The sequence below is a fragment of the Ammospiza caudacuta genome, chromosome 8 (assembly GCF_027887145.1).
Source record: "Ammospiza caudacuta isolate bAmmCau1 chromosome 8, bAmmCau1.pri, whole genome shotgun sequence".
Taxonomy (NCBI): Eukaryota; Metazoa; Chordata; class Aves; order Passeriformes; family Passerellidae; genus Ammospiza; species Ammospiza caudacuta.
In genome coordinates, this window is record NC_080600.1 from 8,428,211 (window position 1) to 8,482,899 (window position 54,689).

Below are 54,689 nucleotides of genomic sequence, written 5' to 3' on the forward strand. Positions count from 1 at the left end.
TTATTTATATTTATATTTACCTCTATCCTTCAGCTTAAAACCATCACTCCTTGTGCTGAGGGGTGGGGCAGACTCATGTGTGGCTGGTGAGGGTGATGAGTGCAACAGCATTTGGGGGTGCTGGGAAGATTTTTTTTTTCCTTTCTCCTTTCTATTTTATCCTCCCCATCCCTCACCAGTGCATCCCAGTGCCTCCAGTTTCTCCCCAGTGCATCCCGGTGATCCCAGAACAAAGGCAGGGAGCTCAGGGGAAAGGGGGTTTAAATTGAGGAAAAAACCTCCTTTTCCATTAATATTTGTGTTTAAACTGGGGGGGGAACCCATTTCACCAGTGATTTAAAGGTAATAAAGTGAAGGAAAACCTGCCTTTTCTTTGTTTTTAGGGGTATCAATTAATTGACCAGGAATTCCTATTTTCCAGTTTAAGTGGAACGGAGTGATCTTTTTTATGTCATGTGATGGGTTTGAATTGAGGACAACACACCACTCCCCATTTTCATCATCATAGGGTTTAAACTGAGAGGGAACCCCTGTTGTCCCTCACCTTTTTATGGTTAAAATTGAGAGATATTACCCCATTTTCCCATCATTTGGGTATGTGTCCTTTGGGGTTGTGAGGGCTATGGGAGCTCTCAGGGTCAGTGTAGGCTATAGGGTCTGTAAGAGTTATCTCTTATATGAGGGATGTGACAGCTATGGGGTTTGTAAAGGGTTGTGGGCTGTGTTAGGGATGTGAGGGGCTTTGAGGTCTGTTTGGGGTCTGTGGGCTCTGAGGTCTGTGTAGGGTATGGGGGCTTTGGGGGGCTGTCAGTGCTGTGAGGCTCATGGGGTTTGTGAGGATCTGTGAGGGCTGTGATGTCTGTGAGGGCTGAGAGAGCTCCCTAATGGTCACATTGATTGGAAAAAAATGTCCTTATATCTTCAACCCCATCAATGATAATCCACAAACTTTGTTTTCGTGTTCTCAGTTGATAGTTTCCTAATTGCTACAGATGTCAGAGCATTGTTATCCGTGATAATTAAAGCTGAATGGTTATTTTCTCTAAGTGAGGCTGTTGGGGTCATTCCAAATGAGATGTGGTCATGCCATAGCATAATTTAATTGCTGTATTAATAGATGAAACCCATGGCAATCCCTCGTGAGTCACATACAGAAATAGCAGTGGCATTGTGCGCTCCTTCCCTGTCCTGCTTGTTCTTCTCCAGCATGATGATGGTGATAAGGTGTCTTTGTAAAGCTGCCAAGAAACTGAAGGGAGAAGGAATGCCATCCCAGCCAGATCTCATGACTTGGAGATGATTGCAGGAGGATGGAGGGGAGAGGAGAGACACCCAGTAAACTCCTAGGGTCAGCAGCAACGTGCTTGTTGGAGCTCCTGTTTTTGTTACGCTCCTGTGAGTAAGGATCCTGTGACCTCTCTGCCTGTGGCTTTGAAATGGGCTGGAGCTGCTGGTGGATGCTCCTGGTTTGACTCCATCTGGCTTTTGGAAACTCCTCTAGCTTGGCCAGGTGTTTGGGATGACCCTGTGTTGAGGGGAAGCAAAACACCCATCAGTGCTGATGGAGTGAGAAGCAAAGCTGGAGCTGACTCCACTTTAAATCACCATTTCAGTGCCTTGTGTAGGCACAACTTCCTTCTGCAGCTCTTAAGGCAGCTGTTTGGAAAACTGCGTACTGGAAAAATCATTGGGGTTTTGCCCCTTGGTTTGGCCAAGCCCCTTCAGCAGGAAGAAAATGAGGATGTGGGAGTGTTGGGTGGCTTCACTGAGGTGGTGTTTGCTGTCTTTAGGAGCAACTGGATATTCCCTCATCTGTTTTGTTGAACTCAGATTATGGATTTCCTTCCAGTTATCAGTTAAAACATTGTGAAGTGAATGGCTGGAGGAGGGCCAGGCCACATGTCCCATATATCAGTTCACAGTTGTCTTACAAATAATTACCAAGACCTGCAAAGATAACAGCTCATATGACTGTTATTTTTAAAAGAGTGGCCCTGCAGCTAGAAGATCTCTTAAAGATAACCCAGAAATCCATTCTTTTCCTCATGTGGCAATAATGAAAATTAGAAATGGTGCCTGGGATCCATCTATGCCTGGTTTCCCATGAGAGGCTTAGCTTATTTTGCCACCAGGTCCTCAGTTCAACTGGAATCAAGATCCATTTGAGCTTCCCTTTTCCAAAGGGTGGAAAAGATTTCCAAGGCTGACCCCAACCATCAACCTAACGCTGCCAGTTCCACCACTAAACCATGTCCCCAAGTGCCACATCCACTTATTTTTTGAAGGCTTCCATGTGACAGTGTCTGCCTCAGAGGTTCTGGGTGTGTAGGGTTTTTTTTGTTGTTGGTTTTGTTTTTCTTTTGCATGATTTTGTAAGATTTGGGAGCCTTTATTCACGGTTGTATGATAGGAGAGGGAGCTGTGGGCGGGCAGGTTTAATTGTCCTCCTTAAGGCAGAGGATTGCTGGGTCTGAACTGCTACAAAATCCAACAAACTGCTTTGAAAGAGGAAAAAAAAAAGAAAACAATTCTATCTTTGCTATTATACACACCAGTGAGCTGAGAGAGGAAAGCTTTCCTAACGACACTCTGTTCCCAGGCAATAAATACTTTGAATTTACTCCTGCACCAGGGACATTTCCCTTGAGGTGGTTTTCTGGCTAAGCCAGCCCTTTTTAGAGGTTATTGGCGCTGCTGAACTCTTGCATTTTTTTCCCCCCATTTTCACTGCATAGCAGGCCACATCTTCCTGATTTAAGCAACCTCTTTATCCTTTTGGAGGAGGATGTATTGGGATCTGGGGCGGTCGGGGCTGCCGGAGCCGGCGGGAGGCCCTGGAACAGGGTCTCGTTGTGATGTTAATTAGTGGCTATTGACCGCTCCCTGTTCGGGTGCAGTGGGGCGCAAGGGCTCTCCAGCTTACATAAGGACCTGCCCGACCGATGTCTGCCTCCTGCCAATAAACTGATTGCTTTTGTCGGCACCTCTGCTAGAAATCAATTTTTGGCTTCCAGAGGAGATCATGCATCCCCGATATCCCAGCTCAAACGCTGCATCTGTAGTCATCACCTTTCCTGCACAAAATCCATCCTAATTTGGGTTCAAAATGCTTTTCTGGCTCTGTTCATGGAGCTTAATCTAATCTTTGTTTCAAGTGAGTTATCAGGGTGGATAATTCCCTGTACCCCTGTGTGAGCAGCAGGGATTTTAGTCCCACCGGGCAGAAGTTTTCCTCTTTGGTCTTGCTGTCTTGCTCCCTGTTTACATTCCTGTCAGGGTGGGAAAAAAATAAATAGAGTACTATCATCACTTGCTGTGATGAAGGTGAGAAATGGGTTTGCTTTAATATCCCTAGACACAGAGGGAGTGTTTTACTGAGCAATAGACGGCAGTTGGATATATATATATTACAATTTATATCTCTTTGGTTGCGTGGTGTATTTAGCGCTTTTCTCCAAATCCTGTCGAACCGTCTTTTCTTGCTCACGGCAAGCGAGGGAAGCGCTGCGTCCTAATTAAGCTGTTTGCCACAAGCAAAGAGCTCGGCTGCCCAAATTGCTGCGAGAGCAGCTCAGGACGCCAGTGTCTGCTGCTGAAGTTTTCCTCACAAACTGCTGCTGGGGGCAAAATGAGATGAGACACGGGAGATGGGAGCAGAGCATCCCGATGGAGCCGGTCCTCCCGGGCGTGCAGGCACAGCTCCTCCCGGGGATGCTGCGCTCCCTCCCCGAGCCCTTGGCCTGCTTTGCCCGGGGAGGCTCCCTTTCACTCGCACACCCTGCATCGGGCAGGCACACACAGAGAGTAAACATCTCCCGCAGCCCCAGCCGGGCGGGCGAGGCGTGCCGCTGCGGGCAGGAGCCCGGGGCAAGGCAGGGCGGCCCTGCCGGAGCGCCCGCCGCGATAGGCGCCGTGCCAGCCCTGCTCGCCCGGCAGAGCGGCTGCGGTGCTGGCAGGAGCCGGCTGGCCTGCCCGCAGCTCTGCCCCTGCCCGCATATATGGGCAGCCGCGGAGGTGGGGCCGGGCTCTCCTCGCCCCTCCGACAGCAGCAGCAGCGGCGGCATCCCGACAGCGAGCGCTCGGGGGCAGCGAGTAACGGGAGCGGCTTCGGCGAGATGGGCAGGAAGCTGGACCTCTCCAAGCTCACCGATGAAGAAGCCAAGCATGTTTGGGAAGTCGTTCAGCGGGACTTTGATCTGCGGAAAAAAGAGGAGGAACGGCTGGAGTGAGTATCTGATCTCCCGTCCGCTGAGTTGGGGGCAAACCAGCCAGGACATCGTGGGGTGTAGGGATGAAACAAGCACAGCGGGCTGTGGAGGTCGAGCACGGTGAATAGATTACGTTATCAGCGGCAAGGTGACGCATTCGGGCAGCCAAGGTGCGAGCTGGCGCCGTGCCACAGGCAGCGATGCGGATCGGTGACACCGCCGCGCTTTATGGGGACAAACACCAGGAAATGCCTCCGTGAGGCTGGAGGCTGGTGGGGCTCTCCCAGGGGAGGCTTCTCCCGGGAGCAGAGGATGGGATTCGGCTCCCTTGGTTTGGCTTCATGTGTTGGGTCTCGTGTGTTTAGGGCAGGGGTTGTTCAGTGGGTCGTGGGAGTCTTCAGATCCCTGAAGACTCCTGGAAAAATAACTGAGAGGAGTAGTAAACCTACGACTACTAGCAAACCTATTTTAGTAGCCTTAAATATGCAATGCTGGGGGCTGTGCTGTCCTGGAAAAGTTTTAGGGGCCCACAAATTGGGAAAAGATAGAAAAGTCACTGGAGCAGCAAATTCTGTGAACTTCAGGGTGTTGGACGAAAGTGTTGTTTAAAAAATGTTCTATCAGATCACATTAAATTTTAAGCATGAGAAATCACAGGGATTCAGGTTTTGTTCATGAACTGCATCAGATGCTGAACTTAAAAACGCCTTAACATATTTCAAGAAGCTGCAGCGACCCTCTTCAGGGTCTGGCCAAGTTCTCACTATCCCAGAGGGATGGTCCATGCTCTCAGACTGGGTTTGGGCTGTGCTGCACTCCCACTGAGCTCTCAGACCCTCCCAGCTCTGAATTTTGTGTGCCAGGGCTGGTGCTGATACCACGATAATGCCTGGAGAGCAGCAGCTCATTAGTTCCTCTATCAGATCCAAAAGGAAGGGTGAGGAGTGATAGCCATCCTTGGTTTGGGATATCTGCATCTCCCAAAACCTTCCAATCGTGGGATTTACACCAATGGCTACACAAAACTCTCATCCGTGTATTTTTCATCCCCCTGATTACTTTTTTTTTGCCTAAGAAAAAAACAGCCTGCGTGGGAGGCAGAGATAATTCAATATCATCATCTGCTGCCTTCCTCTGCTGATGGCTCTGAAGAGCAGGAAGGAGATCAGACAGGGGTATTTAAAAAAATTATCACCCTGCAAAGGGTGAATGTCTCCCTTGTGATGCATCTGAGCTCAGCCTGCAGGGAGGAGGTGGAGACCCACATTGCTGTGCCCTGCAGCAGAGAATTGGGCGAGGTGAATTCCTTCTTTACCCGACCTTGGCGCCAGACTGGCTTATCTGGGTCCCCTCTGCTGCCCAGAAAGCTTCCAAATTGAGTTCCATGCTCTGGGAGATGTAGGATGGGGGAAGGTCTTGGGATGCTCCTTCCCAGCTGCTGTCTCTCCTCCCAAGGATCATCTCCCCTGGTTTCTTAGTTTTATTTTCTTCTTTAATCGTGCCCTGCAGAGGGATGGCATTAAGCGTTCTGAACTATAGAAATTCCTGTGTTTTCTGAATAATTTCTGCAACAGACCAGACCACCAGCCTGGGAAAGTATGCCACATTCCTGAGTGCTGGACATGGAGCTGCACAAGAATTTTCTGCCTGCAACAAGCTGGGACATGATGTGACATTGTGTCAGACCCTGCAGCCATTCACGCTGTGCTCTGACCAGCCCCATTTACTTTTCTATTCATTTACTTTTCTATTCACCGGGCTTGTCCCAACCTGCCAGCCTTGAAGAAATGTCCTGTGCACCCCCTCCCCAGCTTGGTCTTTTTCTTCCCTTTTTGCTGCTTCTCGTATTTTGGTTTTGGCAGAAGTTATTCACCAACAAGGGACAAAGGCTTCAGCTGGCCACAAGCTGCACAGGCATGTGAGGGCAGTGCTTTGCCCAAAAAATTAAATAATGCCCATTTTGAGGGGTCTCTCCCTGATTCTTTCCATGCCCACAACCCCATTTTTGGGGGGTGGCTCCCTGCATCTCTCCTGGGGCTCTGTAGGTCCAACCCTGCTGCAGCTGTCATCCCAAGAGCACAGATTTATTCATGCTGCCGTGAGCAGAGCAGGGAAGGGGCTGGCTGCTGCTCCTGCCAGCAAGAGGAGACCAGAGGCATGCGGTTCCTGCGGGTTTCAAACTGGTTTGGCTGAGACTCTTCCTTCCTTTGGCAGGTCTGGTGGGTGAGGGAGGAGAGCTGAAGGGATCCAACCGGTCTCTGGGAACCAGAAAAAGCAGTTCCAGTAAAAAAGATCGGATCCTGCTGGCTACGGCCTTAGCACAGGAGTGGAAAAGGAGTGCAGAGTACAACCCAAGGGTTTTCTGTTTGAGGGTTTCTTTTCAAAAGTCACTTAAATTCACTGCTGGGACTTTTGCACCAGTTTGAACAAATCACTGCTGGGATGGTGAAGGGCGGATTATACAAGCCAGGTGCCCAGTTTTCTGTCTTTATGCTGGTTTTTACACCTCCCAGATGCAAATGCAAGTTGGTGTCACTCCTGTGTGACCACAAGCAGAGGGAGTGACACCAAAAAATGTGTCTTACGGTGCACTGGCTGCCAGCTGGCCAGAAAAATCCTTCCTTGGGAAAAAAAAAAAAAATCAAAAGCTGAGCCCTAATGTGCAAACTGATTAGGTTAAACAGAGATTAGCTTGCTTGAGATGCCTGCCCTTCCCACTGCCAGTCCCAGCACTGCTCCCAGGGCCAGCCAGGCTCCTGCTGTGGTCACCCTGGCGTCAGTCAGGCCCTGGGAGCATCACCAGCGCCTCGTGCTCCACACTGTGATCCTGGAGCAGCCTCCAGACCTGATTGCTTGGGGGCTTTAACCCAAGCTGACTTCTGCTCTGGGAAATGAAGCTTCCTAATCCTGTCTAGAGAGAAAACAACTTTCTAGGACCTTCCCTACAAGTCAAACATTTTCCTTTCAGCCGTGGCCCCAAAGGCAAACATGCCTGAGGCAGTGCGTGGCACGGGCAGCAAACAGAGAGCTTTTGGGCAGTGCAGGGTGCCCCACCGGCCTGGCAGGCATCTCAGCTGTCCCCAGCTGCTGCTGGGGCCTCAGCCTGGTGCAGACACTGCTTCCCATGGGGATCTCCTCTGGCAGCCAGGTCTGGAGAGTGAAGGAAGGCTGCAGGGACGCACTGCAGGTGAAGGTGCTCTTGGAAAGGGCTTCCCTTTCACGGGATTGTCACAAGCCTCTTCCCCTGCTGCATCCTCTGAACAGCCAGAACCTTGTTGCACATAACTTTATAAAGTTCTCTGCTGAATTTTAATCCTTTTTAATCCCAGAATTCTTTTCTTCCTTCTCCCCCCCACCTTTTTTTTTAACTAAGAATTCCAGAAAGATTTTAATTCCCTGCAGGACTCCAGGCTTGAAGGCTGTGTCATGTTGGGATACAGCCACAGGGTTTGAGAAGAGCTGCTCTCCTGAGGTTCCTGGCATTAATGATCAACACCATGTGAAACAAACAGGACAGGTTTTGGCACAATCACTTTTTTTTTTTTAATGATCCTTGGGGGCCCTGAGCAACTCAGAATATTCTGTGATTCTAATATTGAATTAAATCTAATATTAAACTCCAGTTACCCATCCTGAATCTGGAGCCCACTTTGTTGTTCGCTTATTAAACTCGTGATATGTCATTTATTAGATTTGCCCTACAGCTGTTTCCACAAGCTGCAGACTTGCAACGTTCCCTGGAAAATCGTTCCTGAAATGATTGTGGCGTGATGGGCTTTGCCATGTGAGGGTTTGCAGTGAGACAGCAACAAACTCAAATTCCTGCTTTTTGTGGGGGGCTGTTTCCTACAGGGAGCTGAAATGCAAGATCGACCAGGAGAGCAGCAAGAGGGAGTTCCTGACCAGTCAGTCCCACCTGAATGACACTCACTGTGTGCACTGCCTGCAGCCCTTCAAGTTTCTGCTGAACAGCAAGAGGCAGTGCCTGGACTGCCGCTTCTACACCTGCAAGAACTGCAGCCGCTACCACAAGAAGGAGCAGGGCTGGGTCTGCGATCCCTGCCGCCTCTCCAGGTGCTGCTCCTCGGGGAATCACAGGTTGCTTGGGGCTGGAAACCCAAAGCCCATCCCATTCCTTAAAGCCCATCCCATTCCTTAAAGCCCATCCCGTTCCTTAAAGCCCATCCCGTTCCTTAAAGCCCATCCCGTTCCTTAAAGCCCATCTCGTTCCTTAAAGCCCATCCGGTTCCATCCCTCTGCCCTTCCATTAGAGCCCTGTCCAACCTGGCCTGGAACACTTCCCAGGATGGGGCAGCCACAGCTTCTCTGGGCACCCTGTGCCAAGGCCTCCCTACCCTCACAGGGAAGAATTCCTTCCCAATATCCCATCTAACTCTGCCCTCTGGCCGTGGGAAGCCATTCCCCTTGGTCCTGTCACTCCAAGCCCTTATCTCAAGTCCCAGTCCAGCTCTCTTGGAGCCCCTTTAGGCACACTCTAAGGTCTCCCCAGAGCTTTCTCTTCTCCAGGTGAGCACCCCCAGCTCTCCCAGGCTGGCTGCAGAGTAAAGGGGCTCCAGTCCTCAGAGCACCTTTGTGGCCTCCTCTGGTCTCATTCCAGGTGCTCCATGTCCTTTTTTTGGGGACCCCAGAGATGGAGGCAGCTCTGCAGGTGGGGTCTTACCTGACTGGGGCAGAGGGGCAGAATCCCCACTCCCCTGCTGCCCACACCGGGGATCAGCCCAGCACTGGCTGCCAGTGCACATTTCTGGCTCTTGTCAACATCCCCATCCTCCAGCACCCCCAAATCCTCCTCCTCAGAGCTGTTCCCAATCCATTCTCCACCCAGCCTGTATATTTGCTTGGGATTGCTCCAACACAGGGGCAGGACCTTGCACTTGGCCTTGTTGAGCCACATGAGTTTCTCACAGCCCCACCTCTCAAGGCTGTCACGGTCCCTCTGGGTGTCATTCCTGCCCTCCAGCATGTGACAGTGTGTCAGGAACTGAGGAAACACTCAATCCCAGTGCCCATGTCACCAACAAGTATGTTAAAGAATTCCAGTCCAGCCATGGGAACACCACTCCTCGCTGCTGTGCTCTGAGGGACAAGGTGATGAGGCTCAACAACATTTGCCCAGGCTCAACAACATTTGCCCAAACTCAGCATCCTTTTAGATGAAAGCATGCTGTGGTTTTGTTAAGACAGAGTTTTTTGGGTGAGTGCCTGCTGACCTGGGGTGCCTCCTCTCTTTGGGCAGGATTGTGAAGATTGGCTCCCTGGAGTGGTACTACGAACACGTGCGCTCCCGCTTCAAGAGGTTTGGAAGTGCCAAAGTGCTGCAGTCCCTCTATGGCAGGCTGCAGCCAGGCCAGGGGCTCAACTCTGCCTTTCTGGGTGAGGAATGGCCTCTGCTGCTCCTGGGGAATCTGTGCTGCACCACCTCGGGGAGGTGCAGCAGTGGTGGTGCTGCTCTGAGTGTTGTGGGGGACCAAGAATGCTCAAAATATCCTGGGGAGGAAGCAGAGGTTCAGGGTTGTTCGTTCAGACTCATCAAGGTGTTCTTGATGGCTTTTCTACTGTTAAGTCTTAAGTTTTTACCACAGATCCATGTGTTTTTGAACACTTTCAAGGAGTGTTTTTGACCACTTCCAAGGATTGTTGTTCCATGATCACCCTTTCAATGAAAAAAATTCCCTAATGCCTCATCTTTAATTTTCAAAGTCCCACGTCCTGCAGTTTGTAAGTACGTAAATTTGCAGCTCTGTTTTTTCCTTTATTTTTGGTCTTCTCATCACAGAGCTTGTGGAATTAACCCTAGTTTAACCTGCAGGATAAAGCCAGCCCTCATTTTGTATTTTCCCCCAAGACCTGATGATTTTTACAACCAACCTGATTATCCCCTGGCACTGACAAAACCGTGCCAAAATTGGTGAGCTACCTGTCACCATAACTGTTTTCTTCAGAACTTCATGGACCTTCTATATTTCTGATTTTGGTCCAAGTGTGCATAAATATACAATTCTATTAATATAGCATTATTACTAACCAGCTCCTAGTTGTTATTCACAGAGCTCCTACTCCTTGGCCTATTTCCTTTGGAAGCCAGTGTGGAGTTTATTCCCATCTTGAGGAGCCACAGAAAAGTTTGCACACATACCATTGACATGACCTGATTCAACTGCTCCAATCACTCTTTTAAATCACTCTTTTAGCCAGGCAACTCATGGCAGAAATAGCAGCAAAAAAATTTAATGGACTGAGAGACAATCCATGCATTGTTTGGACCGAAAATGCATCAGAGCACACAAAAACCCAACCAAGCATGAGGGTAACAGCGCCTTGGGCTGCTTTAAATTGAGATTCTGATGCCTTTTTCAAAGGGAAATGATTTTGTTGTTTATTACTGCATTAACACCAGTGAATTGTCTTGACCCTCAAGCGAGCAAGGATCTCCTCCTGGGATGTATCTCTGGCCATCTGCAGTTGGCTGTGCCTTCCCCTGCAGCTCCCAGGCACGTTGCATCAGTCTGGGGAAGCTGTGGCGAGCAGCTCTTTGACTTTTAAAAGTCAAGCTCCATCTCCGAGCGCCTGTTTTGTTCTCTCTAAAGAGCCTTTTTAACCATTGTTTCTTGTGAGGGCTAGAGAATGAGAATTCCAGTTAGCCATGGCTCTGAGGCTTGCCCTCTGCTCCAGGAACAGGAAAAAAAATGTGATTATTCATTTTTCCCACCATTTTTCTCTTTGTTTAGGTCTTCACGACAGAGTTTATAGCCTGCCAGACATTAACAGTAAGTAAAAAAGGGGATTGAAGTTGATTGAAGGTGATTGAAGCAGGGGGCTTGCAGTTCAAGCAAGGTTTCCAAAACCTTTATGTCTTCGCACTCTTAGAGCTGTGGGCACTTCTGAGGAGATTTGGAGTGGTCAGACCAGGGAAAACATTCCTCCACTGCAGTGGAGATGGGCTGTAGTGCTCAACCCCTGCATTGTGGTACATTTGGGTAGAGTTGGATACAAGAGGACTTTTAGTTACATGCCATACTTGAATTTTGCAAGCACTCCTTATCTCAAAGCAATGGGTCATGGATAAACAGAAGAGCTGATGGGAATCAGGAAAAGCTCCTGAGCCTTCAAGCACTGGAGTCACCCAGGTGGACCTTGGGGTGCCCCTTCACTTCCACATCTGTGATGGTGCACCTCTGTCAGGGGAAGCAAGGAGAGGCCAGCAGAAAAAAAAATAAATTTGGGGAGTTACTTCTAATCTGGGCTTTTTCACCCCATGTAAGTAGCATGGCCTCACCTTCAGGTACTGGTGTGACCCCCAGGGTGGGGACTCACTTGCTGCCTGTGTCCCCTGCAGGAGAGTGCCAGCTGCTCAGCAGCTGTGACCCCGCTGGGGATGACAGCGATGAGGAAGACAACGTCCTTTGTGGGGCTGAAGCAGAGCGCTACAGCAGGGTGAGTTTGGTGTTTACAGCAGGAGTTTGGTGCTGGAGCTGCCTCACTCTGTGTCCCTGGCCTGCCCTGGGTGATGGTGGTGGTGGCTTTCTGTGCCACTTTCAGAACTGGACCTTTCCCTCTGGTTTTCTCCTCTGAGATAAGCTCTTCTCCCACTTAGTGTAAAAACAGCCATGTCAGTAACATCATAAATACTTGTGCTCTGGAAAAAAGGCCCACTCTTAACACTATGGAGGTCACTAATTAATGTAAAAGTCCCAGCTCTCACCGGTATAATGAGAACCCACCTGTGGTGGTGTTCACAGGGGTCCCAGGATGAGAGAAGAGACAAGGATCTGACTCCATGTTTCAGAAGGCTGATTTATTATTTTATTATATATATTACATTAAAACCACACTAAAATAATAGAAGAAAGGATTTCATCAGAAGGCTAGCAAGGAATAGAAAGGAATGGAATGATAATAAAATCTTGTGACTGACCAGACAGTCTGAGACAGCTGGGCTGTGATTGGCCATTAATTAAAAACAACCACATGAGAGCAATCACAGATGCACCTGTTGCATTCCACAGCAGCAGATAATAATTGATTACATTTTGTTTCTGAGGCCTCTCAGCTTCTCGGGAGAAAAGATCCTAACAAAAGGATTTTTCATATAATATGTTCATGACACCCACCTTCTTGGGTTTTTTACTAATGACCTCAAATATTCAGAGAGATCTGCCTGCATCATCCTTTCTCTGAGGGTGGGGAGATGCTTCAGGGCTCAAAAGCATCACCTGGGTCTCTCTCTGAGCTGTAATCTGGCTCAGCTTCCCCAGAGTGCCTTCATAAACCAGGAGAGAGATTCTCACTGCTTACAGAGGCTGTGGAAATCAGGAACCCACTTTTCCTTGCCTTTAGCATGAGCACACGCTGTACCTGGCTTCCTTCAAGCACGACAGCGTCAGGCCTAAATTCCCTCTGCAAAAATCAGAGCAAACTCAGGCTAACTAAGGAGGGAAAGGTCCTCCCTCCCAATTCCCTCAAGGCCAACTGAGTGTCTGACACTGAATTTGCCTTTCTTGCACTTTGTGTGCTAAAGATGTGCAAGACAAAGCGGCTGCTGTCTGTGCACCCCTTTGATTTCGAACTGGACTCGGATTACTCTGCCCAGTCTCGCCGCCAGTCTGCGCAGCTCTCTCCAGCAGCCAGCAGCCCGGATGCTTTCCAGGTACTGGGACACTCCTGGGGGGTTCCTTTCCTTTCTTCCTCCTCCTCCTTGCTTGCTACCACTGCTCCTTCAGCCTCAGAGCTCCTTCAGCTGGTGTTGGGAGGCAGTGGGCCAGATCTCCATCGCTGCTTGCAATCTCTTCTTCCAGTTGAAGTCCTTTGCCTTAGGCCAAGTCAGGAGCAGGACATCTGATCCAAGTGAGGATGAGTGCTAAGATGACACAGCAGGAGGTTCTCTGGCCCTGTCCCTGCAGATTTCCTTGCTCTCAGCAGACAGTGGTTTTCTTGTATTGTCCCAGGCTATGGAGCACACCCTGGTTTCCTCCAGATTTGGTGCTCGAGGGGTTAAATGAAACCAGGTTCTTCTCCCATGTTCCCATCCAGTTTGGGGCTGGGTTAGCTCCTGGCCAGCAGCTCCATGAGGCACAGGATCTTTGTGAGGTTGAGGTGAATCCCACAGATGCAACGTGAGTGAAGGCCAGCCAGGGGGATAAACACTGCAGGAATGCTGGATACTTCTAAATAGGAGACTGGATGTGCCTTAGTATCCAGAGCTTCTGGCCAGGAGCAAGACTCAGAGAGATCCAGAAAGTACCCTGTGATCCCACCAAGCCCAGGGGCTGACCAATTCAACCTTCCTGCTCTGGGGAGGAACATGGATGGATGGGGCACCCTGGGTGTGGCAAAAGGTCTTCCAGCCTGGGAGGCTTCAGGTCCAGCTTTTTGGGCTGCTCGTTTGCCTTTCCTGGTGAAACTGCACTTTTAAAGCATTAAAGAGCTCCTTCTTTTTAAAAATGCTCTGATTAAACTATTCTTGGGTAGAAATAGGATGTGCTGAGATCTGTAACAACTTAAACAAATCTGTACAATTCTGCACAAAATTACTGGAATTTGGGGGGAATAATTAGATCCCTCTTTTTGTTTGTCTTTTCCCCCTATTTTTGCAGCAGAATTCAGTGTGAGGGCTGGCCTCTGTCAAACTGGATTTATGGATTACAGATTATTTGAAGTGGTGGCTGTTTGAATAAGTGTTTTAAAAGATCAGAGGGTGTTGCCGCACGGCTGAAGGAACTCTGTGCTTGTAAAAATTACCAGTGCCCCCTGGCAGTGATGGGAAGTATTGCTTAGGGTTCAGCAGTCAGGCAAAGCCTTTAAATGGGATTATTAGGAACTTTTATATTTTATTTAAATATAACTGGCATTATAAAAGGTCAGTCCATGCATATATTGAAGAATGAAGAGAGGAGCTCTTAGTGGAGGTCAGGAGGGACAAGGAGTCATAGAATCATAGAACAAGTTGGGTTGGAGGGACTGTAAAGATCATCTCATTCCACCTCCTTCTACTATCCCAGGTTACTCCAAGCCCTCCCAACCCGGCCCTGGATGCTTCCAGGGATCCAGGGGCAGCCACAGCTCCACATTGTTCTTACTCTGGGGGCCCCCGAGCTGGAGGCAGCGCTGCTGATGGGGTGGGGGCGACACCAGTGGAATCTCCGTGGGCAGCTGCTCAGCAGCACCCTCAACTCTTCAGTCCTTCCCAGATTTCCCCACCTCAGCTGAAGATGTCTCCCAGGAGTCGAGGATCGGGGATGCAGACCTGGTGTTCCACCACGTGCTGCAGGAGCCAGGGGCCAGCGCTCCGGAGCAGCACTTCAGCACCGAGGTTCGGCTCACCGTCAACGCGCGCAGGAGGAGGAGCCTGGAGAGGAACACAAAGCCTGGTGGGTGCCCCTGGCCAGATTCCTCTTGTACCCTCTTGGGACAAGTGGCTGCAGGCGTTGGAACAAAGTGGAAACAGCTTTGGGGTTTTTTTTCCTGAACAAGCTCAAAGCCACTAAGAGCGTCAACACGAGTTATCCGTCTGCAGAAGGGATTTTCCATAGGAAAGAATCTTGCTGACGTTATTTAGTTGTAATGGGGCTGATTTTCTCCTAGCAAAGCCAAAGGGGTTGTTCCTCAGGTGTCCATCCCTTTCATATCTACTTGTGATTTCCAGGGTAGAAACTAGATATAATCCAATGCTAGAAACAATGGGATGTGTTTCCTGCTGCAGGCAAAATTCAACTCTTTAGTAAAGGACCATGTGGTTGCAGAAAGCTTTGAGTTTTTAGGGGACTGGAACAAGAACTGGAGGTTGCTAAGTGGCATCCTTGTGGCTGGGCAGGGTGCATGGGTAGGCTAAATGATCTGTGTGTTTGTGAGTCTATAAATACCCTCTAAGAGGCAGAATTTGCCTTTTACAACCTCTGTCTTCCCTGCAGGGATGGCAGAGCCAGGAGGGTTGGATATTGGCTTGTGCATATGCAACTGTAGAATATGTCCTTCTGTGTCTCCAGTGGCTTGGATGTATTTTCAGGACATTTGGGAAGGCTGGGTAGACCTTAACATGGCTGTTTGAATTCCCATTCCAAGTCCTGCTGGGGCATCACAGAAAAAAAGTCCCCATGCATGTTAATTCCATTTTCTCTTGTTGTTTTTGCCTCATTTGAAATTCTCCTTTACACAGGAGACTTTCCACTCTCTTTTAATGCTCCATCCTAGGCTGGTACCTCTCTAGGCTGAGTCTAAACATCTTTCAGCATCTGGGCAGTGCACACAGGGCAAGAGCCAAACCTGGGCTCCCACAAAACTGGGAAGGCAGTGGTGGTTTTTGGTGAGCCTGTTCAGGGCATGACAGCAAGGATGGTGCCCCTCGTGCCTTGTGTGGGACCCTGCTGTGCTCCGTGCTGTGTGGGCACAGAGTGTGGAGCTGCAGCCTGGCCCAAGGCTTAAACTTGGACCTTAAACTTGGTCTGGCTTGCAGGACCCCCTCCTGCCAAAGGGTAGTTAGTCTGATCTGGGGAAATGCCTCATTATTGACTTGTCTTAAGGATGGGGCCAATGCCCAGGGAGGAACTCAGGAATGTTGATGCCCTGTGAAGGCTGACCTAGAGCAGAGGCCAGACAGAGTTAAAGAATAAGGTAGGGATTTATTAAATGGCCTCAATGGATCCACCTTGGGCAGCACAAGAGCCCAGTCAGGGCTGCACCCAAGATGAACCAAAATGGTCACAAAATGACCACGAGGTCTCTCACTTTTATAAGTTTTGGTCCATTTGCACATTGGAGTTAATTGTCCAATATGCAAATAAAGGTTATGAGGTCTCATACTCCTTGTTTTTCTCTCTTCATTCCACATTGTCTGTGCTCTTGGACCTGAGATTTGGATCATTTGTCCTTGGTGCCCAGCTATAGAAGGAATTATTTTGTTTCCCTGCTCTGTGAAGAGACCTCACCATGCCCTAATATGAAGCTCAGAAATGCACACTTAAGCAGCACAGAATTTGAAAATTATAAAACCCAAACCTGAGCACCCCTGTGAGTGCCCTGTCCCTCTCTCTCCCCGAGGCCTGCCCTGGAACGAGCCGCCCCGGGCGCGGTACTCGGCCGACATGGACACGTCCGACGAGGAGCTGAGGGGAGCCCAGCTGCCAGGCCAGCCCAGCAAGCGCAGGAACAGAGCCTCCTCCCAGGAGAACATCAGCCACTCCTCCAACCAGGTACCCAACAGTCTCTGCTGACACCCCTGGCCACGTCCCTCTCGTTGCCTCTGAGGTGCAGGGTGGTTCAGGGGAGAAGAGAAGCAGCAGTGGCCAGCTGGGGTTTGCTTTTCCAGTCACAGAACAAGGAAAACCAGCTCTGGTTGGTGCTCCCATGGCCCGTGCTGCCATCACAATAACAAACCTGTCCTTGTTGCTGCTCATTTTCCAGCTTGTCCTTATTAATCTGAGTTACTTGTGGGTTCTTGTGCCTCCAGAAAGGCTTGCTTAAATGGGATGTGCCAGTGCTTAATAAGCAGATGGAGGTCTGGAGATGGATGTTTAATAAGCACCAAGATCCTTCTCTTCCTCTGCAGAGTGTTCCTGCCTCGGCAGGAGTGGGTCAGGGTGACCTGTCACATACCTCTCCTGAGTGATGAAAATGAGGGGAACAGCCTAGAGAAAGGTGTCAGACAGGATCTAAACTTGTGTTTTAATTGCCAAGCTAGGACCTGCTGTTCCTGGTGCTCCCTTTGCCAGTGGTGGGCAGTGAGGATGGTAAAGCTGATCTGGTTCCTCAGATCTCATGAGCAGCAAAATGCAGTGGTGTTTGGCTGCAGATGCAGGGGCAGAATCACTTTCCAGTCTCACAGCTGGTAATTTGGCATGTCCTGGAGCCCTCTTTGGGCAATCAGTGAGATCTGTGACCACAGCCATCCCTCAGTGTGATGGTGTTCACAGGGGTCTTAGGATGAGGGAAGAGATGAGGATCTGACTCCATGTTTCAGAAGGCTTCATTTATTATTTTATGGTATATATTACATTAAAACTACACTAAAAGAATAGAAGAAAGGACTTCATCAGAAGGCTGGCTAAGAATAGCAGAAGAAGGAATGATAACAAAGGTTTGTGGCTGGGACAGAGAGTCCGAGCCAACTGGGCTGTGATTGGCCATTAATTAGAAACAATCACATGAGACCAATCACAGACCCGCCTGTTGCATTCCACAGCAGCAGATAATCAATGTTTGCATTTTGTTCCTGAGGCCTCCCAGCTTCTCAGGAGGAAAAATCCTAAGGAAAGGATTTTTCATAAAATGTGTCTGTGACACCTCAGCAGGACACTTCACATGCCTGGCTAGGCAAAGCTGCTCTTTGCCATTTACTTCTGTGGGCACATGTTTTAATTAACAAATACCATTCCTTCCTCAGCCAGCCGTAAATGGGAGAACCCTGGACTGGGTGTCCTTAATGAAGCCACGGTGTGTTAGGCACGAAATGTGCACCATGCTTTACCGTGGGCAAATGGGCCCAAATTCCTACCAACGCCTCCCACGACTTCCTCCAGGAGCTGGGAAAGCTCCCACATCTCACATCGGGCTGTGGTTTGTTCCCTCACACCCGGTGGTGTGCAACCTTGTCACCCTAATGGTTACGAGGCATCTTCTCAGTCCCACTTTGCCCCCATTTGCTCTTGTGGCAGCGTTGCTAATTAGCTGAAATAGCTCCCCATCCTCGCTGCCCTTTGTGCTGCTGATGTGTTTACAGCCAGCAACCATCCTCCCACCCAGCTCTAGCTAAATCAGGGGCTCTTCCCTGTTCCTGTGACTCCAGCAGCTGAAGGTTCAAGAGCAAAACTTTAAAAAAAAAGAAAAACTCTATTTTAAAAAGCACTTATGAGGCATTCAGTTACCTGAATTGGTAACTGTGTGGGTCTTTGCCTTCAGGTTTTTGAAAGTCAGGTAGCAACAGGACCAAGCCACAAGGAATAGCTCCAATATACCAAGTTTCTCCCCAGAAGCCATCCTGCTGTACCTCAAGGGAGCTCAGTGATTCTGGATTCCCAAAGCTTTGATGCAGTCTGGCTCCTCTTTTTTACACAAAGTTTCTCTTAGAGTAACCTGTCCTCCCCCCTCAGCAGCAAGGGGTAGTTTCCCCTACCTGGTGTTGTGGGCTGTGCTTTAAGCTCATTTCCCCTTGAATGTTTTAGTGCAGAGCCCACTTTGCCAGCCTTTGTCACACTGGGAGAAGTGCAGGGTGACCCAGTCCCTGCTGGAGAAGTGCCCTAATGGGGTGCATCAAAGCCAGCCTTGACTGGGAAGGAGAATGAAGCTTTTTTCCAGCTGGTAGATATCCATCAATATCAACAGCAGCCTGTGCTTCAGGCTCCGATCTCTCTTCCTGATGGAGATGGGGCAGTGGTGACTCCTGGTTTGTCACCATCATCAGAGGCTTCTCATTGTCCCTGGGAGCCCTGCAAGACTCAGGCCTCAAACAGGACTGAAAAACCTCTCAGCAATGGGGCTGAAGTGCTTCCTGCCAGGGGTTTAATGCTGCCTGGAGGTGCTCTCACTTCGGGGTGGTGATGATAGCTCTGCTCTCCACAGGGCCAGGTTTTTATATTCATCTTCCCCTAAGCAGATGCAATCATGCCTGGCTGTTGTGAGGGTCTAATTAATCAAAGGCTGGCAAGCACAAAAACTGAGTGAGAGGATGGAAATTGTTACAAAAACAAAACCCACCCCTCACATCTCTTTGTTACCACCTCTGCTTGCTGCTTTTGCTGCTTGCTCCCCTTTGAATGGGCAGAAGCCACTCAGAACAGCAGGGATGCACTGGTAGTGTCATGAAACAGGCAATATTTATCATCATTTATGCTTTATTTGTCTGGATCAAAGGAAAGAGATTTAGTTTTTTTCAAAGAAAGAAAAACTTCAATTTCTAAAGGGAAATAAAAAAGCTTCCTTTAATGTTTACAGTGATCATAGAGACGTTTTAGTTTAAATGGATCTGAAAAATATCTCATTCCACCCCCCTGCCATGGGCAGGGACACTTTCCACTGTCCCAGGGTGCTCCAAGCCCCATCCAGCCTGGCCTTGGGTACTTCCAGGGATTCAGGGACAGCCACAGCTGCTCTGGGCACCCTGTGCCAGGGCCTGAGCACCTTACAGAGAACAATTCCCTCCTAATGTCCAATCCAAATCCACCCTCACCACAAAGGTTTGTCTTGGTTCTTGAGCAAAAGAAGTAACTTCTCTTTGATTTCCAGGGTTCTGTCTGTCTTTAATTTCTCTGCCCTTCTCTCCATGCCCCATTTTTAGTCAGAAGACTGAGGGAGAAGAGAGGGGCGAGCATCTGCATCAGAGAAGTCAGAAAATTTCAAAGTGGTGGGGAAAACTTTCAGGTTTTTCTACTCTGTTTTTTTTTTTTTTTTTTTTGCGGATTCCTCTCCACCACTGTGTTGGCAGGCATGTGATGGGGTGGTTACAGCTGGAAAAACATATTAGTAGGAAGTGAAAATGGATGTTGACTTCAATTTGGGGCAGCATGGGAATGATGGTGAGATGGGTGGCTTTATTACAGGCTGGTGCTTTTATTGGTGGTGGGGTTTTACATTCACTGCATCACAGCTCCAGATGCTTTGGTGGGAACTGCCTTGTGCTGGGGGCTTGGGATTGCTTGGAGTTTTCTAGATTTGAGGTTGCTCTGCACCTCCTGGAGCTTCCTGGCATTTTTAAGCCATTCCTTAAAAGATTTTATTTTTTAATGTCTTTCAACTCTGCCCACAGCGGCAGTGTGCTGCTGCTTGCTTTGCTCTGCTGGTTTCCTCACTGTGGTGGCCGGTCTGTTCTGTTCTCTCCTCCTTTTCCCTCTCCCTGTCTCTCTCTCCCCTTCCCTGTAGATCCATGAGCTCAACACTCGCATGTCCGCAATCGAGCGCGTGCTGAACCGCTTGGAGGAAAAAATCCTGGCGCGCCCTGACGAGGTAACCAGGCAGGAATCCTGCTGGGATGGGCCCTGGGCTCTGCTGCTCCCCTCCCCTGCCCGCTGCAGAGGCAGCCAGCGCTGCAGGGAGACACAAAATCATGGAAATATTTAGGGTGGAAGGGAGCTCCGAGATCATGGAGCCCAACCCTGCCACTGCCAAGTCCTTCACTGAACCCTGTTCCCAAGTGCCACAACCACCTGGGCTGTTTAAATTCACTCCTGTTTTGGCTTTGGGGGCTGTTCTCCACTTCCAGGTGATGGAGAGCCTTAGAAAACATTGCATGGCAGGGCAGAAACAGCAGGAAATTGAACCCATTTAGACCCAGTGCCTTCCTTGCCCCCCTCTGCACAAGGGAAATTTGGTTTCAGGCTGATGCTTCATGAAGTGTTAATTTCAGGAGTTTTGTTAGGTGGTGTCTGTGTCTGCAGAGCTGTGACAGCTCATTTGAACTCATGGGACACTCAAGTGGGCCTATGAGGAAGGCACCAGGTTATTGTGACTGTGAGAGCTGAGTCAAGGAGCATTTCTGCCTCTCTTCTGAGCTGCCCTGATCTTACCATGCCATCAAACTTGGAAGAAAGCAGCTAAATTAAGTTAAAGCTGAGCAACAGTGCAGAATCTGTGAATACTTAGACCGCTTAACATTGATTTTTGGGCTTCTAATTTTAGACTATGCACTCTTTTCCTTCATGTGAACCCATCACCACTCTGGCAGCTGATGGCTCAGTTGAATGGATGGTGATAATTACAGGCAAAGCCCCCAGGCATGGATGGAACAATGCAATTTCTCTTTTTTTTTCTAAAATTTGCAGAGGAGGGGGGCCACAATTTTAATCATTCATGGTTTCCATCAGAGTAATCCTGACCCAGGCAGTAAGAGGTTTTCACAGTGTCAGGTTCCCACACTTTATTCCCATATCCAGGGCAAATCAGAGCACAGTGGGTCCAAACAGCTAAGGGACAGGCTAAAGTTAATTGCAAAGCAAAGTTTTCTAGCAGAAAGGATAGCAGAGCCCTGGAATAGGTTGCCTGGGAAAAAAATATTGCCTGCTGCAAATGCTGCTGTTGGAGGCTGTTAAAAAACAGCTCAGACAAAACCCCACCAGGTATGACACAGGTAATTGTATTCCCATCTTAATGCAGGGATCAGCAAGTTCAGGAACTTCTGGAGATCTATTCCAGTGCCTGGGAGTTTAACAGGATTCTTCCCCAGCTGCCATGAATTGCACCTAACACAGGGGTGGGTGGCAGTTTGCCACCTATCCTCCAGGGAGATTTGCTGTGTGGGTTCTCATCCCAAATGAGATCAGCCAGAGGTTCCAGAAGTTACCTCAGGGAGTGGCCATTCCCATGGCTGCTTCCCTCTCCCTGCTGGGGCCTTGTTTCTGGGTTGCTGTGATCTGTGACCAGCCATGCCACGGCTCCTAATGAAAACGTGGTGATTTTTGGCCCAAATCCCTCATGCCCACCTTTTTAAGGGTGGGAGAAGGGCAGTTTTCCATGGAGAAAACCTCGCAGGTTCTATGTGCGGGGGAAAATGGGAGTGGAAGTTCTTCAGGTCAGGGGTTTGTGTTCCTCAGTGAGGAGCTGGAGCTCAGCTCTCTGGGCTCTGCTGTGCCCTGGAGTGGTTTGGAAGCCCCTCTGACCCTCAGAGCCACCAGCCATGCCAGGGCTCCTAATGAAAATGCGGCGATTTTTGGCCCCAAATCCCTCATGCCCACCTTTTCAAGGCAATTTTCCATGGAGAAAACCGAGCAGGTTCTGTGTGTGGGAAAAACGGGAGTGGAGGTTCTTCAGGTCAGGGATTTGTGTTCCTCAGTGAGGAGCTGGAGCACAGCTCTCTGGGCTCTGCTGTGCCCTGGGGTGGTTTGGAAGCCCCTCTGTGCTCCCACTCCTTGAGTTCCTCTGCTTGCTGAGCCTGTCTGGGCCCAGGCAGGCCCCGTGCCCACCAGGTTCTCACACCTTTCCCTTCTCCTGCTCCTCCAGTCTCTGGCCCCAGAGTCCCACACTGACCCTGATGCTGAGGAGGAGGAGTTGAAGAGGAAGCTGGAGGAGTTAGCCAGCAACATCAGCGACAAAGAGGTCTCCTCTGATGAGGAGGAGCGTGAGGAGGAGAAGAGAGCAAAGAAACCAGAGATGAGTTCCTCCACCGAAGCCATGACCAGGGATGTTAGAAAGGTAATCTGTGCCCTGCCACCCACATCATTCCAGGCTGCATCCATGGCTCCTGCTGCTCTCAGTGCTTTGTGGTTTTACACCATGAAATTGTGACTCTCCTGTCCCACACCTCCACCAGGGCCGTGTCTGTGTCTGCTTTAACAATGCCAAGGGATAGGGAAGTCCCGGGGTGTTAGATCTGGATATTTCTCCTTGTAGGCTCTCCCAGCCTCTGCCAAAAATCAAAAGTAAAGCCTCTGAGAGTTCTTGCAGGCTCCTGCCTGTCATGGAGAGGTGCACAGCCTCCCTATCTACCTACAGGAGTGATCCCAGGATGTGGAAGTCACTATGGAGAGGAGCTCTGGGGTGGGAGAAGAGCTTGGTGATGATTTAGTACCAGCAGCCTTTGTCAGGCACCTGCTACAGCCTGAAATGTCTTTTCCACACCTGTCAGTGCTCCTGAATCCCTAAATCCCTGACCCCACTCTGCTAGATTTCCAGCTCTGTGCTGCCTCCTGTCCCTACTCTGTGGTGGGTGACCCGTGGGGACAGGGGGACAGATCACAGCAGTGTGTCCCCAGTTGTGCAGAGGTTCCAAAATAATCCATTAGGGATGAACACATAGTAATTTATGCATCTAAATGCAAATCAATGCACCTGCATGAAGATATTTCAAATCCCCTCAATCCCCAAGAAATTGTTAAATGAGGATTAAATGGATAAGCTTCTGTTCCTGCCTGCCAGGAAAAGGTGGAGCTTGTGCTGACATGGCTTTATAGTTAATGCAGTTCATTTTTGGCAAGCAGATCTTGATTGTTACTTGATTTTGGCTTTTTTTACTGAAGGAGGTGAGTTGTTTGGTCTGCAGCAATAGCAATATTAATACATTTATTAATATTAGCACAGATGGAGAGGTCAGCAGGTTTGCTCATCCCCTCCCTCCTGCCTTGGCTGTGGAAAGGGGATGTGTGAATTTGCTCCAAAATGGTGGCAAAGGAAGGGAACAGGCACCATGCTGCCCCTCTCCTCTCCTGCAAAGCTTGGAGGTTGTGGTGACTTTCATGGTGCCATAAAGCCTCCATTTAATGTGCATTTGTTCCTCACCACACAAAACCTGGTGGGTTTGGGCACCACTGGCTGTGCTCTCACTGAGCAGCAGAGCTTCCTCACCCACAGCATCCTTTACTGCCTCCTTTTTCCTCATCCTCACCCACAGCATCCTTTTCTGCCTCCTTTTTCCTCATCTTCACCCACAGCATCCTTTACTGCCTCCTTTTTCCTCATCTTCACCCACAGCATCCTTTACTGCCTCCTTTTTCCTGAGAGCTGCTTTCAGATGGTTGCTGCAGCCAGACTTAACTTCTCCCAGACCGAACAATCTGCATCATCTTAATAACCAATTCTAATTAAGTGCAGATAAGTGTTTTTTCACCAAGCCAAGGTTTCTGTGTTTGAAACCTCTGTTTCTGTGTTTGAAACCCTGAACTGTTGGTTTGGTATCAGTGTAAGATTCTGGTTTCTTATCAAATGAAGCCTGGATCCTCCAGATTTTTTACTTTTATGCCCCCAGGCCCTGCTATGAAGCAGGGAGGAGTATTGAGGTAGAAATGCCTGCAGTAGCTGGACCAGCCTTGGTTAAATGCTGTCAGCATGGATGATGTTTAGCACCAACTTTCCTTATACTTGCAGCAAATCCAGGTTTGGATTCTGTGTGATTCTGAGGGATTTTTTATAGGAGGTTCTTCCTCCAGTAAAGAGGAAATCTTCTGACTGGGGGAGCACTGTGATGGAAGCACACGAACCTAATGGAAAATGTGGAAAAAACTCTGCTGTACCGTGAAGGCACCATAAAATGATAAAAACATCATCTGCACTGAGTTAGCTGGTTCTCTGCAGGACAGCTTGCCCGGAAATACGTGCAGCTGTAAACACAACCAGCACGTATGTCACCCCCATCTCCTTGGTTTCTAGGGAATTATCAGCTGGGAGAGACCTGATGAGTTTCTTGGGCTCATTTTTACCCGTGTTTAGCACCTCATCAAAGCACTTAGGGGCAGTTATTGCCATCAGTGCTCCTTGGGGTGGGAAGAGAGGACATAATTAGCCCCGAGTTCTGTCATTGTGGCAATACAATCATTTTATGGGGTCAGGCTGGTTTTGTTCCTTTGCCACCAACTCAAGGAGTGGTTTGCATCCCCGCTCAGGCCCGCTGAGGTGTAAAGCAATACGCTGCAATTAGATCTCAACTGCTGCCTAACCCAGCGGCCCTCAGGTGCTTCCAGGGAGAGAAACATCCCTCCCTAAGCTCTTCTCCAAGCCTTTGGAGGTGACCTCTTTTGTCACATCAGAAAGCATGGGCTGAAATCAAAGCTCTGCTGCTGGAGAGCCCTTCATGAGCCCCTCAATCACAACTCCTCCCTCTTCCCACAGCTCCTGGAGCTCTGGTGCCCCTCTCCCCCCTGGCTTGTGCTGTTTTATGCACCACATCAACATAATGTTGTGAAAAACGCCAGCCACTTGGTTTTGAAAATTTTTAAAGTTTAATAGTAATGAAATGGTTATAAAAATAGTGATACAATTAGAGTAATAATAATTTGGACAATTTGGATTAGGACAATATGAGACAATAGAAACAAAGAGTTATGGACAATCCAGGTACCTTTTTCAGGGTAACATAAGCCCAAAAAAGGACCCACGTTAACAGAGGATTAACCCTTAAAAATAACAAACTGTTGCATATTCATACACCTCATACATGATGCATAAATTCCATTCAAATACAGGATTTTGTCTGGTCAGTGTCAGCTTCTTCCTCTGAATCCTAACAGCGCCTTCAAGGTGGAAGAAGTTTGTTTCTTCTGATAATGGAACAATAAATTCTCTTTCTCTGAAAGATTCAGGTGTCCTGTGACTGCTATCTCTCTGCAAGTCCTTTCTTTACAAAAAAAAGGATCCTACACAGCATAGTTTCTATTTTAACATTTTGTTATAACCTAAAACTATATTTAACACCCTACTTAAGAGAATTAATACAGCATCACTTTCTAACACAACACATATAATATTCATTTGAAAACTTGCGAAAAGCCAATCCTAAAATGCACATTTTTCACAACATCCATATTTTTTTTTTTCCCCCTCCCTCCTTGTGCTTTGGCTCTGGCAGAGGTCGTCGGCTCAGGCTTTGAGTGAGATCACGGCCAAAGTGCTGAGAGCCATTAACGCCACGGAGGAGGCGGTGTGGGAGTCGGTGCACGGACACAGCCAGGGCTGGGCCCTCCCTGCAGGGCACCTGCCAGCTGGGAGAGAGGTGGCCGGAGTGTACCAGGAGCTGGAGGAAAATGTAAGGCTGCCCAGAGGTTTTGGGTACAAGGCGGGTGGTGTGGTGGTGTTCGCAGCGGGCCCAAGACCAGGGAAGAGGTGAGGATCTGACTCCATGTTTCAGAAGGCTGATTTATTATTTTATGATGTATATTGTATTAAAACCACACTAAAATAATAGATGCAAGGATTTCATCAGAAGGCTAGCTAAGAATAGAAAAGAATGATAGCAAAGGCTTGTGACTGACTGAGACAGTCTGAGCCAGCTCACTGTGATTGGCCATTAATTAGAAATAACCACATGAGACCAATCACAGATGCACCTGTTGCATTCCACAGCAGCAGACAATCACTGTTTACATTTTGTTCCTGAGGCCTCTCAGCTTCTCAGGAGAAAAAAAAAATCCTAAGGAAAGGATTTTTCATACAACATGTCTGTGACAGGGTGGGAACACAAAGGAATCACCCACCCTGGAATTCCTTGTTAGGGGGTAGGTCAGCATTGAAAGGATGGTCAGAAGAGGGATTAAAAAGTCTGGACTTATGGTACAGCAGCAAAAGAAGGTGCTCTGTCTTGTGGCTTTCCCTCCCTTGGTTCCTGGTCCCCACCCTGCTCTAGCATGGCTTTGCTGGATCTCAGCAAAAGAAAACCTGCTCCAGCAAAACTCGTGTCCCATTCCCTCATTCCCTTCAGCTCCTCCCCAGCACTGTGTGTGTTTCATCAAGGGGGTCGTGAAAGCTGCTTTTAGATGGTTGCTGCATCACCCCCTATTCACTAAGGCTGCTTGTGCCTGCTGCTGATGGACTGGGGCAGGTGACAAATCCACAGCCAGAGCCCAATCCCCCTGCAAGTGTGACCCTGGAGCACTGACAGCTTCTTTAGCCACCATAAACCCATAGGAATTTGTTCCCTGTGGAAATGTTGTGCATCCACAATGCCCTGTACCAAGCTCCAAAGAAACAGTTCAGAGAAGAGCTGGATCTCCATCTGGGTGATTGGGTTTTGCTGCAGGGAATGCCCTGCAATGGGGATCAGGGTTTTGGGGACACGCTCTGTGACTCATCTCTCAATCCCTGTGGCTCAGGTTGGGTGGTGCTTGGCCTTGGGATTTGCACTGGGACCCCTGGGAGTGTGGTGCTGTGATTTGGGTGAATGGGCTCTGCAGTTCAGTGTATACAGAGGGAGCTTTGCACAATGCCCAGCGCAGGGAAAGCTGAGAGGGCTGGAGGAGCAGAAATTGCCATGGCAGTGCTGAGATCCTGGGATCAGTCAGCAGAACATCTGATTATCTGATGGGGCTGCATACTGATGTGATAATGCTTTCTGAGCTGCCTTGCTTGGACCTGTGTCCTTGGAGTAACCTGGGAGGGGACAAGTGGCAGTAAAACCAGAGGTTTTATTGGGATAGAACCAGAGGTTTTATTGGGATAGATCCTTTTAGCCTTCTTCTCTAGGCAGCAAAGGCTGCCCTGCTCTGACCCTGCTCCCAGCAACACAGACACCCTTCAAACAGACTGAGCAGGTTTGGGAGAGTCAGTTTTCCTCCTCCTCACAGGACACAGCAGCCTGAGCTGGTTTGCAGCTGGTACCTGCTCTCCTTCTGAGCACACAGCACAAAGTGCTGGCTGCTGCTTCTCCAGCAGGTCACTGAGTTTTGGTCCTTCCTGAGCCTCTCACCGCTTCACAATGTTGGTAATTGCTCTCCAGAAGCCCAGGGAAGGGATGAAATAAGAAGAAAAGCAGTGTCAGAGCTGACTGGCACTGTCTGTGCTGCAAGGCAGCAAGGCAGTCAAAAAAGAGCGGCAGGAGCTGCTGCACGCAGGGCTGCAGCCACAGCATGAGAGGAGAGCTCCAAGAAGGTTAATTCTTCAATGTAGTTTTTCCTTTTGCTGCATTTCAGGTGTACCTGGCTGCTGGAAAGACCTACCAGCTTGAGAAGACACTGAAGGAGCTTGAGGAGGGGGCTCAGCACAGCGGCACCACTGACTCGGAGCTGTTGGAGCTGGAGGACAAAGTGGCCTCAGCAGCTGCCCAGGTGCAGCAGGCAGAGAGTGAGGTGAGGGCCTGACCCTGGCAGATGCTTTGGCCAGCCAAAGGTGGCAGACAGAGCCACTGATGGCTCCTCCAACCACCACCTGTGTGCCTTTTCTGCTCCTCCTACAGATATCGGATATCGAATCCCGAATCGCGGCCCTGTCCGCTGCAGGGCTGACAGTGAAGCCTGTGGAGAAGGCAAAGAAGGCAAAGTCGAGTGTGCTGGTGAGCATGGAGGGGGGTGGCTGTGATGTACCTGCTCCCCAGGGTGCTGGGAAGGGCTGTGTAGCTCACTGAGCCCTCCCCAGCCCTCCCCGTGCTGCCTGGTGCTCTGAGGTGTCTGCCTCCTCCTCCTGCAGCCCCAGAGACACCTCTGCCTCCCTCTGTCCACAGGCTGCCTGTCTCCATTCTCCTGCTCCTGCCAGCAGCAGCCCTGGGGAGTCTCTGGATGACATTAAAGTGAGTGTGTGTCGGTCACAGGCTGTGGCACAGCCTGGGCACAGCCAGGGGGCTGCCATCAGAGAGAGCAGTGGCCTCATGGAGACCCCTGCCCTCCCAGCCCTTGCCCACAGCAGGCTGCTCGCCTTCTCTTGCAGGCAATGCCCGGGCTGCAGAGGTTCAGGAGGAAGTTCAACAGCCCCCTGGAAATCACCAGTAAGGAGCAGGGCCCTGCCCCTGGGAGATGGGCACTCTGGGGGGCTGGGCTGGATTTTGGGGGTGCTGCTCCCTCTTTCTCCTCCTCTGCATCCTCCCTGCGCTGTGTGTCTGCAGTGGAGTCCCCTTCCCTGTGCTCATGGGCAGTGAGGGCAGAGCAGAGGTCAGGCTGAGGTGGCTGAGTGCTCCAAGAACCAGGAATTGTCTGCAGCCACCCCTCGGTCCAGGGAGACACCTGTGTGCCTTCATCCCCTGGGCTGTTGGGTCTCAAAGCCTCACCTCAGCCCATCCTCTCTTCTGACAGCAATTCCTCCCTTGCTTGGCCACCTTGGGGAAGGTATCCTTCCCTGAATGGCGTGCCCCACCTCTGGAAGTGCTCCAGGCCAGGCTGGACGGGGCTTGGAGCAACCTGGGACAGTGGAAGGTGTCCCTGCCCATGGCAGGGGGTGGGACAAGAGGGGATTTAGGTTCCTTTCAACCCAAACCATTCCATGACTCTGTGGATGTTGACCCTGCTGCCCACCTGGCTCAGCCACTGCTGGGGACAAGAATCCCTCCAGGGCCCAGCTATGGACAGAGAGCAGCTTGGGAGAGCTTCAGAGTGGATGGTGACCTGAAACTTGGCCCAGCAGCTGGTGTGGTGGGGGACAGTCACTGGAAACGCTTCATTCTGACCAACATCAGCGAGACCCATCAGGAAATAACTTTTCTATTTCTCCCTTATCTCTCCTCACAAGCTTAAAGGCAGAAAGAGTGGCTCTCCTTCCAGATAATGGGAGATGAAGGGAGGGAAGGGGGGAAGGATCATTTATTGCAGAGGCAGAGCAGCATTTCCCCCATTCACACAGACAATTAACAGTGCTGTTCCCAGTGATGGCTGGTGGAAAGGTCCCTTGTCCTCATCCTCCTCAGGAATCATCTGCTCTCCTTCCTGCAAAGGGCAGGCAGGTAAAGGTGCAGCTGGTGGAAGAGGAGATGAATGAACAGGGCAAGAGAGTCTCAAGGCTGGGGCAGGGCGAGCTGAGAGCTTCTCCCAGGCTGGGGTTTTGTTGCACCACCAGAGCAGAGTGTGGAAAGGCTGGCCCAGCTCACACAGAGCTCTGGAGTGTGACCGTGTTCACAGGAGTCCCAGGATGAGGGAAGAGACAAGGATCTGACTCCATGTTTCAGAAGGCTTGATTTATTATTTGATGACATATATTTCATTAAAACTATACTAAAAGAATAGAAGAAAAGGATTTCCTCAGAAGGCTAGCTAAGAATAGAATAGCAAAGAATGATAACAAAGGTTTGTGGCTCTGGCTCTGTGTCTGAGCCAGCTGGGCTGTGATTGGCCATTAATTACAAACATCTAACATAGACCAATCACAGATCCACCTGTTGCATTCCACAGCAGCAGATAACCAATGCTTACATTTTGTTCTTGAAGCTTCTCAGGAGATAAAATCCTGAAGAAAGGATTTTTCATACAAGATGTCTGCAACACCGGAGAGCTGAGCAGCAGCAGCTCTGTCTCCTCCTTACCAAAGCGCTCCCATCCCAGAGAGAGAAGTGCTGAGATGCCCCCAAACCCACAGCCAGAGGGGGATTGGTCCATCCCAAGTGACTTGGTGGTGGCTGAAAGCTCTGGTGGGGTGGGTGAGGAGCTGCTGGCCACCTCTCCCCTGTCCCTGCAGGTTTTGACGACTCCTTTGACCGCAACTCCGCGTACCGCGGCTCGCTGACGCAGCGGAACCCCAATGGCAAGAACAGGAGGGTGGAGCGGCTCTTTGCGGTAAGGACCAGTGCAGGGCAGGGCTGCTGGCCTGGATTCCCCTGGGAATGTCCTCCCCCAGGTTCTCCTCAGGCTGATGGAGCCCTCAGCTCCCTCCCTGCTGCCTGCTGAGGGCAGGAACGCCCGGGCACCACCCCTGAGCTTGGGGGTGTCACAGCCCCAGAGAGGATGAACATCAATGAATTCCTGCTCCCTGCATGGTCTGTGGGGTGGGACAGGGACTCCTCACTCCTAGAAAGGGACAAGGGGATGCTGGGCTGGCTCAGGGTGGCGTGGACACTGAGGTTTCTCCTTCTTGTGCCCCGCAGAAGCCTGTGATGACCCATCTGTCCTGAGGAGAGGGGACCTCCCTGCTGCCGCATTTCAGTGAGGGTACGAGACCTCAGCAAAGCCAAGCCTCTCACAGCCTTCCCTGCAACTCTTCCTCCTCCTGAGTCCTGAGCCCCTCTCTCCCTGAAACCCTGGACAGAAAGGAAGCCAGAGGCCATGGGAGGAGGAGCAGAGCACTGGGGTGCAGATATGTGGCCAGGGGTTCTTGTGGGAGGATGCTGGAATGGGACCTTGGGCTGGGGCAGCTCTTTGGTGCTGGGGCAGCCAAGGGGATCAGAGAGGTGCAGAGCAGGAGTGACCTCCTTGGGGGGCAGCTGGGTGTCAGTGTGACATTTGGGACAGGGACAGGGCCGGGACATCTAGCACGGGGACAGGGCAGGGACACAGCCCTCCCTTGGCAGAAGCTGTCAGTGCCTGTCCCTGCTCTCTCCAGGCTGCTGTTAGCAGGGACAGGAGCTGACAGTGAGCATGGAATGCCCTTGGGATGCCCCAGGTAGAAGAGGGATTCAGGTACCCCAGCTAGCAGAGGGATCCAGGCATCCCAGTACTGGGATTCACACCCTGATGCTGGTCCCAGTTCCCTGCCATGTCCTTGTTTCCCTGCCCTGAGCAGCAAAGCAGGATGAGAGCAGTGCTGGTCCCCTCCCAGTGAGCTTTTTGCTCTTTGCCTCAAGCCATGCAAACACCCAGAGATGGCACTGTGGGGCCTCTTGGGGCCACCCCATCCTTGGGCAGGGCTGTGCTGCCCTTTGGGGGCTGTAGCAGCCCTGGGCCCTTGGTGTCAGCCTCCCCCAGCTCCCCCAGGACGTTTGCTTGCCTCCAATATTCAGCTCTGCACTGATCCCAGTGGATCAGCACCAGCCCCATTCCAGGATGGGCAGAGGGATGCTTTCCCTGGCAGGTCACTTTGGAAGAGGTTTTTTTGTTCTGTCCCTGCCGTGTACAGCCCAAACTCTCTTCCTTCCCTCCCTCCCCAGTGGGCAAAGTGGGGAGGATCACTCACAGCTGGAGCAGGGATGTCAGACCAATGCTGAGTTTCCCCTCCATGCCCACCCAGGCTGTATCATTTTAGGCAATGCCTGAGCATCTGAGCTAAAACCACTTTAGTTAGGAGCAGTAGGGTGAGTTCTCATGCAAGTAACAAATTTGTTTGGCTTTGCTAACAGTAGAGGCTGCTAACTGCCTAGGAAATTATCCTGTGGTCATCCCAGAGAGTATTGTAAGTCCACAGTCTGGGCTTCCCAGCTGGAAACAAATCCAGTTTCTTAATTTAAAATGAAATCCTTGTGGCCTGAAGCTCAACAGGGTAAGTGCAAACCCTCTCTGTGGCAGAAGCTCCCAGGCACTGCAGCTTCACTGCATCCAGCCTGGGCTGTGCTGGGATGGCAGCTCCTGGGCTGGGAAAAGGGAGCTCCACCAAAGGGTTTGCACCCACCCTTGTGGCATCAGGGCTCAGCCCTCACCCCAGCCCCATCTCCTGCTTGTCTGGTTCCAGCCCTGGCTCCAGTCCTTCCACACCTGACCCTGTGCAGGGATCCCCACAGGGAACCTCAGCAGTGCCCACCAAGGCATCGCTCAGTAGCCACTCACCTTGTTCTTTGCTGGTTTCCTGACCCGTTTGCCTGTGTAGAGATGATAATAAACGTTCACTAAATCATGCAATAAAGCCAATTCTGTGTTCAGAACCACCCACCCGTCTCCCAGTGTCTGTTTTTTATGTGCACTCGAACAAAGGCTCCTTTCCCTTCCCATAGAACCCCAGAATGGGTGGGCTTGGAAGGAACCTCAAAACCCATCTCACACCCCCTGCCAAAGCCAGGTATGCCTTCCAGGTTTTTCCAAGCTCTGTCCAGCCTGGCCTTGGACAATTCCAGGGATCCAGGAGCAGTCACAACTTTCTGAGGGTCTCCCCACCCTCACAGGGAAGAATTCCTAATTCCCTATATCCCATCCATCCCTGCCCTCTGGCAGTGGGAGCCATTCCCTGTGTCCTGTCCATCCATCCCGTGTCCCAGGTCCCTCTCCAGCTCTCCTGGAGCCCCTTTAGGCACAGGAAAAGGGCTCTAAGGTCTCCCCAGAGCTTTCTCTCCTTCAGGTGAGCACCCCCAGCTCTGCCAGCCCTCAGAGCATCTCCATGGCCTCTTCTGGAGTTGTTCCAGCAGCTCCATCCATTTCTTTACCCATCCTGTGCACTCCTTGCTTCAAGGCTGGCCAGGTGGAGCAGGCAGGAGCTGGACCAGCATCACTGAAGCCAAGGGTGGGCAAAGGGGACACCCAGGCTAGTGCTGAGGAGGGGCTGGCTTTCAAATAAAGGCTCCAGCTTGCATAGAAACCCTGAGCAGCTGAAGCCACAAGAAGCACAAGCCCGCAGCATCAAGGGGCTGCTTTAAACTAGTATTAAAGCTTTAAACCTGTATTAAAGCCTTAAACCTGTATTAAATACCAGCAGCCCTGGGGTGGAGAGAGGCCTGCAGAGCCCAGGGTGGGGATTGCCCTGGCTGGAGCCCAGGCTGGGGCAGATTCCACTCTCTGCAGCCCTGTCCCTGCTTTGCTGCACATCCGTGGCAGTGCCCTGTGTGCCAGCTGTGCCCAGCACGGGCTGTGCTCAGGCAGGGGAGCTGGCACTGCCCCATTTGGAGCTCTGCCCGGGGCAAAGCCACCCCATAAGGGTGAGATGACAGAGCCCTTTCCCCGCTGGTGACAGTGCCTGCACAGTCCTGCCAGCACAGAGATGTCCCTGCTTTGGGATGTCCCATTCTGTCTGCTTGGACACACCCTCACGCTGGCTCCTCCAGCGTCACATCCAGCAGCATAAACATCAGAAATCCTTAAAATCCGTTTAAAATGGGAGTGGGGGGCAGGGAAGGTGGGGATTTAGGGAACAAGCCCGTTCCTGCCAGCGCCTTCCCCTGGTGTCTGTATTTAGTGTTCTGCTTTCCCTAAAGAAAATTTTTTGGGGGGAATGGAGGGGAAGGGGTGGTGGTACCGGTGTGAATCCCGCGGTGGAATTGCACTGTTCCCTCCGGCGTTCAGGGCAGCAGCACACACCGACCCCGGGAGTAGAAAACTTCCCCTTGTCCCGAATAACCGCGCGGGGAGGTCGGGTATTGACAAATCCCCAATCCACCTCCCTGAGCCAGCTGAAGCGCTGCTCCCTCCTGACTCACCGACATCCCGGTGCTGATTCGATGAGAGGGGACAGCGGCGAGGGAGGCAGGGAGGGAGGGAGGGGAGATGCCCCGGCTCGGGGTTCGCCTCTGACATCAGCAGCAGCCCGGCCATAAAAGCAGCGAGCGGGGGGACCCCGGCTCAGAGCGCCGGCCCCGGCTCAGCGGCACGGAGCGGACACCTCTGCTCGCCCTCCCCGCCCCGGTAAGTGCGATCGGCAGCGACGCTTTTCTCCTTCCCTCTGCCTGCCGTGATGCTCTCGGTGATTGCCGAGCCTTCTTTGCCTCTCCGTCTGTCTGTCTGCTTTGCCTCTCCATCTGTCCAGCCGGCTGGCGAGGATGGGGAGGTTCACAAGTTGGTGCCCGCAGCAAAGCTGAGCTCCCTGAAGCGCAAGTGTCTCCTGCTCAGAGCTCTGCGAACTTTTCCTTGCAAAAGTGGCTGGAAATGGAGCAGCCCCGAAGCCTCCCCGTGTCCTGCCTCGCCCGGCGCCTCCTCTTGGCTGCCCTGCCCTGCTCCCCGTTTTGGGCGGCTGCAGAGACCCAGCCCCTCGCCCAGCCCGCCCTTCTCAGCGCCTCGGTGCCCTGAAGGGTGGCACAGGGGGATCGTCCTCAGGCTGTCACTGCAGCAGCCGCGGGCAGGGCTGGGTGCCCAGGGGGCAGAGGTGGTCTCCATCCATCCATCCATCCATCCATCCATCCATCCATCCATCCATGGCTCTGCAGCCACAGCTGGATTTTGGTGCTGGTCCCCATCCCTTGGGCTCTGGGCTCCCACAGCTTTAGTCCCTGAGAAGATCAGGCCTGACTTAAGGCACCAGGCTAGGACCAAAACCCATTTCCATGGCCGTGAGGTTTGTGCAGCTCATGTTCGGAGGTGCTATTTTCCCCAGAGCCCCAGCAAAACCCCTGGGTTTGTTCTGCTGCTGTCCCACCGAGCCCTTTGCTGCTGATCCACAGCCAATCCCTTCTCTCCTGCAGTGACATCGGAGCCTTCAGCAGGGCTCAGGAGCCTCCACAGCCAGGTCACAGCGTGCTGGGGATGAGGCCGGGGATGAAGCTGGGCGCCGCCTGCCTCCTGTGGCTGCTGCTGCTCTGCCTGAGCCTGCCCGCCACGCACGGCCGCGTCCTGGAGCGCTCCGTGGAGATCAGGAGTAAGGAGAACATGAGTAAGGGACCCATCCCTCTGCATCCCCCCGGCTCAGCTCCATTTGGGGGGTGAGGAGCTGCTGCCACTGTATGCTCCTCATCCCCCTTCCCTGCTGCTCCCATCCCCTCAGTGGTGGGCGCAACGCCCCTTCCATGCCACCCAGCCCCCTGAGGGTCTCTCGGCTTTCCCCGCAGCCCCGGACATCGATCCCTCATGGTACACGGGCCGCGGGATCCGGCCCGTGGGGCGCTTCGGGCGGCGGCGGGCACTGGGCGGGCCCGGGGCTGCTCTGCGGGGCTGCGCTGCTCCTGCCCGGCTGGAGCCGAGCCCCTGAGCCCGGCTGGCAATAAAATCCCTGCTCTCTCAGTGCCGTGTGCCAGCATCTCTGTTCCTAACCTCACCCCAAATCCGCATGGGCACCGTGGGTTCCTGCCCGCCCTGGCGGTGTGACAGCCCTTCCCTCTCATGGTTATCCTTGAACATCCCAAGAAACACCCCAAAAATAATCACAGAGGCTCCCCCCTTTCCCAGGGGTATTCCCTTGCTGTGCCAGCTCCCCAACACCTTCATTTCCCTGAGCTGGGGACAGAAACAGCCACCTCATTTCTGTGGGGTCAGAAACTCCCAGGGATGATGTGATGCTCTGTCCACCCCACTGCTGTGCCCCAAAACCTCAGGGATCACTGCCCCGCAGGCAGGGTGGGTGCTGCTGCCTCTGCAGTGGGCACAGGTGGGTTGTGTTCCTCTTCCAGCCGAGGGGAGTGCCCACAGTGTAAAGGCAAGGCACAGCAAGGCACTGTGACGCCACACGTTGGGTTTGGCCCCATTCTGGCTCAGTGATTGCCCCCAAGGATGGGCTGTGAGCCCTGCAATGGGTGGGTGGGGTGAGGAGAGCACTGGCCCTGGTCCCTGCCACCCCCAGGCTTCCTGTGGTTCCCTACAGGCTGACCTGCAGGACAGGAGGGGAAAGGAATACACACCTTTAGGGCAGAATTCTCTTTATTTGCAGCCTGGGTGTAAAACCACCGGGATCTTTGCTCTGGGGAATTAAACCCTCCCTTTCCAGAGGGAAGGGGAGATGGAGGAGGTGACAGCCAGGGGTGGGGGGATGTCACCACTCAGGGTTGGTGGCAGTGCTCCTGGCAGGTTATGCTTTAATCTGCAAACGGGAGATTGGTGGAGGAAACCCCTGTGCTTTATGTCCCGGCTAAGGATGGAGCTAAAGGGTTGAAGAGGCCCCTTGTACCAGGCCAGGGTGAGCTCTGGGTGGGATTTCAGAGGGAGGATGGCCAGGCTGAGCTGTCCCTGCAGCTCTGAGCCCCCCTGTGAGCTGTCCCAGAGCTCTGAGCTCTGTCTGTGCCCCTATGGAGGTGGGCTGGGTGCAGTGTCACATCCTCAGCTCCTGCAGCACGTCGTCCTCGTCCCGCTCATCCTCAGGTCCACGGTGGGGCTCCCATGTGGGGATGGCCTGGGTCCCTTCTCTTTCTCCCTCCTCAGGAGCTCTTGGACTAGGAGGAAACACAAGGCAAAAAAGGGGGCTCCCTTTTCCCCTCTTTTCTCCTGCCAGAGGTTGGGATGCCACGGCCACCCCGTGTCCCACCCCAGGGCACCATCCTGCAGGAACAGCATTGCACTCCCAGACTGGATACCAATGCAAAATAAAATTGTGGCGCTGGGAGAAGGCCTGAAAACCATCCCTGACACTGGGATATCTCAGGATGGATGTGTCCATCCTTCTGCCTTAAGGGGTGGCTGGCTGGCTGGAACATCTCAGTGACAATGAAGGGGCTGAGCCTTTCAGGGTTCACCTGCCTCTGCCCTCACCTAGAACCATCCCACAACTCACCTACGGCCATGAAGACATCGTTCACCTGGTGGTTGGATTTTGCAGATGTCTCCATGAACAGGAGGCCTTTTGTCCGTGCAAAGTCTTCCCCCTCCTAAGAGAAACGAGCAGAGTTATTCCCCTGTCCCCTCTGGGGCTGCTTGTTCAGTTTTGTGGTGGGTTTCACGGACAGGCACTTCAGGGGTGTCTGAAAGCCTCTTAAATGCTTGGATTTCCATGGAAATTTTCCCCGGATGTATCCCAGTGCTTTCTGTGAGAGGTGGTGAGGGAACCCCAGGCACTCACTGTAGTGTTCGCAGGGGTCTCAGGATGAGGGAAGAGACGAGGATCTGACTCCATGTTTCAGAAGGCTTGATTTATTATTTTATGATAGATATTACATTAAAACTATACTAAAAGAATAGAAGAAAGGATTTCATCAGAAGGCCAGCTAAGAATAGAAAAAGAATGATAACAAAAGCTTGTGACTGACTGAGACAGTCCGGACAGCTGGGCTGCTATTGGCCATTAATTAGAAACAACCACATGAGACCAATCACAGCAGCAGGTAATCAATGTTTCCATTTTGTTCCTGAGGCCTCTCAGCTTCTCAGGAGGAAAAAATCCCAAAGAAATGATTTTTCATAAAATGTGTCTGTGAAACTCACCTCAGTGGTGACCTCTCTCTCAGCAGCAAGGTCTGTCTTGTTGCCCACCAGAGCAACCACGATTTCATCAGGCAGGAATTTCTTCTCCAGCTCCTCCAGCCACAGCTTTGCTCTGCTGAATGTTTCCTGGAGAGATGGAGACAGAACCCCCCAGTGATCAGGTTTTGATTTAATCCCTTTGTCTCACACCAAACCAATGAGGGTGGGGAGGTTCTGATTGCCCCTCTCAGGGAAACAGGTCACCAGCCCTCAATCACATTGAGGGATAAATCACCCTCGGATGGGATTCATAGCACTAGAAACCATGATGGCAGGGTCCTGCCAGAGGCCTTACCTTGTTGGCAATGTCATAAACGATGAGGGCAGCGTGGGCATCCCTGTAGTAGAGGTGACAGACACTCTGGTACTTCTCCTGGCCCGCAGTGTCCCAGATCTCAAACTTGACAGTGGCCTCGTCCAGCTCCAGGATCTGTGTGAAGAAGGAGCCTGCAGGCAAGATCCAGGGGGTGTGTGTTCACTTGGAGCAGGAGCAGGGAGCTCAGATCCCCTGCCCCGAGGCCAAACCCATCCTGAGGTCATTAATGATGTTCTAAAGCACAGAATCCACTTCTTGTGGCCATGGCACTGGGCTGAGGTGGCCCTTCCTGGCAGCAGATTTGGGTGGATGACCCCAGGTTTGATGTTGGGTAACTCTGAGCTTTGCAGAATGCCCCCAGACAGAGAGACAGCTCCACTTTGCTGGTGGGTCAGAGCTGGGAATGGGAATATCCATGGAAAGGGCTCCCACTGGAGGGGAGCCCTCAGGGAGCAGATGGCTGGTCCACGAGCAGAGGGACAAGAGGAGAAACTCCACTTTGCTCTGCTCCACCAGCTGCAGGGGGGATCACAGCCTCTGTACCTGCTTAAGGCAAAACCCGGGTGCATCTCGTAAAATAAATACATATAAAGTCTGGGTGCTGTAGGAATTTAAACCAGGTGATCTTCAATGCAAACCTTTCTAAGAGGCTCTCCTGGGGTGCCTGAATAACTGGGAAGGCAGCACAGCATGCAAAGAGCAGATGGGCTGCACAGTTTACTCATTTTTTATTCTGCTGCTCACCTGCCTCTGATAAGCAGCACAAAGCCAGAGCTGTGTGATGTGGATGTGGCTTTGCTTGTGTGGCCTGGAAATGCAGAGGCGTGAAGGGGGAGCGTAGCCATGATATTTTCTGAAAAATCCCTTTGCCAGGATTTTTTTTTCTCCTGAGAAGCTGAGAGGCCTCAGAAAAAAATGTAAGCAATGGCTATCTGCTGCTGTGAAATGCAACAGGTGCATCTGTGATTGGTCTCATGTGGTTGTTTCTAATTAAAGGCCAATCACAGTCAGCTGGCTTGGACTCTCTGGTCAGTCACAAGATTTTGTTATCATTCCATTCCTTTCCTTGCTGGCCTCCTGATGAAATCCTTTCTTCTGTTCTTTTAGTATATAATTTTCTTTTAATATAATATATATCATAAAATAATAAATCAGCCTTCTGAAGCGTGGAGTCAACATTCTCATCTGTCCCCTCGTCCTGGGACCCCTGTGAACACCATGAGGATCTGGCTTTTGGGCAAACCTGCACCAAAGTGGGCCTGTGCTGCTGCAGGATGGAGCAAGCAGCTCCCCTGCATCCCACCCCCCTGCAGGGAAATGCACCAGGCTTGGTGTCTTATCCAGAGCCATGGAGCCCCTCACTCACATCCCACGGTGGGCAGCAGCTCCCTGAAGTCGTTCCTCACGTATCTGTAGGCCAGGCTGGACTTGCCCACGGACATGCTGCCCAGCAGCACCACCTTGTACATGTGGGAGGCTCGGGGCCCCTCCGGTGTCACTGGCTGTGCCATGTCCTGCAAGGAAACCAGCTCTGCTCAAGGGGCGCCCGCCAGGAGCGATCCCAGGATGGGCTCGGCCTCCTCCAGCAGCTCCTGACTGGAAATGCTGAAACAGGCTCGAATAAAATCAAAATCGTTAATAATATCGTAAGATGCAGATTTAACGCATCAAAGCATCTGCCACTGCCAGCTACGACCAGAAGGTGGAGATGTTCAGGAGGAAACCTGATGCCAGAGGCCTCCTTGGGTGTGGGCAAGGAGATTTCTGCATCTCCTTTAGGAAGGAGCTGGAGGAATTTCCCAGCAGAGGGAAATCCCTTCTGGCTGTGCCCTGCTCTCCAGGACACCTCCTTCCCCGCAGTCCTTAGGCTGATATCCCACATTTATTATCCTGCTTAGGAGTTCCATCAGGAGAGCCTCAGGAGTGAGCAGCCCTGCACACAAAGCAGGTGGCAAATGCTGAAGACCCCCAGACCAGCCAAGCCCCTGGAGTGCCACCCCCCATGCCACCCCAGATTGTGACACACCGCCCTGCCGTGCCCAGGGATGGCAGGAAACACGGACCCAGCAACGCGGATGGCCTCAAACCTGACTGAAGGGAGCTGCTGCAGAGCCTTGGTCGGTGGGAGCCCTCCCGGGTGACACGGGTGTCCCCTGCTCCCAGCCCTGGGCCAGGGAGGTGCCACTGCTGGGTGGGACGTGCCCGAGCACGGCAGCAGAGCACACTTTGCCCTGCTCTGCCCTGGTTCCTCCTCACAGAGCTCCTCCTCCACAAACACTCAGCCCATGTGGACGCTTGTAAAGGACAGAGGGAAGTGCACGGGGTGCTGGGCTGAGCAGCACGCCAGGCTGAGCTCTGCTGGAGTGGGGAGCATTCCCTCCACCTGGAATAAAACCCTGGTGGGGCAGACAGCAGGGATCTGCAAGACTTGTGATGAAGAATTGGTGCAATTTCTACCTGGGCCTCGGGGATTTGGCTGTGGAAGCAAGAAGGACCTTTTCAAAGACACCTACAGCAGCAGTGGAGTTCCTGCAGTTGCCTTCCTGCAGCTCCCTGCAGCTTCTGCAATTCCCTCCCTGCAGCTCCTGCAATTTTCTGCTCCCTGCTCTCTGCAGCTCCTGCGAGTCCCTTCCTGCAGCTCCCAGCAATTCCCTCCCTGCAGCTCCCTCCCCTGACAAAAGCCCCTTGTTCCTGCGAGCTGCTCATCCCACGTGCCTCCTTTATTGTGCCTGTCCTCCCCCTGCAATCTGGCAGGCTCCAGACCTTTGATTCTTCATTAAGGCTTGTCATTAAGAGCGTTCCCTGGCTGAACCCAGGTCTGGGTCTTTAGATCCAAGCAGTTTTTCTGTTGGGTGAGACAGGCTTTAATCCCCTCAAAAAAACACAAGCAACATCATCTCTCCCAGCTCATGCAGCCCTGTGATGAAGAGCAGGATTTTAGTTTGTGCAGAACAGCTAGTTAGTCATATTTTTCAAGCAGGAAGAAGATAAGCCCTGTGGCACAGCATGATTGTGCTCCTTAAGGTATTGATTACATACATTGGCCTCTTTGGAGGCTGGAAACAAGATTGCCATCCATTCTGGGCAGTTATTGTCAGTAATTAGCCACAAAACTCTCTAAGGAAACAGGAAGCTGCTTGAAAACTACCCAAGGCTGTGTGTATTAAACACAGTTTCTCATCATTTCCCTCTGCTGCTCTCTGTTCACCCTTAGAAAGGTGGGTTGATGCTGGAACAAAACCCACCTGAGATTTACTGCAGTGAGTTTTGCCAAAGCTCGCTTGAAACAATTTTTTTCCCCATGTTAGGAGGCAGAGGGTGAGGCTCCCTTCCCACCTGAAGGAAGCAAAACAAGTGGCTTTGTTCTGATTCAATTGAAAACAGGATTTAGGGGGAAATGGTCGGGGCTTTGACCTCTTTTTTTTGTTGGAAAAGGAGAGTACAGATTAAAACCCTGCATTTCCTGGATGAGGGACTGTGGGGAAAGCATCCAGATATCTACAGTCATCAATTTGGGGAGCAGCAGCTGAGGTGGTGCAGGTCCCCTCCTTGTGCCAAGAGGCCACACTGAGGGGCAGGGAAAGCTCAACCTGCTCAGATCCAGTGCAGTCAGAGAAAACAAACCAATTTATCTTCAATCAGCTGTGAAAACCCTGCTGGGGGATTTAGTCTTCAGGTACAGCTAAATATTTTGTGGCAGCTGTGTTTGGCAGCAAGTATTAGGGGCAGGATTGCTTGATCCTACACTTGTCCTGAAGGTGAGTTCCCAAACAGCCACAACACCAATAATTTCTCACTTCCCAGCAGAGGATTGAACATTGCTGCACCTAGGAAATTGTGTTCAGCATCTTTCACCTGGGCTGGAGGGAGGCTGGTGTATTTGTTGTCAGGAGATAAGCCTTTTATTTCCAAAGGAAAGCGGTAATAAAAGAAAAGTCAAAGGCATCCTTTGGGGATGGAGTCACTGGGAAGTCTTATTTAAAACCCTGTTTAACTTCCTGAGAAATTAGTGTTGTTTAAGTGTAATGATGTCTAACTCTTGTATAAGCTTTTCTAGGTCCCAGATACCATTAAAGCCATTTTCTGAGTTTCTGCAAAGGGGTGCAAGGGTGAACCAGAACAAAAGTTACTAAGCACCTCAGAAAAATTACAGGACTTCAACACTTAACAGTGTAAATCCGCAGTGTTTAACCCTGCACGTTTTGGACACAGTATTTCAGGTTCTTTCACATTTAGATACTTAACTTTTCCCCCTCAACACACACAAGAGAGTGGTCATGCACCTACCTCCCCAGTTAAGTTCTAGCATCCAGCTCAAAGCTCTCCTCTGCTTTTGGGATCCTCCTCCCACCTGCTTAAACTCTGGCTTAAATAAGAGGGTGGTCACTCAGAAAATTCACTTAAGCCAGGGCTGCCAGGAGATACAGCAATCCCAACTGCAAAGACACCATGTGTAAATATTAGATTTCCAAAGACACAATGTGTAAAATATTAGATTTACACAGCGCTGATCTCCCAGAAGCAGCAGCCCCCCTCGAGGCGAAGGGGAAGGGAACGAGGATCATTAACCACGAGGGGAAGCAAAGCTGCAATAAACGGGACTGCCCAGAGACCCTGGGAGCTCCGGGAGGATGGGGGTAGCGCACAGAGCTTCCCCAAACCTCTCCTCCTGGGCAGGAGTCCCTGCGGACCGCGCCGGGGCTGCCCCGAGAGGACGGGAGGATTCCTTTCCCATCCTGGGAAAGGCACCTTGGAGAGGGTGGGTGATTCCCTGCCCGGCGGGGAATTCCCGAGCGGAGGATGCCTTTACCTTGCCGAGGGCTCGCTGTGCCCGCTCCGTGTGCCAGGGGGGACAGAGTGACAAACATCCGTGTGTCGCAGCCCCTCCGTGCCGGGAGCGGCCAGAAGCGAAAGCGCCGGCCCCGGGAGGGTGCCGAAGGTGAGGGAGGCAGCGCGGAGCGGCGAACCTTAGACCCGGCACCGGGGCTAAGCTCTGGCAGCCAGGCGAGACGGCGACAGGCTGCTGTCAGCGGGGCCATCCCTCCCTCGGTCCTTCCAGCCCCCCTTCCCACGCTGGGATGGATGGGCGGGCGGACAGACAGACAGACAGACGGATGAACGGGTGGGTGCGGCTTTCCCCATGTCTCGGGGTCCAGGAGTGTCACCGTGATCTTTTCTGGAAAACCCTCTCTGCCCAGGATGTTCTCCAGGGAAGCTGAGAAGATTCAGCTTCTCCTGCGCTTGCTGCTCCGGAATGTGGTCCGGAGATGGTTTATCCAAACGTGTGAATTGTTTTTACTTAATGGCCAATCATCATCAGCTGTGTTGGACTCTGAGGAGTCAGTCACGAGTTTTTGTCATCATTCTTGTTAAGCCTTCTGATGTATCCTTTATCTTTCTTTAGTAAAGTTTTAGTATAGCATTATTTAATATAATATTTAATATATATAATAACATAATAATAATATTTAATATATAAACATAATAATATTTATATAAACATAATAATATTTAATATATATAATAACATAATATATATAATAACATATATAATATAATATCATATAATATCATATCATGTCATATCAGCCTTCTGAGAACATGGAGTCAAATTCTCAATTCCTCATTATTTTCCAGCCTTCTGTCTGTATCCTTTCTCTTTCTTTAGTATAGTTTTAGTATAGCATTCTTTAATATAGTAAAATAATAAATCAGCCTTCTGAGAACTTGGAGTCAAATTCTCAATTCCTCATTCTTTTCTAGCCCTCTGTCTGTATTCTTTCTCTGTAGTTTAGTACAGTTTTAGCATGTAATTTTCTTTTAATATAATGTAGTATCATAAAATAATAAATCAGCCTTCTGAGAACATGGAGTTGGAGTCTCATCTCTCACCTCGTCCTGGGCATGAGTTTTTATCATCATTCTTGCTAAGCCTTCTGTCTGCATCCTTTCTCTTTCCTTAGTATAGTTTTAGTATAGTATAATATAATATAATATAATATAATATAATATAATATAATATAATAATAAATCAGCCTTCTGAGAACATGGAGTCAGATCCTCATCTCTCACCTCGTCCTGGGGACCTCACAAACACCACACAAGAGCATCCCAGCTGCCAAGGAGATGGGGGTAAAACCCCCCAAGCTTTGAGGATCAGGGAGGGCAGGGTGTGGCAGGAGTCATGGCACACATGGGATTTGTGCTCTCTGGGTTCTTATAACATGGCAATTTCTGCTGCTGAACATTAGACCTGGCTTTGGTCTCGTGCCAGGGGCAGGCTCAGATATCCCAGGCTTGGGATTGCAAAGGGGATGTGTTTGTGGGAGAAAATGTGCACACTTGTCTGGCAAAATGCTTCAGCTGATGATAATTCTGTGTTTCTGTCATTCCTTTTGTCATAGTCAGTGTCTTTCCTTCAAGTAAGAGATCTGGAAGTGAAACAGGCTTAGCAAAATCTACTCCTAATTGTTACAGGGAACAGGGTGAAAAGCAGAAGTCCTGCAAGAAAGCTTAAAAACAATATCACCCTAGTTTTGAAATTAAAAATGTGTCTTGTGACTTCCAAGGCCTAAGCACTGCAGTTCAATTACTTCCCATTTCAGTGATGAAAAGCCATGGACAGTTTACATTCCCAGGTCCTTCCCATCAGCTCTGCAGGGGCTAGAGCTGGATTTGAACACAGGTCCCATAAATATATACAGTTTTTCCAGTCCAGAAGCAGTTTAATGTGCTCCCAAAAGTTTAATGGGAGTCTAACATGCACCCCTTTCTTATAACTTGTTTCCCAAAGGAACTGACTTAAAGCCTTTTTATTCCTTTTTTTTTTTTTTTTTCCTTAGGGCTTTGGATTAGTCAGTCCTCTGTGACCCTGGTACAGCAAGGGGGTAGGAAGATGTTTCAGGATTTTGGAAGAGCTGGGTGTGAATATCTTGAGATGGGGTTGCTGCAGCAGGAATCCTTGCCCACAGCAATGATTTTACCCACTGGTTTGGACCTACAGGCTCTGGTAGAATCATGCACCTAAACTCAGCATCTAATTTTTAGTATTAAAAAAAAGGCTGGGAGGCTTTGAAGCCTAATGAAAGGATGGCTTTGTCAGGGCTAAGAGAAGCTTCATTCCCAGTTTCTGCCGCTCTGTTATTTTCATTCCTGCTCTGCCCCAGCAGGTGTCACATCTCAGAGGCCTCTGTGAAGGGCTTTTACAAAAGAAGGTGGTGGGGAGAGGTGCCCAAACGAAGTGCCATGGCCCGGCTGGTGCAAATGCCCCGGAGGCCTGCGGAGCCCAGGGCAGTGCGTCCTTGTGTGCGATGGGACAGCCTGCCCTGGAAGGCTCCTCTGCTGAGCCAGACCCCACTAGAGGGCACAGCTCCTCCACCTTTGGAGACAGCGAGCATGCTGCTGCGGCTGCTGCCCAGCCCCATTTCTGGCCCGGACAGACAGACAGACAGACAGACACCAGTCCATGAGAGACAGACCGAGGTCTCCTGCCAGAAGTGTGGATGGACAGCCAAGCTTCTCTTGCTTTTTGCTCTCCAAACAACTGGAATGTGAGCACCTCTGATAAGCACTGTAGCAGTGCCAGGGAGCCAATTTTTTTTTCCAATGTATCTCTGTCTGCTCGCCTGCTTCTTCTGAGGGAAAATATGCAGAATGCTGAGGATCAGAGCCCTTCAGTGGTGAGTGGTTTGCAAATGGACACTGTGGCTGCATATTACAGCGTCCTGAGTGGGTCGCTGCTGGTGAGAGAGAGACGGACGAGAATCTTTTTTCTGTGATCAGAAGGCTGGATTTATTGATATATCATATATAATACGTTATAACTATACTAAATAGAATAAAGAGAGCAGTTGCAGAGCTGCTGCTAAGCTAAGAATAGAAAGAAGGAATCTATAACAAAGTTGTGTCCAGGGACTCAGTCCCTAGCTTGTTCCTGTGATTGGCCATTAATTATAAACATGGGAACATGAGCCAATCAAGGTGCCCCTGTTGCATTTCACAGCAGTTGATAATAATTGTTTACATTCTCTTCTGAGGCCTCTGCCTTCCAGAAGACACAGAAATCTGAAAGAAAGGATTCCTGTGAAAAAATGTCTGCGACAGCTGCATTGGTAGAGCACCTGGAGCATCCTGCACAAACCTAGGAATGCACCTTGCTGTACTTGTGCAGTGAGGGGTTCCTCACTTGAAATAAATTTTACTGGGCATGAGTTGTTTTTCTGAGGTTTAGGAACTGCATTTCACTTTACAGCCACCTGATGTAATTGTGTCACGAGAATTTGGAGGATGGATCTGGCCACGGGAGTGGTGTGGATCAAATACACCTTGTAGACCTTCCCCCACTGCTCCACCTCAGCCATTTTATTTGATTTTTAACTGTGAAGGAAAGGCGGAAAATTCTTGTACACATCATTGGTGTACAAGAATTCCAGAGGAAGTTAAAAAATAAAAGTTCTAGGCTAAGCACTCAAGAATATTTCAAATAATCTTGTATTTCTGGCTCTGCCTGCTGCATAACTTGGAGCAGGATGCCTCTCCTTCCTCCTTTTCCTGAATTAAAGGAGGTACAAGCACACAGATCTTTGTGGGGCAGTTTAGAAGTTCCTGGAGGGTTCTTTGTCAGTGGTTGTGCAGCACCTGGCTCTCCCTGACTGTGAGGAAGCATCGATGTGGGCACTGTAAATCCTCCCTTGCTGAAGGAGGAGTGGTTCTGTGGGAAAGGCAGCAAAGTCTGGCAACAAAGGCACAGCCCTGAGCTGAACACAGAGACTGAAAGCTCAGCTTTGCCCCTTGTTTGCTGTCTGCCTGTGGGAAGAGTTCTTTTTCCTCCTCCGACCTGTTTCTCCCCCTCTCCTTGGGCTCATCCACATGGATTCCATGTGGTCCCTGTGCAGGCAGCCCAGCTCAGGAGGTCTGATCACTATCAAAGCTCCCATGCTGTGGAAATGAGGCTTGGACTTTGTACTGCTCTGAAACTATGCTCATCTTCAGCATTTTTGGTCCTCTGAGGTGCCTGAATACCACAAAATTGTTCCTGATGGGTCAGTTTGTATCCAAAACACTCTCATTTCTTAATTTTTCAAGAACAAGCACCTGAACCCATGGTCAGCAAAATAAATTCAGAATAATTGATCCATCCAGAGGTAACAGCAAATGATGTTCTCAAAACTGTTTGCCATACCTGTGCTGTTAAACATGCCATCCCTTGTTCGTGTGGTGGTTTTCATACACAACATGGCTAAGGAGTTAAATCACAAAATGGAAATGCTTGAAGTGTCCTGGAATTTGCTGTTTCTCCTATTCTGTGTGTGATGAAGTAATGAGAACCCAGGGTATTCCACTGGTGATCATCCAGGCAAGGTCTGTCACCACTGCCATGCAGCATTGAAAGATCTTTTTGTTTTGAGGAGCAAGAATTGTGCCTTTGCTAATGAAAAAAAAAAAAAAAAAAAAAAAAGATTGACGTCCTCACTGTTACAGCGCCAAAAAGTTAAAAACATATTTTAAGGATTGGTGGAGCTGTAATGGTGAACAGATCATTTACACTGTGGCTCAAAACTGTGAGCCTGCCCTGAACTGCTCCAGGCCTCTAAAATGCTCCTGTTAATTAATTATTAACGTTGCTAAAACACTCCAGAGATTGGCTTGGAAACATTAAACAAACTTAATATTAATAGCTCCCAGATGATAAGTGATGGTGAACATTAGCATGTGTTAAAGACCGAGGAGGGAAAATAACTACTGACTACAATAAACATTTGAAGTCTGGTGGCATTAAATTACAAAGAGAATACAAGTGTGAACCACAAGAAAGGCTTTCCTGCAGCATTAGCACTTGAAGAGACAGGTGAGATTGTTTTCAGCCCTGAAATTGCACTTGGCAGGTCACAATAAATAGCCTTGAGGCATGTGCTGAGGTTCTTGCCATGTGTCTAATGAGCAAGGTGCAGCTTGGGTGACAAGTAAATGAACGTGGCTTGCTCGAGTAAAGATGCCTGCATTGAACAGTTTGTTTATCTCAAACTTCACATCCTCATTTCTTAGCAGACCTTGGCCAGGAAGATCCCTGTGAAAAATGCCAATCACTTGTTTTTAAAATTTTAAAAGTTTAATAGTAATAAAATGGTTATTAAAATAGTGATACAATTAGGGTAATAATAATTTGGACAATTTGGATTAGGACAATATGAGACAACAAATACAAGGAGTTATGGACAGTGCCAGGTACCTTTTTCTGGGCAGCATAAGCCCAAAAAAGGACCCACGTTTACAGAGGATTAACCCTTAAAAGCAACAGCCTGTTGCATATTCATACACCTCATACATGATGCATAAATTCCATTCAAACACAGGACTCTGTCTGGTCAGTGTCAACAACTTCTGAATCCTGACAGCGTCTTCGAGGTGAGAAGAAGTTCATTTCTTCTGATAATGGAGCAATAAATTCTCTTTCTCTAAAAGATTTAGGTATCCTGTGGCTGCTATCTCTCTGCAAGTCCTTTCTTTTAAACAAAGTATCCTACGTAGCATCGTTTCTATTTTAACAATTTTTATAACCTAAAACTATATTTAACACAATACTTAAGAGAATTGATATAGCATCACTTTCTAACACAACACATAGAATATTCATTTTAATATTTGCAAAAAGCCAATCATAAAATACATGCATTTTTCACAATCCCCCTCCATGAGTCCAGCCCCCCTTGCCAGGAGAGCTGCCATGAGAGACCTTTGGCTCTAGGCTGGGTGCCCAACTTCAAAGGAAACAAAGGAAAAGCCAGCTCCTAAGGGCCATGGAAATGGAGGAAATGGTTCAGTGAAACAAGAGACATCTTTATCTGACAAGGTGCAGGTTTGGCAGCATTTCACATGACTAAAGCATTTAAGCAGTCTCATCCACGTGCAGGGTCTGGTGTCTGCCCTGAGCTCCATGTGCTGCTTTCTATCCAGTGGGGATATCACATTTGGGATGGACCTTGACCTCTCAGGAAAACTTGGTGGCAAGTGGCCAGCTGGCTCCAGCTTTTAGTGTGGGACTGGCAGAGTGATCACACATGTTCCCTTAGGAAACCAGGCTAAAAAGGGCTGTAGGTGGTACCTTTCCAAGCCAAGGGCTATGGAGGAGCTCCCTGAGAGCCAAAAGTTGCTCAATAATCTCCCCCAGAAGCGCTTCATCTCTCTGTGTTTGTGAGGAAACTGTATCCAATGCAACTGAAAATGTTTTGCCTGTGCATGGAAAGAGAACTATTTAAGCAATGCCGTCTAGCACAGACTTGAAAAGCTCATGTGGGTGTGAATATGAGCTTCACTTCCCTGAAGTCCCCACCCAGCTTTGGGGATGCCTAGCCCAGAAAACTTCACAGGGCATTTTATGACAGGTTTTGCCTCTCCATGGAAGCCACAGCGCAGTTTTGCCTTTTCAGGTCACATCGAAATGTTTGGCTGGTTTTCAGCTGGGTTTTAGTCTCAGGCACTGTGTGTTACAGGCATGGTCTGTATAGGCACAAGAATAGGAATTATTTCATCAGTTTGAGCCTGAGTAACCTTGTTTAAGGCCAGATGCTGCTGGAAGAGTTGTAAAGCAGTCATCTTGGGCAGAGGTGAAATGAGTCATCTGTTGCCAATAAACTTGGAAGGAACAGAGATGCCTGGGGGCAGGGGGGGACGACACCATTATCTGCTGTTACCTCAGGCAACTCCTTTTATAATTGAAAAAGGTATTAAAAATTATTTTGGGGATTTCTAATTAGCTGAGCTGAACCACTAATGCGCTCCAGATGTTTCAGAAACTTAACCTAGCAGCTTCCCCAAAAGAGGCCACGCAGAGAAGTGTCTTTCCTGCCTTTCCTCTCTGCCACCACCAGCTCCAAGGTCAGAGAGGATGAAAACCTCGGCAGAAATTGAAGTTGAGCAACAAAGGCGGTGCCTGTCAGCCCCTGGGGAGGTGCCTCCTCCTAACAGCGCCCAGACATCCACGGCTTAAGGCTGGAAACCCTAAAATGTATTGAGTAGCTGTCCTTAGGGAAAGACACAGGTAGGAAAGGCAGAAGGCAAGAGGAAGGAAAAGCAGAAACTTGGTGGCAGAGTCCATTCTACTCCTGTCTCTGGCTTCTTTTTTCCAGTATGATCCTTGACAAGTTGTTGGGCTGGCTGTGGAAATTGGTTGTTTCTAGGTGCAAAATGTTTTGCTTTCTGTCCAGTTTGGGTTATTCCATGTTTTATCTACCTATTGATTTATTTATTTACTGTTTTTACAGCAGCTGAAACAAAAGGGTTCTGCAGGAACTCATGTTTGGAGGGAAGGAAAATTATTCTCCTTATTCTTGCTACAATAGGAGGGAAAACAAAAAACTGGAGACTTTGACAATGCTTGCCTGACTGTTTTGGCTCTTTGTTGATGGAGAGTAGCTGATTCCTTCACATTCCTACAGGGAAGGATCAGAGGGGTTTTAGTGCTGCAATAATTAAAGCTGAGGAAAATGGCAGAGCACAGTACCTTTCACAGGAAAATGGCAGAGCACAGCACTGCAGGGCTGGGATGGATGAACTGGGCTGGGATTCCCAGCGAGGCACTGGGCAGGTGAGTTAGCCCCATATGCATCAGTCACTCTGCATGGAAAACCAGGAATGCTGTGGACGTCAGAGAAATGTGTTATGATTTAAAATCAGATGCACCAGCTCTAACACACTGTGTCACCTCAGATGTTTTGTCTCCGTTTCCTCTAATGTTTTGTTACCAGTATCATCTTTCACTTCCCAGTTTAGGCAAAGTCCTTTATTTCAGGAAACTATCATGACCTGTCTTCCTGCCCTGCTGGTGATTATCCCAGCTGGAATGTGAAATCCTTTAGGAAAGCCAGGAATTGTTAGCTGCCACAGCTGGTTTGCTGCCATTCTGTGTGACAGGAGAGGTGACAGGAGGTGGGGCAGGGATGCACAGCTTCAGATGATAAAGCAGAACCACAGGACATCACACAGGTGCTCTTCTGTCTGATGCCAAGTGGTTGGAACCATTCCCTGAGAACAGGCCTGGCCATTTTTCACTTTGCTGTAGAAGAGGTGAGTGGAAAATACCTCTTCCCTGACAAGAGTGAAAGATGAAAAGTGGAAGAAGTGAAAGAAGCAGAGCACAGCTTTCTGTGCTTGAGGAGGGGGGTGCTTTGCCTCTGGTTTGTGCCTTGGAGGAATCTGGATAGATTTCCATGGGGACAATAAACAGCACCTCCTTCCCCTCTTCCGCTCCAGCTGAGGGAGTTTTAGCTGTGATGTGGTTTCCCAAAAGCTCTCCCAAAAGCATGCTCATATGGCATTTTAGAGAACACTATGACTAATTAGTGCAAGCACTTGGTCTTTTGCAAACAATTGGTTGTTTTTAGGCCATGTGTTGTGGCTGTGTTTTACCCCAGCCCAAAACAACTGGCGTTTCACAAAATCTGGAGGGCTTGCTTGGAAAATGTGGCTCAGCTTAACGCTGCAACATTTGGGATGGGAGTGGAGGAGGCCACACAGCATGGAGCAGGAAAAACACAGGGAAACTTGTATCAGGGCCATGTGATTCCTCACTCCCGTGTCTCCGGGCTGTCAGTGGGGTGAGGACACCGGCACCAAGGCAGCAGGAATGCTTTGATGTATTAATCCCAAAGTGGTGCAGGGTTAGCCCCTCAGCTGCTCCAGCTGATGTAATGCATTGTTTGCACCGAAGCCAGGCCGATTTTGTCTGGCTGAAGGATTTACTAGCTCAGACTATGTTTTTGGACAGATGTAGAGGCTGTATTCCCAAATTAAATATGTACATTGATCTCTCGCCTGCATTCCACCTGCAGTGCAGGCAGAGGGGATGCAAGGCATCCCACAGCCTGGAATACAGCACTTGAAGTAGGGAAGAAGGGGTGGTTTTAGATTAGGTGGAAGAGACTAGCATGTCTTTTCTTCTTAAAATAGCACGGGGCTCTCTTAAAATGTAGCTTTTTTTACACATCAAGAGGGGAAGCCACAGGAGGAGCAGCCAAATTTGGAGCTCAGCAGTGCTGTGGCAGGCTGGGAATAGCAGACAGGAGCAGAGAGAGCAAACAACAGCCTGTGACCATCCGGCTTTGGGAGACAGCCTGGGGTGGGTTTGGCTCCCCAACACAGCCCCAGCTGCTGTGGAGCTGGCTTCACTTTGCTCTGCTGGAACACCAAGCCATGGCGTGTCTGCTGCTAATTAGATTAGGTGCACAGAGGCTGCCTTGAGCGGGTTCCCATTTTTGCCTGGGAATTTTGTGCCCCCATTTTTTGTCACTGGGCTGCTCCCAGTGAGCTCAGTCGTGGATGGCACGCTGCAGGTGAGCTCCCTGCCTGGCACAGTCACACAGAGCCTGCACATGTTGGTCTGGGTGAAGGCTGGAGGTGCCCTCCAAGCAGGAGCATGGATGGGACAAAGACAAGGACAACCTCTCTAGGGTCACTGAGTGTCATCTGGGATGGACACACATGTCCCAGATTTCCTGGCAGGGTGAAAAGCCTGCAGTGTTTTCTAGGGCAGACAGACCCTCAGGGTAGTGCTTACCACAGGCTTGACATACCCACTCACAGCCTCTTTTGGGGTGCATGTTCAGAAATTTGGCAAGAAACCTCTGCTATCCAGACTAAAATGATATATGGTCTGTTTAGCTGTATGCTTTTGTGCTGCCTTGGCTTTAAGCTTCATTCCCATCCCACTTAGCTTCAAAGGACTTTATAGAAGAGAGATGCACTTTGAACAGACAAGCCAACCCCTTCTCATCTCAGTAGAGTCCTCCTGCTGCTTATCCTAGGAACTGCTCTCTCCACAAGTATTCAAGTTTGATTTATTTTTAATATGGAAAGGTAGGCTTGTGGCACCATTTTAGGTAAGGTCTTGCAGAGGGTTGTGCAATGACCCTTTCTTGAAGTGCTCTCAATGTTTTGGTGTTTCTGTTGTGATGGTGGCACGCAACCAACCCTTGGCCAGTTTGTGACCCCAGAACTTCCTCCTTTTTCCCTATTAACAGTTGGTGAGATCATGAATTTAGCCTTTGGCAAGGTACTGGCTGTCTGCTTGATTTCACTCCACTTATTTCTCAAGTCCTTAACCTCTTGTATGACTTTACCCTTCTTTTTTGGTGACACTGTAACACTGTGTCATCAGCTTATTTCATTAGCACTGTCCTACTTGTGCTGGGGTGCAGATGGAAATACTAAATGAAATCAACCCCAAGGTTAACCTTTGAAAAACTCACTCCAAGGGAAGATTCTTCCTCAACCCTAAAAGCGATCCAACCCCGAGACCTCGAGCTTCCTGAAGAGGCATCCTGAGTGACCTGTCAAAAATTCACAAATGGAAAACTATCTCTCATGGCATGCCAAGGTGATTAGAGGAGGCCAATAACTCATTGAGGGGTTTTGGAAAGATGAAGCAAACCAATGAGCTTTCTTCAGAAAAAACCACATCACATTGCTGTTGTAAAAGTGATCAAGGGCTGCTGTTGTGGGACTTTTTTTCTCCTAAAGTCCTCCTAAAGCTTGGCTTGGAAGCCCCACAGTATTGTCCTTGGCCAACCCAAGCCCATGGATCTCTGTTTTGGACCAGCTGGGAAGACACTAATCAGTTCTGGCTTTGCTGTGTGACTACAAACTCCAGGCTAGACATGACAAAGCTCAGCAAGGCTCCCCAAGGGCCAGGGCTCTGCTGATGCAAATAATGACCCTGCTGACTTGCAGAGACAGAATAACAGTAAGGAATTTCATCCAGGCAAAATACACATGGACACCACCAGTCTCCTGAGCCCTGTCTTGACACTGCTCAGATGTGGCAGCACACCTGAAAGCTTTTCCCAGGAGATCTGGTTTGCTGGAGAGGATCACCTTGGTTGCACCAGTGTTTTGTTCATTTTCCTGCAGAATTTCAGTGCCAGCACATATTTGTCTGTGATGTCATTTTTTTCCATTAATAAATCTGCAGACCCAGCTGGATGCCACTGCTGTTATGTTTGCAAAATATTGCAACGCTGAAGGAGCCCTGCTCATCTCATGTATCCTGACAGTCTCAAATATTGGCCTCCTCAGTGTGGATTTTCCAAGGTCTTTAAAGTGTTCCCCTCTCCTTGGACTAATGGACATCTTGTTAAAGCTGCCAGGCTTCATTTCTGGTTTGGCAGATGCTGTGACCTTACAGTGGAGTGGAGAGGTGCCCTTGTGTTTGCTTTTAACACCCTCACTCAGCCACAGGATTGCCCTATCCCAGGGCTTGCCTCTAGTATAAATGTAATCACATTTTCTTTCAGGGGACATGAAAACATCAATTTTATTATGTAAAAGAGGTTCCTCAAGTACACCACCGCCAGTCTGAACAGCTGATTGCTTGTTCTGATTCTCAACAGTTGGGTTTTACAAGGGGGTATGGTTTAAGAGCAGCACAGGGGAAAATTGTATCTTTTAGGGTGTGCTCTGCACAAAACAGCCTCCTTGCACACAGGATACTGGAGAATGAGGGGTTTATTATGCATTTATAACAGAGCCCTTTAAAGCTGGCATGGGATACTCAGTGTTGTCCGACTGTCATTCATCACAGTCATGACTTTCAGACAAAACCAGCCTCGCCCTTGTGTTGCTTGTTAAAACAAGGAATGTATGCTCAGTGTTTCATTTTCACTCACAGCGCTCCACAGCGCAGCCAAAACCAACGTGGTTTGAACCATTTATTTCAAATTTATCTGGACAAATTATCTATGTATAGTATTTTTATAACGAGATGGCTTATTTTGTCTATATTCAAAGAAATAAAAAATTACTGTGCATGTCTGGAATGCAGGGAAAGAAAAGGATTTCTTACACTGCAGAGCACATTCAGTGAGTGGTTTGAAATCTGACTGCAGTCTCCCACCAGCGTGTTCTCTTCCGATTTCTCTGCTTTACTCTTTGAATTCTTCCTTCCCTCCTCCACCTTTCTTTCTGCTATCCCCTGTATTTCCTTTCTCTATTTCTTCCTTTCTCCCCGGCTCTGTTTCTCTCTTCTCCCCCTTTCCGATCTTTCCCCTGGATTGCTTTTTTCTCTGTTTCTTCTCTCTCCCTTTCTCCCACCTATTTCTTTCC

General features: G+C 50.0%; 3 protein-coding genes across 4 annotated transcripts; 2 read left to right on the forward strand and 1 right to left on the reverse strand.

Annotated features, from left to right (window-relative positions):
• Window positions 1–4,115: 4,115 nt before the first annotated feature.
• MLPH (melanophilin) lies at window positions 4,116–30,552 on the forward strand. Its single transcript, XM_058809517.1, has 17 exons — window positions 4,116–4,225; window positions 8,061–8,282; window positions 9,466–9,602; window positions 10,958–10,996; window positions 11,566–11,663; window positions 12,748–12,876; window positions 14,407–14,596; window positions 16,263–16,414; window positions 20,076–20,159; window positions 22,149–22,340; window positions 25,486–25,662; window positions 27,542–27,697; window positions 27,805–27,900; window positions 28,069–28,134; window positions 28,272–28,329; window positions 30,006–30,103; window positions 30,412–30,552. The coding sequence occupies exons 1-17, from the start codon at window positions 4,116–4,118 to the stop codon at window positions 30,436–30,438; spliced, it is 2,031 nt and encodes a 676-aa protein (XP_058665500.1). The 3' UTR covers window positions 30,439–30,552.
• A 4,099-nt stretch (window positions 30,553–34,651) lies between these two features.
• PRLH (prolactin releasing hormone) lies at window positions 34,652–35,081 on the forward strand. Its single transcript, XM_058809323.1, has 2 exons — window positions 34,652–34,751; window positions 34,942–35,081. The coding sequence occupies exons 1-2, from the start codon at window positions 34,652–34,654 to the stop codon at window positions 35,079–35,081; spliced, it is 240 nt and encodes a 79-aa protein (XP_058665306.1).
• A 993-nt stretch (window positions 35,082–36,074) lies between these two features.
• Window positions 36,075–42,023, reverse strand: RAB17 (RAB17, member RAS oncogene family). Of its 2 annotated transcripts, none has more exons than XM_058809699.1 (6): window positions 41,883–42,023; window positions 38,962–39,109; window positions 37,575–37,726; window positions 37,241–37,366; window positions 36,594–36,687; window positions 36,075–36,255 (listed from the first exon to the last, which is right to left on the reverse strand). In XM_058809699.1, the coding sequence occupies exons 2-6, from the start codon at window positions 39,104–39,106 to the stop codon at window positions 36,143–36,145; spliced, it is 630 nt and encodes a 209-aa protein (XP_058665682.1). In that variant the 5' UTR covers window positions 39,107–39,109; window positions 41,883–42,023; the 3' UTR covers window positions 36,075–36,142. The 2 variants fall into 2 exon arrangements, with proteins under 2 accessions (XP_058665682.1, XP_058665683.1); XM_058809700.1 differs by lacking the exon at window positions 41,883–42,023 and adding an exon at window positions 39,683–39,741.
• Between the last annotated feature and the right edge of the window lie 12,666 nt (window positions 42,024–54,689).

Bases quoted from the DNA above. Each gene is read 5' to 3' on its own strand.
- MLPH (XM_058809517.1), top strand. From the start codon at position 4,116: ATGGGCAGGAAGCTGGACCTCTCCAAGCTCACCGATGAAGAAGCCAAG. The intron at 9,603-10,957 runs GTGAGGAATGGC...CTCTTTGTTTAG, and splicing joins GCTCAACTCTGCCTTTCTGG to GTCTTCACGACAGAGTTTAT. The intron at 27,901-28,068 runs GTGAGCATGGAG...CTCTGTCCACAG, and splicing joins AGGCAAAGTCGAGTGTGCTG to GCTGCCTGTCTCCATTCTCC.
- PRLH (XM_058809323.1), top strand. From the start codon at position 34,652: ATGAAGCTGGGCGCCGCCTGCCTCCTGTGGCTGCTGCTGCTCTGCCTG. The intron at 34,752-34,941 runs GTAAGGAGAACA...CTTTCCCCGCAG, and splicing joins GCGCTCCGTGGAGATCAGGA to CCCCGGACATCGATCCCTCA.
- RAB17 (XM_058809699.1), bottom strand. From the start codon at position 39,106: ATGGCACAGCCAGTGACACCGGAGGGGCCCCGAGCCTCCCACATGTAC. The intron at 37,367-37,574 runs GTAAGGCCTCTG...CCATCTCTCCAG, and splicing joins TTTATGACATTGCCAACAAG to GAAACATTCAGCAGAGCAAA. The intron at 36,256-36,593 runs GTGAGTTGTGGG...GTTTCCTCCTAG, and splicing joins CGATGTCTTCATGGCCGTAG to TCCAAGAGCTCCTGAGGAGG.